The sequence below is a fragment of the Mustela nigripes genome, chromosome 4 (assembly GCF_022355385.1).
Source record: "Mustela nigripes isolate SB6536 chromosome 4, MUSNIG.SB6536, whole genome shotgun sequence".
In the NCBI taxonomy this organism is placed as follows: domain Eukaryota; kingdom Metazoa; phylum Chordata; class Mammalia; order Carnivora; family Mustelidae; genus Mustela; species Mustela nigripes.
The window spans coordinates 178177662-178248642 of NC_081560.1; the positions used below are offsets into that span (position 1 = coordinate 178177662).

The following is a 70981-nucleotide window of genomic DNA, read 5'->3' on the forward strand; positions in this document are numbered from 1 at the left end:
CCCACCAAAGATGCCCACATCCCAAGTCTCAGAACCTGTGAATGGGTTATGTTACACGGCAAAGGAGAATCAAGGTTGCAGGTGGAATTAACGTCGCTGCAGATGACTTTAAGATAGGGAGATTATTCTGGATTATACGGGTAGTCCCAATGTAATCACCAGAGTCCTTAAAAGTGGGAAAGAAAGGTAGAAGAGGAAGAACCAGAGAAATGACGTCATAAGAGGGACTTGGCCCCACATGGCTAACTTTGAAGATGGAAGGAGACCGACCACACACCAAGGAACGCCCTAGAAGCTGGAAAATTTAAGGAAACAGATTCTTCCCTAGAATCTCCAGAAGGAACATGGTCCTGCCAACGTCTTGATCTTAATCCTGTAGAACACTTTGAATTTCAGAACAATAAGATAGTAAATTTGTGTTCTGTTAAGCAACTGAATTTGTGGCAACAACGATAATAAACTACAAATACAAACCCTTAGGCTTTAGTTCAGCAGTGAGTAACCACCCTAATGAAGGATGGGCAAGCACAAAGAAGATTGCTGTCTTTCTAACCACCCAACCCAGAACACACATTGTTCATTCATTTCAATTCTCTTTCCACTGACCTTAAATGACACTCCAGAATCCTCCCCACCCCAGGGCTCCAGATTGTTATGACCAGCTGATTATGGCAGACACACAAATTAAAACCTATTGCTATCCTTGGCCTAATACCTCTTGTAACTATGATCTCTAAACCAGGTTACATTGTAGAGTAATAGATGCAAGTTGTATGCATCTCTCTCAATATCCAAAAATGTCTAGAGCAAATGCTGGTAACATTCACGAATACACAAATGCACAATGTTCTTGGCGCTGATAGCAGGAAGTTGGTTAATTCACTAATTGAATAACTACTTACAAAGTGTTAACCTTGAGCGAGGCCCTAGTGTAGACATTGGGGAGCTGAAGTTGAAAATACAGATATGATCCCTACGCCTTGATGGAGTTTTCTCTCTAATTCAATGTTTCTCAAAGTGTAGTCTATCAGATAGAACACAGAGGGTGAATCAGTCAGCTAATGGTGCATAACAAACCACCCCCAAACTCAGTGACTTAAAACAAAAGGCATTTATGATTGTTCCATGAGTTAGCTGGAGTGTTCTGCTAATCTCGACCAGGTTTGGCTGTCCTTGCTTGGTCTCCCACATGTGTCTGCAGTCAGTCTGTAGGTCAGCAGAGTGCTGACTGGTTTAGGATGGCCTTGTCTGCTCTGACTGTTCTCCACATGATCTCTCATCCCTCTGCAGGCTATCCTGGACTTATTGATCTGAGACTCCCAGGGGTTCAAGGAAATGAACAAAAACAAGAAAGGCCTCTTGAGGCCTAGATTCAGGGCTTACAAACTGTCATATTTACAAACTTCTAACAGTCAAAGCAAGCCACAAGACCAGCCTAAATTCAAAAGAGGAAAGATTCTACCTCTTGATGGAAGAAAGTGAAAAGTCATGCTCCAAGGGTGGCTTGTCAGTTACAGTAAAGAATGTGATAAAAACCATTTGTTCACCTACCTTTGACAAACCTGAGGTGTAAAATCTATTAGAGTTCTGCAGAAATTCCGTTTTTTTAAAAAAATATTTTATTTATTTAAGGGGCACCTGGGTGGCTCGGTTGGTTAAGCAGCTAGCTGCCTTTAGCTTAGGTCGTGATCCTGGGGTCCTGGGATCGCGTCCTTTGTTGGGCTCCCTGCTCAGCAGGAAGTCTGCTTCTCTCTCTCCCTCTGCCTGCAGCTCCTCCTGCTTGTGCTCTCTCTCACTGTCAAAGAAATACACAAAATCTTTAAAAAAGAAAGATTTTATTTATTTAAGAGTGTGTGAGTGAGCATAGACAGGGAAGGGGCAGAAGAGAGAGAATCTCAAGCAGTCTCCACACTGAACATGGAGCCCCAGGCAGGATTCAATCCCATGACCCTGAGCTCATGCCCTGAGCAGAAGTCAAGGGTCAGACACTTAACCAACTGAGCCACCCAGGTGCCCCTCCTTTCCCTTATTAATAACTAGGGCCAAATGCGGTACAGATGACACCTGCATTTTGCCTCGGCACCATTTCCTTACCATCAGAGAACAATTCTTCTAGGTTAATGCATTTTCATATCATTTGTGTCAAACATACCCTTTTATGTCATTCCTATTCTGTTCCATTATATTCTCATTTTCACACACACACCAAAAAAAGAATCAACAGTTCAAAAGTGGTTCATTGAAGTGAAAAGATAGTGATGAATATAATAGCACAAATACCATAGTTTTTTGTTTTTTGTTTTTTGTTTTTAAGCTAAATAGTAGATAAGACTCCGGTGAGAATGTCATGCATGAATCTTGAGCTCTTGAAACAAATGTGACAATGTGATGGTGCCACTAGGGTTTACAGTGATGATCGAAATGTGGATTGTACTAGATCAGCATTCTTTTGTGCTGTACACACCACCTCCTGTCTGCAGCAGGATTAGCAAGAATATTTGGCCCAAAGCAGAATTTATATTGTTTCTGTTTTCATATTTTCAAATAATACATTGGTATGCTCAAGTAAGTTGCTTTTCTCCCCAGAATAAGTAAAAATTAATGCTTTCCAGGATGAAATCAATTAATCTTGCCACAAAAGGCAGAAACTAACTCCAGACTATTTAGGCATTATTTAAAATTGCTTTTTTTTTTTTTTTTTTGTAGCAAAAGCTGTTTCAAATTACACGATTACAGAGGAGGCTTTAAAACCAACCAGCAGCCACAATAATAATGATACATATAATTTTTGGAAAGAAAACAAAGAATGAGCTATCAGCCAAATCCCCTTATCAGATGACATTGTTGGATGCTACATAGTATCAACAGCAAACTATGTGAAATTATTATTCTGAGTGTGCTGGAGGCATGTTTCACTTTACAGTCAGACAGCCTCCCTAGTGTGCAGGGTAGGGATTGTTTCTTGGCATGTGTGGCACAAGGAAAAATGTTTTGCACATTCTTCTGCCTCCTTTATCGTTGAGTTTCCTCATAGTGGTTATTTTGTGAGCTGTAAGGCAGACGGAAAGAGATTCACTGGGGTAAGGAAGGACAGAACCCCACAGAGCTTATAGCCAGGAAGGGGGTTGTTCTTAAGATGTCAAAGGTAGCACCCCCACTCCCAGGCCCACTTGGCTCACACTCAGTCTCCACCATCTTAGTCAATCCAACGCCAACGTTCCAGTTGCTCAAGTCAAAATTTTGGAGTCATTCTTAATTCATCTCCATTTCCCACACTTCCATCCAAGTCCTATCCATTCTACCTTCTAAATATATCTTGAATCTGGGCAAGTCTCACTATTTCATTGCTGATCTGAGACAGCTCTGGGTCTTATTCACTCCCAGGACCTATGACAGTATCGAGGAAGATGCGTGAGTGAATTACCAGAATCAAAGTACGGAGAGGATGTTAATGGACAGAATCCACGTTTCACAAGATTTAATTCCACAAATAGTCTCTGAGCACTTAACTGTGGGCCAGGCATGTAAATTTTTTTGATGCTATTCAAGTATAACTTACATAAAAGAAGATGCACCCATTCTGAGTACAGTTCAAATAGTTATTTCAGTACCATTTGTTGAAAAGACTATCTTTGCTCCATTGTATTTCCTTTGTTCCTTTACTAAAGATCAGTGGACTATATTTCTGTGGGTCTATTTCTGGGCTGTCTACTCTGTTCCGTTGACTTATTTGTATATCCATTTGCCAAGATAACACTGTCTTGATTATTGTAGCTCTGTAGTAAGTCTTGAGGTAGAGTTTTTCTTCTTCAGTATTGTGCTGGCCATTCTGGGTCTTTTGCCTCTCCACGTCTACTTCAGAACTGGTTTGTCAATAGCCACAGATTTCTGGAATTTTCATTGGGATTGCATTGAATTAGTGGATCCCATTAGGAAGAGCAAACAATACTGAGTCGCCCTGTCCCAATTTATTTGGTCTCGCTCGTCTCTCCCTATTTATTTATTTATTTAGTTCTTTTTGGCTTTCATCCATCACACTTTTGTCGTTTTGCTCATATAGATGTCTTTGGAAAAAAGTACCCAGTGCCCCTGGGTTTTTCTGGGGCACCTGGGTGACTCCATTGTTAAGTGTCTGCCTTCTGCTCAGTTGTTAAACCCAGGGTCCTGGGATTGAGTCTCACATGGCTCCTTGCTCAGCGGGGAGCCTGTTTTCCCTCTCCCACTCCCCCTGCTTGTGTTCCTGCTCTTGCACTTTCTTTCTCTGTATGGAATAAATAAATAAAATATTTTTAAAAGAAGAAGACAAGGGTTTTTCTTTCTAATGGGGGTCCAGTTTATCTATTTTTAATAAATATTTCCTGACTAAGACATCTTTACCTACCCTATGATCATAATGATTTTTTTTCCTAGGTCTTCTATCAAAGAGTTTTAATTTAAGCTTTTGCGTTTAGATCAGGCTCTCAGCATTTTACTTGTTTATTGTCATTGCTTTTTATTTTATTTTTTAAAAGCTATTTCTACAACTGACATGGGGCTTGAACACATGACCCCAAGACCAAGATTTAATGCTCTACTGACTGAGCCAGCCAGGCACCCCTCTAAGGACTTCAAATAAGCCATTTCACTACAGGGCTTGTTTGTTTCAGTTGATGAGTCTGTAGTCATCCTTACCTTTGTTTTCTCTCTATATGATGCATCTCTTTCCCCCTTCTGCCTTTAAGATTTTTTTCATCATTGGGTTTCAGCTACTAGTGGTAAATTTACTACAGTGTAGTAAATTTTTACTGCAATATGCCCTTGTGCATTTTTCATTGATTTATACTTTTGGGGATAAAGCTTCTTACCTATGTTTGTATTTTAAAATCAATAGTAGAAATGTTCAGCCATGATTTCCAGCCATTATTTCTTTATATAGTTTACTTAACGTCTGCTCCGGGAATCCAATTGTTTGTACATTGTATAGCTCATTATGTTTCCATAGGTCACTGCCGATCTTCCTTCTCTATTTCCTTTGGCTGAGATACTTTCTGTTCCCATGTCTTCAGCATACTGATCTTTTCTTTAAAGGTGTATAATCGGATATTAAATTTATGCCTTATAATTTCTCCTCCCCAACTTATCGTGTCTGTGTTTTCCTTTGAATCTTAAATATATTTATATTAACTATACCAGCTATTGTAAAGTTCTTGTCTGCTAATTTTATCATCTCCATCAGCTCAGGAGCTCTTTCTCCATTGACTGATGAGCCATATTTTTGTACTTCTTCACATGCTAATAATTTGAGATTAGATGCCAGGCATTTGCAGTTTTACCATATTGAGTTCACTGCTGTCTTCTAATAAAGAGAAAGAAGTTTATTCATTTTTTTATTTTTCGTTAATGGAGCAGGTAGTTAACTTACTTGCAAGTCAGATTGATATTTTTCTAGTTTGTTCTTACGTTTTGTTAAACTAGGTTGGGATTAGCTTTTATTCTTGGGCTAGGTTAGCCCTTCTCCTAAGGCATGGCCTTGAGGGGGTATCTGCTGAATGCCTCCAATGTTCAATGAAATCTCTTACTCCCCTGGGCTGAGTGTCTCCCAATAGTATGTGAACTCCAGGAGTTATTGGGATGATAAATTCTCCCAATGGCTGGTTGTTCCCCAGTAGTTGTTTGATCAGCCTCCTGGAATTTCACTCTTTACATTGACAGTTTAGCATTCATCCTAAGACTCAGGTGGACCCCATGCCAGTTTCTGAAACTCTTCCCCTTGTAGCTTCCTCCTCTCCAGTACTCTGCTCTGTAAATTCTAACTGCTTTAGCCTCCCTGAACTCTGATCTCTAGTTCCTCAGCTCGATGAGTCTTCCTTGCTGTGCTTGGATCTCCCTCCCTTTGCTCAGGTCCAGGAAATGCCTCTGGCCATATATCTGGAGAGACTAAAGGCCTCACTGAGATGCCTAAATTATAACCATTACCGCTTTTTCTGCTTCTGTACCTTCACTTGCTAACCCACGATGAGATGGAAAAATACCAGCAGACTTTCTATAGACACTCTGTAACCAGACATCCCCCTCCCAGAATTGAACCTGACAGAATGGCTGCTCCCGGACCCCTCCCCTGGCTCTGAGCCAAGAGATAACAGCCATCTGACGCCAGAGAAACCCCCACCCGGAATTGGACGTAACAGAATGACTGCTCCCGGACCCCCTGTCCGGCTCTGGGCCGAGAGACAACAACCATCTGGTTCCCCGCGGCTCGACAGGAAGACCCTGGTCAATCCTGAGGTGACACATACCCTAGCGGGGCCAACTCAGCAGTTTGAAGAATGACCCTTTGTTTGAAGAGCCCTTTGCCCTAACCAATAATCCGTTCCCAGCCTTTTCCCGCTCTGTAGCGCGCCAGTCATATTATAGAGTTCCTTTTTGATTTTCCCGCGGTATGTGGCGATTTGTTACAAGATACTATGATGTATGCTAAGTCCCTGCCTCCCCAAAAATAGTGTATAAAAAGTGTTGTGATCCTGAGCTCGGGACCTCTTAGCATCACCAGCAACGAGTACTCGGAGGTCCGGGTTGGAACTCGTAATAAATGACCCTTGCTGTTTGGCTTTGACTCTAGACTCTGATGGTCGTGTTTGGAGGGGGCCTTGGAATTTGGGCATAGCATCACCTCATTTGTTTTTCTTTTTTTCGCTTATTGCCATCTTTTATGATTTATTGCCCAGTCTGTGAAAATCATTGCTTCATAAGTTTTGTCTAGTCTTTCAATTATTTATGATAAAAAAGGCAGCTCTGGTGCCAGTTGCTCCACCATAGCTAGAATGTAGAAGTCCCTCCGCTTACAATTTTTGAAATGGACTTTGTTACTTGTCTTACAAGGTTGGTTATGAAATACACATGTGTATTCGTCTCTGGTTTTGCCTCCCTCTCTGTAAGGATCCTCACATCAGTTCCAATAGTTAGTTTCATTGCCAAAACACCTTAGGTCTAGAATAAAAAGGGTTTTTTGTTTGGGGGGATTTTGGGGTACAATTTTTTTTCTTTTGCTTGCTCTCCTTCCCCCCTTTCATCACAGCTCCCAGGATCTAAGCTCTGATCTCTGGGTCTGCAGAATTTTGCATTTCTATTTGTTCTCTTCCTGTTCGATGACATCTGGAAAATCATGCTATTCTAAGTACCCTATAATTGGATTCCATTCAAAGTTCTTAAGATTTTATATTGTGAAAGGAGTTTAGAGTAGCTGGAAAATGGGCTAAATGTGTTTGCAATAAGGTTATAAACCTCAGAGAAACTAACCAGATCTTTAAAGTCTTATTTTGTGAGGTTAAGAGTAAATATGATCCAGAATTGTGTTATCCAATATGATAGGTACTAGCCACATGTGACCACTGATCACTTGAAGTGTGGCTACTGCCACATGTTGAAATGATAATATTTGGGGGATTTTAGTTAAATAAATTATTAAAATATATTTCTTTCTTTCTTTCTTTCTTTTTTTTTAATGTAGCTTACAATATATTCCTACAGGACAGCACTGACCTGAAAGCACAGAGCAGGGGAAGGGGAGTGGGGTTTTAAGAAGGACAATAGCATGGCCAGTCTGCGTTTGAAACTTGACTATCAAGCAGGGTGTAGAAGAGAGACAGAAGATGGGACAGTCTGAGGGCAAAGAAAACAATGAGAAGACTGCTGTGATGACCCATGAAAGAACTGATTATCATACACAATGTTACAGAAGTTGTATCTCTATTTGATAAAGTCGCCACTTGCTGCATTAGGAGTATGGATGCAAAGTACAAATAAAATAAGTTTTCCAAAATATATGCGAGTGACTTTGTTTTGGAATGCAGATAACCAGTCTTACACACCATACACACACACACACACACACACACACACACACACACACACACATATTAACACCTCCTGCTGTATCCATTCCTGAACATTTTTTTGGATTAACTCTAGACTAACACAGCCTGAGAGAATTTGGCCTTCTGTGGCTTCACACAAACAAGTAATCTGAAGCTGGTAGAAAGAATCTGTCCCTCCAGACTTAGATCTGCTCATTACCAACCGTGTGACCCTTTGCTTAAACTCTCTCGAGTCTCACTACTTTTTTTTTTTTTTAAGATTTTATTTATTTATTTGTAAGAGACAGAGGGAGAGAGAGCAAGCGAGCACAGGCAGACAAAGAGGCAGGCAGAGGCAGAGGGAGAAGCAGGCTCCCTGCCGAGCAAGGAGCCCGATGTGGGACTCAATCCCAGGACCTCGGGATCATGACCTGAGCCGAAGGCAGCTGCCCAACCAACTGAGCCACCCAGGCGTCCCTCACTACTTTTCATAAGAAAAAGAGCTAAAGCGTCCACAGGTTCTGTGGGATATTACAGGAAAAAACTTTAAAAGTATGCAAAACTAAATAACTAATGCCATAAAACTGTAGTTTTGCTTGCTATTCTATGCCACAAAGTAAACCACTGTCATGCAAAATGGGGGGTTGACTATAACTTCACTCCCTTGGGTCTTCGCACTTAGCAAGACGCTTGCTCTGGATGGTGTGACATTCTTCTGTTCAGAGCAGTCTGGCCTCCTCAGGGGAGCAGTTCTCTCTCCCATTGACGGCCCTGGCAGTAGGCTGAACTGGATAAGGAAGGATAGGACAGGCTCTCTGAAGGTTAAGTAAATGAGACCCCGTTCGGCTAACAGGCGGACTATCTGGCCACACAGATGTCCCAGAGCTTTTCTTTCCCTCCGTTGAGTTGGCTATCACAAGGTTTTCAGACTCAGAACCAAAGCGTATGTCAATATTTACTTCCCCAGCAAACATTGCTCCTGGATTAGAAACTTAAATTTTTACATTTTTATTTTTAAATGTCCAAGGTTTTAGGGTCAACGTTGAGTCAATGTCAGGTAATGTGCTGTTGAGTTCAGGAGACATGAGATTATCTTTCTGAGAGTGCACTTTCAGTGGCATGGGATACCTGGGGAAGGAATGCCAAATCTCTACCATCCTTTACCGGGACCACCTCATAGCCCACAACCCTGAGACACAAGGAATAACAAAGGCCGATGGAAAGCAGAGCTTGGGAAGTAGTTCCAACCCACCCACCCTGCAGGACTTAAGAATTTCCAATGTATTCAGCACGCTGTAACTCCAACTACACTTAAGTTGTATCTCAGAGCCCAGGCAACATTGGATGAATTTTCACAAAACCTTGGGATATTATGTGGCTTCGGGTTGCTTGCAAAACAATGGTCACCTTCAAAGACTAAATTGAAAAATGTCCATTAGAATTAATACTCTACAAAAACAGAGTGAAGAAGTTAGCAATTACTTTTTATAAATTAAGGACTAGCAGGAAAGGGGTTTTTTAAATAAAAAATGAGAAAAAATAATCTGTCAAAGTATTACTATTATGCATGTATACCTTCCAAATCTCTTGGTAAAAGGTACAGCCAAGGATTCAATGTTTTCTACCTGAACGTTCTTTAAAGTAGGAGAAATCATTGTACAACAAAATAATCTCTATTGGTTAAGTTAATGCTAGTTGTTATAACTGAAATATCAGTGGCTTAAAACAATGGGAACTTATTTTTTGCTCATGTAGATTTTAAAATGGATGTTTGTGGTTCATGGGTGGCTTTCCTCTAAGCAGGAAAACCAAACTCCTTCCATCCTGTGGCTCACCAGCTTTCACACTTGGCCTTCAAGTTCACTGTCTTTGTGTACTTCAAGCCATGGAAGGTAAAAGCGCATAGAGGATCCTGTGTGGGTTTATGTGAACAGGACTGAAACTGGGGCATATCTGTGCACTCGCGTCTCATTGTCCAGAAGTTGATTCTGTGCCCCATCTTCCTGCAAAGGAGATAGGGTAATAGAGCCTAATGCTGTCCTCTGTAGGAAGAGGCCAGCAATCTCTGCCACATACTCCAGACGTTTCTAGATCACTGTGATTTCAAGGAAGCAATATGGCTTATAAAATTTTACAACCCAGTTCAAGAGTTGAGCCAGATTGAATTTAAGGGAAGAGCTGGCATGAAAGGCCACTGATTATATACAGTTCCCTTCTTAACTTGTATAACAGTTTGGGAAATTAAATCTTCCCCAAACATTCTAAAATTTCAATCTATTTCAGTTTTTAAAAATAATTCCCCTATGAACTCTATCTAGTCTCACTTTCAGAATTTGGTGACTGCTATTCCTAAATCTATAGCCTATATTGAATAAAGATGACCCAAATTATGGATTATGTTTTGTACTGTCTAAAATTTCCCACCTGAAAATTTGGTGTGAGTTTGGTAATTCACCAAGAATGTAGTTTACTTCAGAGTGAAATCCAGAATTTGGCTCACACACTCTCTCTCTCTCTCTTTTTTTTTTTTTTTTCATTTGTTTACTTGCTTGTTCTGAGTTAAAAGAGGTTCAGAAAATTATAGGGGTGCATGGGTGGTTCAGTCATTGAGTGTCTGCCTTTGGCTTAGGTTGGGATCCTGAGGTCCTGGGATCGAGCCCCATGTCGGGCTCCTGCTCAGCAGGGAGTCTTGCTTCTCCCTCTCCCTCTGTCTGCCACTCCCCCTGCTTGTGCACTCTCTCTCTCTGGGTCTGTCAAATAAATAAATAAAATCTTGAAAAAAGAAGAAAATTATAATTTACTAAGAGACTGTGTAGATAATTGTTTTGGAGAAATTATGCAAACTAAATTGCTTTTTGTATCCGTTTCCTCACTTGTTCACTCATCCCACAGACATGTGTTAAGGGCCTGCTATGATCGCCTCTCGGCCTTTCGGCTAAGATCAAGTATAAGGGCCTGCGATGTATCAGGTGGGCTCCACGCTGAGGGACAACAAGGCCCAGAGAATTCCATTCTTCTCAAAGTTTTTGGCCCACAACTGATCATGATGGGTGTTCAAAAGAGAGGTATATTCCGAGGAGAGAGGGAAACCAGCTTAATCAGGGTTAGACAAGAGTCCCTAAGGAAGAGATAAAAAATGCTAAGACAAGAAGGACTCCATGGGGATTGGCTTGACTCCCATCCATGGAATCCCTTCCTGGTGTCTTCTGTTCTGATTTTTCTGTCCTTCTGCCTTGCCCAACTTTCTTGAACTTTCTCCTTATACACAAATAATTTCATTGGCTTTTTTCCTGTACCTATAAACTTTGTCAGGGAAATGAATTATTCCTTGACCATTTTTGACCTGAAAATATGGCAATTTCATAGGATTCAACTTACATCTATGACAGTATCAAGCTGAATGTCTCCAATCTCTTAAAATTATGGTATCCCATTACAATAGTTTAAAAATTTATTTTAAGCAATCTATCACCAACTGAAAACATTTCAGTTCTCCTCTATCAAATACTCTGAAATCAGAGTTCAGAGTATTTTCCCCAGACCATTTTTTTCCAAGTTGAATTTTATTTTTCTCTCCTATTCTTAATCTTATTTGATGGTGAGGTCACCATTTCCACCTCTTTGCTCTTGGAAGGACCCCCAACTCCTTTTGTCAGTTCATTTATTCTTTTCTCCATGTTATTATTGAGAAATAAGCTAGTTCTGTAGGCTATCAAACTAAAATAACAACAACTTTCCTAAAAGGAATGAGCCCTCTTGAAGAATGGCTTCTAATTTCATGCTTTTGAGGGTAAGGCAAGGTTATGCGAAAACTGCTGAAGCTGGTAAGCTTTTAGTATTTGTTTTCAAGACGGTTGTTATCAAATCTGTGAAAACAATTTAGTTTCACACACATCCATACAGCAGCACAGAGAATTGTAAATGTAAAATTAAAAAAAAGGTGGTGGGGGGAGCGCAGACTAGAATGAAATTATCACTACAATGAAATTATGGTGATTCTGAGCATTATGTAAGCTCATTGGAAGAGAACAGTCTGTATGAACCCTTTTCCCAACTTCCCACAAGGAAACTTGACCTACTCTATCAATCTTGGTTTATTTATGATTAAAATTATAAATGTACACTTGGAACGTCCTCCGTTTTCATGCCACTTTTCCATGGAACTTCTCAAACAGATAAGGTTTGCTTATAAAAGAACCCGCAAGGCGCTATCTGGTTGTGTGTGGAACCTGACGGAACTGCCACGGTGAGTCAGGAACGTGCTTCCCAAACCTCATTTACTAGAATTTACCAATTTTCCTCCAGAGCTCTAACTGAACTTGAATTATGCTAATGTTTTAAAAACTTATTTAGCCACACTCAATCATATTTTTTACTTTATTTAGATGCTGCTAATCTGGACACTATCACTGCTGCTGGGAGCAGTAGTAGGTAAGAAAAGATATTTATTTAGTGCTGTAAGTGATTTCCTGCTTCACACCTTCCAGAAAATTTGTGATGCCTGAACTCAAGCCACTATGGCATAAGGAGTAGAACAAAAAAGATACATGATTAAGAGTACAAGCTCTTGAGTACGGTTGCTAGATAAAACCTAAGATAGCTAAATTTGAACTTCAGATAAATATTTCAGATAATCAATGAATATGTGACACAAAGTTATACTAAAATGTATTCATTGTGTATCTGAAACTCTCATGTGACTTTTATTTTCATTTGCTAATCTAGCAACCCTGGCTTGGAATCAAGGGTGGAAGTTGAGCCGTTTCTACTGGCCACAGGTGTATTAACCTGAGCAAAATTCTTACCTTCTCTGTGCTTCACTATCCTCATCTGTGAAATGGGCGTATAACACTAACACAGGATAATTGTGAGACTTACATAAGTCCTGTAAATTGTCTTACCTGGCCCCTGGCATGTAGTGACATTTTGAGAATGTCACCCCCACAACAGCTACTGCTCCTACGCCTACTATTAATTGAGACTTTATCCTCCTAGATATCCCTTCCTTTGTGTTGTTCTTTTATGAGTTAACATCCAAGCACAGTTGTGTCAAACCATAGACTTTCTGTTTGATTTTTCATGAACTGCTTCTTCATCATGGGAATCCAGAATGCTCCTCAAACATAGGTCAGAGACCTAAATTCTCAGCGAGGTAGAGATATAAAGTTTTGGCATTTGCATGAGACTTAAGCTTTCTACCCAAAGCACAACACCAGAAGATGGCTGTAAATAACTGAAAACCTCACCCCTCTCTATAAAGGATTGGAGACACAAGGTTGCTCTTTTCTTGGGCACTGGTGGCCCAAGGAAGACATCGCATTGAGAAGCAAAACTGGGTCCCAGCACGGGACTGGACAGAGACACGAGGAGGGTCGGGTAGTTGTACATTGTAGAAATGAGGGACAGAAGCCTATCTTTAGCTGGGATGCTGAAGTTATTTTGTGAGTACATTGATAGGAAGATGTCTGGGAATGCAGAGGAAACAAAGAGCCCACAAAATGTAATTTAACTCATATTTTGGCAGAGAGACCATTAAAAAAAGAGAATTCTGATTAAACTAACATCCTTGAAATGCTTTTGGGTGATTACAGGAAAAGAAGTCTGCTTCCCAAGACTTGGCTGCTTTAGTGATGACGCCCCATGGGCAGGAATTGTGGAAAGACCCCTCAAAATACTGCCTTGGGCTCCAAAAGATGTCAATACTCGCTTCCTCCTGTATACTAATGAGAACCCGAATAACTTTCAAGTAAGAGAACTCACTGTTTTCAGAACTACGTCCTATCCATTTTATGTAATAAGAATACTAAATTTTTATGTTTTCCAAAGAAACAAATTAGTGGAATTTGCATCTTTGTAGACTTTTGGGGCAGTGAGGTTAAGTATTATTTTACGTAACTGTATAAAAGGTCCATTAACTTGATTAATGGATTAACTTAATTATTCTCTTTGTTTTAATTTAGATTCACTTTATTTTCTTTTTCTTTAAGATTTTATTTATTTATTTGGCAGATCACAAGTAGGCAGAGAGGCAGGCAGAGAGAGAGGAGGAAGCAGACTCCCCACTGAGCAGAGAGCCCGATGCGGGGCTCCATCCCAGGACCCTGAGATCATGACCTGAGCCGAAGGCAGAGGCTTTAACCCACTAAGCCACCCAGGCGCCCCAAATTTATTTTCTATTAAAGAATGATTGATATGCAATATGGCATTAGTTTTAGGTGTACAACGTAGTGATTCGTTATATAAAACCATTATGAAATGATCATCATAATAAGTCTAGTTATCATGTCACCATACAAAGTTGTTACAGTATTTTTGGCTATATTCTCCATGCTGTACATTACATCCTCTTGTCTTATTTATTTTACAACTGGAAGGTTGTACCTCTTAATCCCCTTTACCTAGTTCATCCATCCCCCCCACCTCCACCCCTGCTGGCTACCATTTCAATTTACTCTCTGTATCTATGAGTCTTGTTTTGTTTTGCTTATTCATTTGTTTTGGTTTTTTAGATTCATATATAAGTAAAACCATATGGTACTTGTCCTATCTAACTTATTTCATTTAGCATAATACTCTCTAAGTCCATCCACGTTGTCATGAATGGCAAGATTTCATTCTTCTTATGGTTGAGTAATATTGCTATGTATCTTTATATAGATATATGTAATATTATATGTTATATGTAATAATATATATTATATATCTTCTTTATTCATTCATCTATCAGTGAACATTTAGGTTGCCTGCTTATCTTGGTTATTGTAAATAATACTGCAGTGAACATAGGGATGCAAATTTCTATTCAAATTAGTGTTTTCATTTTTTTCCAGATAAAAACCTAGAAGTGGAATTGCTGGATCATATGGTAGTTCTATTTTTAATTTTTTGAGGAACATCCATTCCATTTATTATTGGTAACTGCACCAATTTACATTCCCACCAACAGTGCATGAGGGTTCCCCTTTTCCACATGCTCACCAACACTTGTTAATTCTTGTCTTTTTAATAATAGCCATTATGACAGGTGTGATGTGATAGCTTACTATGGTTTTGATTTGTATTTCCCTGGTGATGAGTGATGTTGAGTGTCTTTTCATGTGCCTTTTGGCATCTGTATATCTTTTTTGGAAAAACATCTATCTAGATTCTCCACCCATTATTTTATCCGACTATTTTTTTTTCTGATATTGAGTTGTATGTGTTCTTTATATAACTTGGGTGTTAACCCCTTAATAAATATACCATTGGCAAATATCTTCTGCCATTCAGTAGATTGTCTTTCATTTTTGTCGATGGTTTCTTTTGCTGTACAAAGGCTTTTTCGTTTTATGTAGTCCCATTTGTTGACCTTTTCTTTTGTTGTTCTTGTCTAAAAATATTGCTAAGCAAAAAATATTGCTAAGGCCAATGTCAAAGAAATTACAGCCTATGTTTTCTTCTAGGAATTCTATGGTTTCAGGTCTTATGTTTTGAGTTTATTTTTTTATATGGTGCAAGAGTGGGTTCCAGTTTCATTCTTTTGTTTATGTCTGTCCAACACCATTTATTGAAGATCCTATCTTTTTCCCACTGTATATTCTTGCCTCCCTTGTTGTACACTAGTTAACCATATAAGTGCAGGCTTATTTCTGGGCTATTTTGTTCCCTTGATCTATGTTTCTGTATTTGTGCCTGTGCTTTATTGTTTTGATTACTGTAGCTTTGTAGTATTGTTTAAAATTGAGAGTTTTGTTTTTCTTTTTCAAGATTGTTTTGGCTACTCAGGGTATTTGGTGGTTCCATATAAATTTTAGGATTATTGTTCTAGTTCTATGAAAAGTGTCATTGATGTTTTTATAGGGATTGCTTTGAATTTGTGTGGCATTGAACTGCTTTGGGTAGCATGAACATTTTAATATTAATTCTTCTAGTCAGTGAGCAAGGTAATCTTTTCATTTATTTGTGTTGCCTTCACCTTCTTTCATCAGTGTCATAGTTTCCAGAAGATAGGTCTTTCACTTCTTTGGTTAAATTTATTCCTAGGTATTTTATTCTTTTTGATGCAATTATGAAAGATTGTACTCTTAATGTCTCTTTCTGATAGCTCATTATTATGTATAGAAATGCTACAAATTTCTGTATATTGATTTTGTATCCTGCGACTTATTGAATTCATTTTTTAGTTCTAATAGTTTCTTGGTGGAGGCTTTAGGGTTTTCAATATATAGTATCCTGTCATCTGCAAATCCTGACAGCTTTACTTCTTCTTTTCCAGTTTGGATGATTTTATTTCTTTTTCTTGACCAGCTGCTGAGGCCAGGATTTACAACACTATGCTGAATAAAAGTGGCAAGAGTGGGCATCCTTATTTTCTTCCTGATTTTAGAAAAAGAAAAGCCTTCAGCTTTCACTATTGAGTATGCTGTTAACTGTGGGTTTGTCGTATATGTCTTTTATTAGTTGGGTTATATATCCTCTATGCCCAATTTATTGAGGTTTTATCATAAATGAATGTTGAATTTTGTCAAATGCTTCTTCTGTATCCATTGCTGGTTGATATGTAGATATTGAGCCATCCTTGCATCACTGAAATAAATCCCACCTGATCATGATAAATGATTCTTTTAATGTATTTTTGAATTTATTTTGCTGCTATTTTGTTGAAGATGTTTACATCTATGTTTATCAGGAATATTGGTCTGAGTTTGTTTGTTTGTTTTATAGTGTTTGGTTTTGGTATTAGATTAATGCTAACCCTGTAGAATGAGTTTAGAAACATTCTTTCCTCTTCAGTATTTTGGAATTGCTTAAGAAAGATAGGTTTTAAGATTTCTTTAAATGTTTGGTATAATTCACCTGTGACTCTGTCTAGTCCTGGACTTTTGTTTGCTGAGAGTATAATTACTGATTCGATCTCCTTACTAGTAATTGGTCTGTTCAGATTTTATATTTCTTTCTGATTTAGTCTTGAAAGATCATCTATTTCTAGGACTTTGTCCATTTTTTTCTAGGTTGTCCAACTTGTTGTCATATCACAGTTAGTAGTAGTCTCCTATAATCCTTTGTATTTCTGTAGTATAAGCTGTAACTTCTTTTTCACTTCTCATTTTATTTATTGGCCCTCTCTGCTTTTTTCCTTAATGAGTCTGGCTAAAGGTTCATCAATTTTGTTTACAATTCAGAGAAATAGTTCTTAAGTTTTATTGATCTTTTCTATAGTTTTTTAAGTCTCTATTGCATTTATTTCCACTCTGATATTTATTATTTCCTTCCTTCTATTAATTTTGGGTTTTATTTGTTCTTCTTTTTTTAGTTCCTTTAGGTATGAGGTTAGATTATTTATTTGAGCCTTTTCTTATTTCTTGATGTGGGCCTGTATAACTATAAACTCCCCTCTTAGAATGGCTTTTGCTGTGTCCCATAGATTTTTGAACATTGCATTTACATTTTTATTTATCTCAAGATATTGATTTAACTAGATCTTCAATTTCTTCCTTGACCCGTTGGTTGTTTAATAGCATGTAGTTTAGTCTCCACCTGTTTGTATTTTTTTCCAGTTTTCTTCTTATAGTTGATTTCTAGTTTCATACCAGTGTTGTCATAAAATATGTTTGGTATGATTTCAATCTTCTTAAATCTATTGAAGCTTGTTTTGTGGCCCAGCATTTGACTTATTCTGGAGAATGTCCGCACGTACTTGAGAAGAATGTGTATTCTGTTGTTTGGAGATAGAATGTTCTGTGAATATATGTTAGTCCATCTGTTCTAAGGTGTCATTTAAAATCACTTTTTCTTTATTGATTTTCTGTTGGGAGATCTATACATTGATGTAAACACAGTGTTAAATCCCCCTGCTATTATTGTATTACTATCAATTTCTCCCTTTGCGTCCATTAATATTTGCTTTATATAATTAAGTGTTTCTATGTTGAGTGCAGAAATTTTTACAAGTGTTGTATTTTCTTATTGGATAAATCCCTTTATCTTTACATAAATTCCTTATTTGTTTCTTATTATAGCCTTTGTTTTAAAGTCTGTTTTGTCTGATACAAGTATTGCTACTCCAGCTTTCTTTTTGTTTCCATTTACTTAGAATACCTTTTTTCATCCCCTCATTTTTATTCTGCATGTGTCTTTAGATCTGAAATGATCTAAAATGATCCAGTAGACAACCTATGGATAGGTCTTGTTTTTTTTAATCCATTCAACCACCCTATGTCTTGACTGGAACTTGATATCATTTTTATCCTACCTCTATGTCACCATGTAATAAACACTCTGTCACCATGTAATAAACCTCTATGTCACCATGTAATAAACACTCTGTCACATGTCACCATGTAATAAACACTCTATAATAAACTGTATTATATATAATATATGTATACATATATATAAACTCTCCCAATATTATATATAATCTCCCAGCATTATATATGTGTGTGTATGTGTGTATAAAATTTTACACACACATACACACACACGAAGCCTTCTGTTGTCTGGAAACAAAACCTCTACATCAATATTATAGCAGACATTTATTCTGAGTAGAACAACTGCAAAAATGTTATGATGTCTGGAACTTGGTGCTTGCAAATAGCCTGCCTGAAATAGGAGAATCCTTATTCACAAGGATCTCAAGTCTTGATGGTGTTCTCCTACCTGCTGTCTTCCTCCATGTACGAAGGGTTCTATTGGACATAAAAGAAACTGAACATTAAATACTTTTCTTCCCTAAATAGGAACTTGCTGCAGATCCATCAACTATCACAAACTCCAACTTCAAAACAGATAGAAAAACCCGCTTTATTATTCATGGATTCATAGACAAGGGAGAAGAAAACTGGTTGTCCAATCTATGCAAGGTGAGACATGATAATCAATTAAGGGAAGGTTGTTCCCAGAATGATGATTAACAATGGGGAAGGCACAGGTTGCAACCAATCAGGACAAATACCAACCACTTTGGCATTCATCTGACTCTCCTGAGGGTTCAAGGGGAGGTACAAGGGGTGGTAGGGTGTAGAGGGTACCAGGGACAGTCAGGGCAGCAAGGTTGGCAAGCAGTTGGTGGCTCTAGGTAGTGGTTATTTAATAACTAATACAGAGGTATTTCAAAACTTTAGCAACAGATGCTGCCCTACTGATGCAATATTAGTTGTGTTTTCAATAACTTTAATTTTTTCAGTAGGTTTTCATTTCTATATGAAGAACTAAGATAACTTATTTTGCCCAAACTAATTGTTTTCCTTTGATTTTCACTTGCTACTCTTTGATCTCCGATGGTAGCAATAACTGGGAAAACTGTGTAGGTTTTCATTTTCGGCTTCTGTTGTTTCAACCATAGTGATCCAATTTTCTTTAATTTGCCTTTGGCCGTGTGCCCCATGATAATGAAGAACTAAAAGATAGAAAATCAAATAGAACATATTTTTCCTAGCAACTGCCAGTGCTTGAGGAACATTATTCTTGATTCATCTATTCAACAAGCATTAGTGGCCAGCATGGAGCACAGGTGCAGTCATTTCTTCCAAGGTCCAAAAAACAAGACACAACGGTCCTCCTAAACACTTTTAATTTCAGACCTGTCTATGACTTGAGCCAAAGGCTGGATTGAATCAACTCTAGAGATTATCCACCGATCCTGAAGACCGACAACATAAACGGGCTTCACTTCACAAGTTTAAAAATAATCAGCAAAACCCTAATTTGTCTTCTAAAATAATTTAAGCTGATGATTGTTAAGGGGAGGGTAGAAATCAATTTTTATACAATGAAGGAAAAAGACAAAGGGATTCTTAGCTCAAAGGGAATGTAAATTTTTTTAGATAAGTGTATCTAAAATTTCTTAGATATGTGTACACAATCTTCGCAGGCCCTCTGCCAAGCAACTACATGGTTGCTTTATGGTAAAAACAAACAAACAAACAAACCAAAAAAAAAAAAAAAAAAAACCCCAAAAATGGATTACCCTAGAAGGTCAAAGGTCCTAGACGCTAGTTCTGACTCTATCCTTAGCCAACCATGACATTAGCAAATCATTTTCCCTCTTTGGAGATTTCTATCTATAAAATAAAAGAATTGGAGGTGATTTATAAGATTGCTTCATCCTCCTGAAAGTCTTGGGGAAAAGGTGGGGATATGTATAGCCATACACATACCCAAACAAACAAAATTCCTCCCAGATCTAATATTCATGAAACTATCATTGACCTGCATCAACAAAGCTTCCAGTATATATCTAGTGGGTTATGCTTTTATGTGAAGTAATTCATCAGTAATATAAAATAAAATATTTTCATCCAAAAACTTTGATTATTCTTTCCATCATGGAAAAGCTTACCCATTTATGTTCAGTATATTTATTTAAGGGAGCCCTAACATAGCCTTTCATTTATTCATTCATCCAGTAAATATTTATTGAACACCTACTATGTGCCAGGAACTATTTGAGGCACTGAGGATACAGCAGTGAACAAAACATTCCTGCGATGCCTTCTAGTAAGGGACAATGTCCTGGGATGTATTCTAGTAAGGACAATGTAGGCTTATGACATTTATGATGCTCTGATGAGACAATCCACTGTCCCCCATTTTATACATTTCTCCCTGCAACAAATGTCTATGCATCTGTTACAGTAGATAGCCCCAGAATCCAGTTCCTGCTATGGCCAGACCTTAAATTTGGAGCCAATGTTAAACTTCAAAAGGAATTTCATATCCGTAGTTTTGTTCATTGTTGTGGGTTAAAAATAAGCTTGATGATGTACAAGTCATAGAGGAAATTTACCCTCATTCTCAAATGTGTTAATTATTGATTCATAAATATCCTGAATTCTTTATCTATTTATTGTGTCTGTTCCATCAGAACCTGTTCAAAGTGGAAAGTGTGAACTGCATCTGTATAGACTGGAAAAGTGGCTCTCGCACTGGTTACACGCAGGCGTCCCAGAACATCCGGATTGTGGGGGCAGAAGTGGCTTATTTTGTTGAAGTTCTTCAGGTAACTCCCTCTAGGTTGTATAAAAGTCCATGCACATTGCTCTCCAGATTCTCTGTAAAAATTTTTTTAAAAATTGCTGTAGGCATGGTAATTACTAAAGACATTCCTCTACTGAGATTTGACTTTCCCTGTGGTTGGAAAGAAAAATGCAAAATCAATCAATCAATCTAGATTTAGGTTTTATCAATATTCCTCTTAAAATTAAAAAAAATTAAAAACTAGTTGTTTTTTTTTTAAGTGATGTTACTCAAGCAATTGGGTAGGTTGCTGCTACTGAATTCCATCAGTATTCCTTTCATTTTACCGTTTATTAAACCAAGTAGGTGTGATAATGTTAACTTCAAGATGAAACTACCTTGGTTTTGGTTCTGTTTTTAATTTTTTTAACAGAGCACAATGACACCAAACTAATCTGCTTTGGTAAGTAAAACCTTAAAAAAATGTTAAACAGGAATCTCCTTAAGTAATTGTTTTATTATTTGCTAACCCATATATTTGCTTTACCACTTCTGGGTAACAATTCCTCATACCCAGCAAGGGTTCCTCTACATAGTAAAACAACAAAAGAGAGCCCAGATTCCACCAGCTTAAACATTAGACCATGACAACTAAACAAAAAGTCACAAAAAGCAGTTGCTTTGAAGGGGTGGGCATGTTTTCATGTTTTGCAAGGATCCCCTTCTGTGGCCATCTTGAAGTTTGCAGTATTAGGAAGTATTCTGAAGAAATTTTCTTTCCAACAGTCAGCGTTTGGGTACTCACCTTCCAATGTCCACATCATTGGCCACAGCCTCGGCTCGCACGCAGCTGGAGAGGCAGGAAGAAGGACCAACGGGACTGTTGGACGAATCACAGGTTGGTCAAAACAGTAAATACTGAAAAGTTGGACTCAGTGTAGCCTATAGGAGGTCCAAACGGATGGAAATTTGGCGTTTTCTGAATTGGGCCACATGATCAGCAATCAGTCTGTTCTGAGGCCTTGTGATTTTTTGTTGATATTGATCTTTGGCTTACAGAGCCATATTTTATATATATACACACACACACACACACACACACACACACACACACATATATATAATATGACTAAAATTTTAATTAAGAACATCGGGAGGTCTATTTTTCTATTGTCAGGCATTCACAAAGGACAAGTTTCATAAATAGAATAAATAATAAAGATAATTAAATAATAAATAATAAATAATAGAATAAATAATAAAGATAATTAAACCCAAGAAGCTCAAAAATGCATCATTACTTACATTCTGCTTCAGTAGCAATTGATAATTATCCCAGACCTCATTGAACACAAACCAAGAGTGGCAGGGGACAGGTGATCAGGATGGGCTAACCAATTCTGCATGCTCTCATTAGATAAAAAATAGTATCTCACAAATCTCAGACTGGTTGCATTTGGCAGTGGGATCACATGGTATATACCCAGGCCCTAAAACAACTTTGCAACCTTATAGGAAAGATTTTGCTGTCCTGGATCTGTAAGGGGACCACTTTAGGGAGCACCCACTTTCCTCTTCCATCATCCCACTCTGTCTCTGACCTTCTGACTCTTTTTGATTTTGGATAAATTGGTCACATTTGGATTGATGGGGGCATCTAGATGTCTATCATTAGTTTGCTGGAGACAACATTCTTTCTCATAATCCGTAAATGTTTACAAGAGCCTGCTCAGCCAGGCCCTCTGTAAAGCTGTGGTCTTGGTGACCATGAATACCAAAGTCTTGCCCTCACAGGATTTTGCAGTAGAATAGGGACTCCTTTATCCTGACCAGCTTTTAGGAGTCTCCCAGAACCTGTCTCTTTCCTTGTAACTGCTGTTAGTAGCTGGGATTGTCCCAGGGATTAAGCATCCATAAGTAGAACCAAATCCCATGGTTTGAAGAAAATTCACTATCATGCAAATAGAAAATTAGACACAGAAAGTGTAGGAAAATGATAAGATCAGGAAGAACTAGCTTATCCCATTCCAGGCCTAAGTCATGGCTCCCGCCAATGCTTGCACTTGAGTGGGTAATTAATGAAGAAAGCTCAATGTGGGGTACACTGATATTAACACGACACATTCTATTTACCTTAGGGTTGGACCCAGCTGAACCTTGCTTTGAGGGCACGCCTGAACTAGTCCGACTAGACCCCAGTGATGCCCAGTTTGTGGATGTAATTCACACAGATGGTGCCCCTATAATCCCCAACATGGGTGAGTCCTTCAAGTCATCTGCCAGTGTTTCCGAGTCCGTATAGTAGAGTGTTCTAAAGTGTTTGAGTCTATACATCAACATCAACTTTCTCATATTTTAATATTCCTTAGGTTTTGGAATGAGTCAAACTGCAGGCCACCTAGATTTCTTTCCAAATGGAGGAAAAGACATGCCCGGATGTCAGAAAAACATTCTCTCTCAGATTGTTGACATAGATGGGATCTGGGAAGGTAAAACCATTATGTGCATGAAGAGATTTTCATAGGGCAAAATTTGTGTTTCACTTTTTACTAAACTTGCTCAATATTTTGGTACAGGTCTCATATTTTCTACAACAAAGGACTTTTAATCCAAAATATAGGCTTTTCTCTGGGGAAAGTGGGCAGGAGGAGACTGTAGAAAGACAATGTATTTGTAGTCAACTTTCCAATTCAGAATTTCCTAATTCAGGGAATGCTTTAGTAAGTTGTCCTTCTATCTATATGGACGAATTTCTTCCTTTTTCAAATGACGAATTTCTTCGTTCTGAAGTTATTTTTCTATTTCATTTAGCTATGGCATTTCTATTAAAATCTTAAATGACATTTAATTTCTAATTGCATCACAAATCATAAATATACTTCATGGATGACTCTGTTCCATGACCACCATGAGCTCCCACGAATTAGAAAATTCTATTCAACCACCATGTTCTAATTGTGACATTACCTTGGAAAAATAAAATCTGTTATTAATGTATACTGTCTGATTTCAAAGGAACTCGTGACTTTGTGGCCTGTAATCACTTAAGAAGCTATAAATATTACTCTGATAGCATCCTCAACCCTGATGGCTTTGCTGGATTCCCTTGTGCCTCTTACAGCGTTTTCACTGCAGTAAGTAGAAGCTGCCTTGTACCTAAAGAATTTTGTGTGGGCGGCCGGAATAGCTCAGTTGGGAGAGCGTCAGACTGAAGAATTTTGTGACCATCGCCTCTCATGACAAGTGTAGTTCACCGTATGTGATGTGACATGCATTCAATGAATGCCACTATATGATTGCCACATTATACTTTTAATTATATATATATATATATTGTTTATTTATTTTTTTGTTTATTTGACAGAGAGAGATATCACAAGTAGGTAGAGAGGCAGAGAGAGGGGGAAAGCAGGCTTCCTGCTGAGCAGAGAGCCCCATGTGGGACTTGATCTCAGGACCCTGAGATCATGACCTGAGCCAAAGGCAGAGGTCTAACCCACTGAGCCACCCAGGTGCCTCTATATATTTTTATTTTTTAAAGAAATATAGTTGACATATGTATTTATCATAATAGTGATGAGACATTGGAGAACTTTAGAAAAATGGGCTTGTGTACTGAGATGTTCCATATCTACATTGTTCTCTATCCCTTCAGTGTGTATCAGGCAAAAATTCAAACTTGTTTTAGAAATAATTATTACTAAAAAAAAGTCTATGGACATCTGAGCTATGGCTACAGGATGCTGATAAATACGGAAAACTTGTCTTAGATGCTGACCCTATAAAACTATATCATTATGTGCTTGTGGATATTTCTGTGCAATCTCATAATTGTCAAGTTTTTGTTTGTTTGCTTGCTTGCTTTTGAGTTTTCATCTTGTTTGGTATTCGCTAGGTATCTGGATTAGGATCCTTACATGTAATCTTGAAAATTATGTATCTGTTGCCTGTTAATTTTTATTGTTCTTCCTTTCACTATAATTTTTCACTATAAAAATATACAACCTATGTATATTTAATAAAGACAATTTTAAATAACACATCAGGTGAAGTCATAATTATCAAGATGTATAACTTAGTGTCAAAGAGAAAGGACCTGGGGCGCCTGGGTGGCTCAGTGTTAAGCCGCTGCCTTCGGCTCAGGTCATGATCTCAGGGTCCTGGGATCGAGTCCCGCATCGGGCTCTCTGCTCAGCAGGGAGCCTGCTTCCTCCTCTCTCTCTCTGCCTGCCTCTCTGCCTACTTGTGTTCTCTCTGTGTCAAATAAATAAATAAAATCTTTAAAAAAAAAAAAAAAAAGAGAAAGGACCTGAAAGCTGGTTTCACCATTAATTGGCTGAATAATTTGGACAAAATATTTAACCTCTCTCTAAGGCAGTTTTTTCCATTTCTAAATGTAAATAATAATGGTAGACTCCATTGGTTTTGTGGGAGGATTTAATGAGATATGTTTTAGTTCGTTCCTTAGTTCAGAATCTGAACTCTAATAATTGGCATTCAGCAACTGTTGGCTATGTGTGTTGGGAGGATACATAGTACAGCTGTGCACAAAGAAGATCACCATCCCCTTCCTTTGGTTTAACTTTATTTTTATCGTGTTCCCCAATCTTTAGATAATGGGGAAAATTAACAAAGAAGCTTTAGGTTTTATTCAGTTAAAATTTAGTCTGAGTTCAGTAATATAAACAGTCTTTTTAGGTGATGCTCAGACACTTTTATAAGGAAAAGTTCTCAGTTTTGCATATTTCTCAGCCTTTGGACCCTTTCATCATCTTCTCTCCAAGCTGGTATTGGGCACAGTGGTTATGGTGCTGGTGGCCAGTATGTGTGTAGGGCAGAGGGGAGGACCTGGGGGTCTGCATTATTGATGGATGTGCTGCTGGTGTATGCAGATAATGTTTAGGAACATCAACTCTTCTGGCTTGGCCATCTTCCCCATAGAACTCTGGCCATTTCCTCCTGATGGGCTCAGTCTCTCCTTAACTTTTGTTAGACGCAGACCCTGAGACTTGGCCCAGTCCCCATCTGGTTCATTGATCCAAGAGTCTGCCCCTTGCCTCTACTGTGGAGTAGGATTACCTTTCCACAGAAGAAATTGTGATGTTTGCCCTCCCCACTCTGTTTCTCCCTCTTCCTCTCTTCTTCTCATAATTCTTGGCCCAGAAAGAGAACATTTTTCCTAAGTGATATATGTATTCTCCACACCCCAACCTCACCCCAACTGGGGCATTTTCTGTTCACACTAGGAAAATTCTGAGGTCCGAATCCTTCAGACCTTAATATGCTAAAGTGGGAAATGAAAAATGTGAGAAAAACCTGACTCCTAATGGATACTATTTTGCATATTGGAGCTGATGATCACCCTTTGCTCTTTCTTTTGCAATCTTTCTAAAATAAAGTCTAACTACCTGTAGGCAAATGTCTTGAGCAACATACAGAAGCAAAAGAGAAAAGATTAAAATATATGTATAAGTATATATTTAAATTCCCTTTTATGTATGATTTTTTTGTATTTTTGTTAGTATCGTGTTATTTAACAATCAAATTTGTCATTGTAACTAATGAAATGCATTTTCTACCTTTGCTGAAACACTGTGAAAGTTGTCTTTTGCCATCGCGACAGAATTGGCTTTCAAATATTTGAACTGCAACAACAGGTGGAAAAAGATGACACGCTGTTAAAAAGAAAGAGTGTCCTCATTCATCATTTGTTAATTTCCCCTAGAACAAGTGCTTCCCCTGCCCAAGCGGAGGCTGCCCACAGATGGGTCATTACGCTGACAGATTTCCTGGAAAAACAAACGGAGTGAACCAGATATTTTATCTAAACACTGGTGATGCCATTAGTTTTGCTCGTAAGTATTATATGTGCCTTAAATTCAACATGCTATGTATTTTACCATGTTCAGTGAAATGTGTGGAACTGTTCTTCAGTACAAAAGTGGTAAGTGCTCCTTTCCAACATGGAAAACTTTTCAAAAGCTCTTATGTTCAATGTAACTCTGGCTCATTGGGGTAAAAGAGCAGAATTTGGGAGCCCGAATGAACAATGATAGGAATCTCCCTGAGGGCTTGTGATGACGAACATTTTTTCATGTGTCTGATAGCCATTTGTATGTACCTTACACCAGTTAGAATGGCCAAAATTAACAAAACAGGAAACAACATGTGTTGGAGAGGATGTGGAGAAAGGGGAACCCTCTTAAACTGTTGGTGGGAATGCAAGTTGGTGCAGCCTCTTTGAAGAACAGTGTGGAGGTTCCTCAAGAAATTAAAAATAGAACTTCCCTATGACCCTGCCATTGCACTCCTCGGTATATACCCCAAGGATACAGATAGAGTGAAAAGAAGGGCCATCTGTACCCCCAATGTTTATAGCAGCAATGGCCACGGTCGCCAAACTATGGAAAGAACCAAGATGCCCTTCAACAGACGAATGGATAAGAAAGATGTGGTCCATATACACTATGAAGTATTATGCCTCCATCAGAAAGGATGAATACCCAACTTTTGTAGCAACATGGACGGGACTGGAAGAGATTATGCTGAGTGAAATAAGTCAAGCAGAGAGAGTCAATTATCATATGGTTTCACTTATTTGTGGAGCATAACAAATATCATGGAGGACAAGGAGTGTTAGAGAGGAGAAGGGAGTTGGGGGAAATTGGAAGGGGAGGTGAATCATGAGAGACTATAGACTCTGAAAAACAATCTGAAGGGTTTGAAGTGGCGGGGGGGTGGGAGGTTGAGGTACCAGGTGGTGGGTATTATAGAGGGCACAGATTGCATGGAGCACTGGGTGTGATGGAAAAATAATGAATACTGTTTTTCTGAAAATAAATAAATTTAAAAAATAAAAATAAAAATCTGGGAGAACAAAGAAAAAAAAAAAAAACAATGTTAGGAAAAGGAATTTCTTCGTGTTTTATTCTGGTGCCAAATTCAGGAGATTACTTTTGCTCCAGACTCTTCCAATTCAGTCAGAGATTTCACAGAAGCAAAATTCTGAGGTTCTGTACAAGCACAAAAGTAATCCGGAAGAGAGATACCAAAGATCGTGGGAATGGTAGGGAGTTGACAGATTTAAGAGATATTTAGGGTGGGAAGCTCCATGGGTGATAGGAATTAGCGAGTACAAGGATGGTGGGACATGTTCCTTCCTGGGTTGCAGAGGAAGAAACTATTTAGACTAGAACCAATGGGGTTGGCTGCACTGCAAAAAATAAGCCAAGTTTTATTCCCTCCTCAATCTGGCCCAGGCTAGCTCTAACTGGCATAAGCTGCTAGTTAACTATGGACTAGTACCACAAAATGGTTACCATAACTTAATACCATTCTGATGGCAAGGTAAAGCTGAATTAATAGATTTTTTAAAATAAATGTAGACCATGTAGACCAAAAAAAAAAAAAAATAGGACTCTAAAATGTGATGACCTATGAAAATAGTAAATTGAGCGGTATCTGGGTGGCTCAGTCCGGTAAGCACTTGACTTTGGCTCAGGTCATGATCTCGGGGTCCTGTGATCAAGCCCCACCCACATCGAGCCCCCTGCTCAGTGGGGAGTCTGCTTGTCCCCCTGTTCCTCCCCCAACTTGTGCTATTTCTCTCTCTCAAATAAATAAATAAAATCTTTAAAAAGTAGTAAACTGATGAAAATGTCATACTCTACCCTCTTCCCGCTTTCTTTTATCTTTTCTCTTTTTGGATTTTATTTATTTTATTTTAGAGAGAGAGAGAGTTTGCCAGCTGGGGAAAGGCAGAAGGACAGAGAGAGAGAGAGAGAGAATCCCCAAGCAGACTCCACACAGAGCTCAGAGACAGACACAGGACTTGATCTCAAGACTGTGAGATCATGGCCTGAACTGGAACCAAGAGCTGGAGGCTTAACTGACTGGGCCACCCTGGTGCCCCCTTCCTACTTTCTTTCAAGATATAGTTCTTATAATATTCAAAATAAATTGTTAGGTTAAGAAACTGAAAACAGAAATATTATGACTTACATATACTACTTGATATCTATGGACTTTGGAAAGATTCTGTGCTCCTGCCTTGGCTTCACACCTGTCTTTGGAACATTTTGGTAAAGGAGATTATTTGATTGGAAGAACAATCAATCCTATATATAAATTATCCAAAATTCAGCAGCAAGGGCATCCAAGTAAGCCTGTTTTTAGCATATTTTCTCTACAAACTGACAGTTTGCAAATATTTTCCCCCTGTGCAGGATGGAGGTATAAGGTGGCTGTGACATTGTCTGGGAAGAAGGTTACGGGACACGTGCTAGTTTCTTTGTTTGGAAATAAAGGAAATTCTAAACAGTATGAAATTTTCAAGTGAGTAAAATATTATCCTACACTTCTTAAATGTTGGAATTCTTTGCCCATATAATGCAGTTATGAACATACGCATTTATTCATTATATATGGGAATAGAGTACCACCACACGTCATTCCAAGGAAGAGATCATTTTATCTTATACCTTAGTACATTACAGAATTCTGTTTCTGAATTTTTTCTCTGCTAGTTCCTGAGAAAACCACTGATGTTTGCTTTGATGCATGGCATCTGATTTATAATCAGTAAATAATTTTTCTGCCCACAAAACCACCGGGAAAAGATGACATGATGATGTCATCTTTCATTAAGTTGTGGGAGGTTTGTGACTAAAACACATTTGAAGTTTTATTAAACTAAGGATGACTTTAAAGGAATATGAGTTATTGTTGGCAAATGACCTACCACTGAGTTGGCATATGTGTCTGCATTTAATACCTTAGAAGAGCGAATGTACTGTCAATCACCTTACTAGAGATACATTGTAAGCTCATTTTAGAAATATATATGTCTATATTTGTATGTTCATGTATGTTTTCATTAACTTCTCAACTCCCAAGGGGTACTCTCGAGCCAGACAGCACTCACTCCAATGAATTTGACTCTGATGTGGACGTTGGAGATTTGCAGAAGGTTAAATTTGTTTGGTACAACAGGGTGATCAACCCAACTCGACCCAGAGTGGGAGCGTCCAAGATCATGGTGGAAAGAAACGATGGAAAAGTGTAAGTAATAAAAACCCCAAGAGATTTGCAGTCCCGAGTCACCCACACTATTCCCACTGGAAGTCTGCTGTAGGCTCAATCTCCGACAATGGTTCTCCTAAGCCATGGTCACCGTTGCTTCCTAGTACCTTCTGTTTCCTTAGGAAAGAGAGCAGAATTTTCGGGGAAGAACTTTGAGGGATTTGTAGATACGAATGTGTCATTTGATGCAAGTAAAGTGTTAAACGGAGAATCTGGCTTCATGACCCTGAAGTGGAAAGAGGGATTTCATTGAGCAACTGAGCCTTGTGTCCTAGGTCTGACAGCAGGTCACTGGCTGCCTGCGGGGAGGGGAAATGGGCAGGGTCAAGAAGGAGAGATTAAAAAGGAACAGAAGAGCAATTTGGGGTAATGGATATGTTTACTCTCTTGATGGTGGTGACGGGATGAGAGTACTATTTTCTTGTCTCCATTAAAGATAATTAAATGAAAGCTCGGTACCATAATTCGTAGGCAGGAAATATGACTTCAGCAAGTTCTTAACGACCACAAAACAAATTCAGTTCACCTTTATTCATATACAGATCATCTGTGCCCTTCCTTTCTCATGTCCTTTACCCCTAGTAGTGTTTAACCTTTAATTTTCTATCTGCGAGTCTGCTGGCCATCAGACCACAGGGGGGGAAATGAAGACAAAAAGAAGAGAGCGTCTTCTGAGTACCTTTTATGTACCAGGCCCTTTGCACATGCTTATGTATGTCATTGAAGAAAATGAGCTCCTAGGCAAACTAAGTTTTGTTCAGTCTTAGTGAGTAATGCTAGTCATTTCAATTTGGTTATTGAATTAAGTAAGAATGCCTAGTGAAGGTAACACCAGGACCTCAGAAATTTCCCTAGGGCTGATTTTTTATCATGCCACTGACCCTGCCCTTCCTAGGTTGCACTGATTGACAATAGCCAAGTGTTTAGTGGGTGCTTTAGGATATGGCAAATGAACGCTCCCTGTTCTTGGGGACGTCCAATGACACTTCCTCTCGGCTCTTGCGCAGCTATGGAAGAACACTGGAAAGGAAAATGCAGTCCTTTATACAGAAGAGGTCTGTGTTCCCTTGGCCAGTGTCTGGTCTCAGGCACAGGGAGTGGATCTTGCTCAGACTGGGGAGATGAGAGGCTGTGTTACGCTCAACACACCAGTGCTCCACCAGGAAAAGCTGACTTTCTGTTGTTTCTCTCTGCAGGTTCAACTTCTGTAGTCAAGAAACCGTGAGGGAAGATATTCTGCTCACTCTTACCCCGTGTTAAGAGTCACTGACATGTGACCATCGTGTATCTTACTGTTAATAAAATCTATTGGTGAAGCAATACATCTCTTCGTTATCATGTTCTTTTTTCGCATGGCTCTTTTGGATAATGCAATTAAAATCAGATTTGAGGCGCCTGGATGGCACAGTCGGTTAAGCACCTGCCTTCGGCTCAGGTCATGATCCTTAAGGTCCTGGGGTCGAGGCCCGCATAGGGTTCCTTGCTCAGCAGGGAGCCTGTTTCTCCCTCTCCCTCTGCCTGCTGCTCTGCCCCCTTGTGATCTCTATCTTGCTGTCAAATAAATAAATGACATCTTTTAAAAGAAATCCAAAATTTGGAGTTGGTCTGAAGAACCACAAATGATGGTTGAAGTTTGCTACATATTATGTGGGCATTTGAGATTGAGAAAATTGTTTCCTTGGCACTGACATCATGCCCATTGCTAATATTATTGTTGTCATCCAGATAAGTTAAAACAGACTTCTGGATCCAAGATGACCCACATCCCAGGGTGTACACGTGGCAAGTATCAAACTTGGCCACTTTCCCATCATCTTTACATTCTGTGTCTGCTCCTAATCAGACATCTCAGGAAAGATGACACATAAGGAGCAAGGATGGGGCAGAACCAATGCTTCCTGACCAGTCTCCCTGCTCCCAGCAGAGTCCCCTCAAAATCCTCTCCTCTCTATAGCCTTTTTAATCTTTCTAAAGCACAAATCAAAGATCCTCCTAATGGTCTCCAAGAAAGAGCCCATATCCCTCAGTAAGCCTTGTGAGGTCCTCCTGTCCAGTTTTGAACTGAGGACTCTAGCACCATCTCTACTACATTCCTTCTAGAAATCTATATGCTTGCACTGCCCCCAACAGGGCCCTGATCTCAAATGTAGCTAGACATTTGCACAAACTCTTCCACTCCCCGAGATGTTCTTTCTCTTGTCTTCTTGCCTGTTGAACTCCTCCTGGTTCTTAAATTTGTGTGTAGACAGCATTTCTTCCAGGAAGTCTTTCTTCACCTCCATTTCCACACCCCCTAAGACTGGATGAGAGGCCCCCCACCACATTACTGCTGCACCCAGAACTTTCTCCATCTCAGAACTTCTTTCTCTGGATCAGAATTGCTTATTTACTTGTCTGCATGTCTCTCCTTAAGGTGTTTACGTCTTGTTTGTGGCTGACAAATGCTTGGCAGGTAGTAGGAGACCAAATAAATATTTTCTCAATGACCATCTCACTAATGGAAAGAATGAATGACTTCACTAGAGTCAAGTATTTAAAATTAGGCCATGTCCAATCACTGAGCACCAATCTGTGCTAGGTCTTGAAAGTTGGGTGGAGATTTAGCAAGAGAACATGGCTGAAGGGCAGCTCCAGAAAGGGAACAACATAGGCAAAACCACAGAGATGTGAAATGCTTTTCATTCCATGTTTCACCAAAGTATATGAAGTTGATCAACACATGAAGATGTGTTTTGAGAACATTGATCTGTATTAATCAGGATGCTTCCACATGAACTGAAAGCTCTAATTCAAACTGGCTTAACAACAAGGAATATACTGGTTCACATGACTAGAAAGCCCAGACATGGGAAAGCTTCAGGTTTTATTGATCCAACAACTTCATGACCTCTTCAAGAGCCACTTTTTATCTGCTCCCATGCTCTCTTGTCTATGGTGTCTAATGGTTTTAGACCAAGGCCGGCTCCTCTCCCAATTGAAGAAGGGCTATTTACCACAGTTAGGACTAATAGGAGACCTTCTCTTTTACATTCAGTAGGAGACCAAAGGTATATCTCCCTCCCAATTTTCCCAAATAAAATCCCCGAGACTCACTCTGATTGGCCTGTGGCCTGATAAATGGAATGTGCCCATTGGCTTACGCCAGTCAGGGTGCACTACTGGACCAGGTAGGAAGCCAGCATCTGCAACACACATGGACCCTGTATATGGGAGAGGAATGAATATTTGAATGGAAGGGAGGGCTCCTGGAGCTTTGGCCAGAGCAACTAGATGGAGATACCATTGACTGAAATGACTGGCTTGGGAGGAACAGATATGAGGAGAGAGATCAGATTTAGTCCTGTCAAATATGAGATGCTCATCAAACATCCAATTGCCATGTCAATTGAGAAGTTAAATATACGAGTACAGAGCTGAACTGAGGGTAAAGGTCTGGTTACACACATCAACTTTGGTGTCTTCAGTGTATATACAAAGTTTTTTGGGATGAGCGCATTTAATACATGTTGAAGGCTTAATCACTGTTTTTAATTATAATTAGTATGAATAGCAAATAATGAAAGAAATGAATAAAAAGATTGTCTACAAATTTACTCAAGTAACAAGGTGGAACAAAGGGTTTTCAAAGAATTAAATCTTTCAAAATACACCTGTGAAAAACCCTTCTGTTAGCGAGGAAGGATATCCATTTTCATCATAATGGAGCAGTTTGCAAGTTTCTAATTGTTTTAAATGAATTGTTTGCTCAGATCATTTACCTAATTCTGATCTCAGTAAATTTTTAGGAAATATTCTTTTTTTTTTAACAACATCACTTGATAGTGATTTTTTTTTTTAAAGATTTTATTTATTTATTTGACAGACAGATCACAAGTAGGCAGAGAGGCAGGCAGAGAGAGAGAGGGAAGCAGGCTCCTTGCCAAACAAAGAGCCTGATGTAGGGCTCGATCCCACGACTCTGGGATCATGACCTGAGCCAAGGTAGAGGCTTAACCCACTGAGCCACCTAGGCACCCTGGAAATATTCTTATTCTTAGAGGCCCAACTCAGATTTTTTCCTCCTTTTAGGCAGGAGTTCTAGACCCATTTGAAAGGATGAACCAGTCCATGTATAGATGATTCCCTTTGAGCATGTGATATTTAACCCGTTCCTTGCTGGACTTTATTTCTTTTCTGACAGGCTCCTTGAGAAGGCAGCTGACTGCCCCTCTATTTTGTTTTTGTTTTTCCTCACATATGCATTACACTTACAATCCGCCAGGCACGATTCTAAGTGCTTTATGCATATTACTCTTTTAATTCTGACAACACACTATAAAGTAGGTACTCCTATTAACCCCATTTTCAGGGGAAGCATGAAGCACAGAGAGGTTATTATACAAGACTTGAGAACCAGACCCCAAGATGGGATCAGACACGCAAAAGATTTATTCAGGGAAATGTCAGTGAAGAGTAAAAGAGGATAAAGCGAGGTAGATAAGGAGAACCATCAGGCCGCAATGCAGGTCTAACACCCACAAGAGGAGAAAGGGAAGGAAAGATTGGATTGAAAGAGACTCAGACCTCAGCAAAGTTCTGAGGAAGTCTCGGTCAGGTTCATGGAGAGTCCCCAAGTGAAGCAGGCCCTTTGCAAGGATCCTACCTCAGGCAGGAGTGAATGGGCTCTTGTTCTTTTGCCATGCTCGGTCATTAGTTGAGGGCAGCTGGCGGAAGTGTGGCTTCTGCATGAATGATATGGCCCACCTCAACAGGTGGCATCTGAGCTGTCAGTCACCTCTTGTACAGGAGGTTCTCTTAAAGGGATCTGAGTGGCACACCTCCGTGGGCACCACAGGGTCCTGCCTTGTTCGTTTGCAGGTTTCTCTGGAAGTGATGCCAGCTTGGTACCATCCTCATTAGAACTGAAATTAAGTGTATTACTTAATTTAACAAACATCCGTGCAATCTCCAAGACCATATTCCCGACATCACTCTTGGCACTTCGAATGTGAAATAAATAATACATTCCATTCCCTCTGGGGAGGGAACTGGACAGGGAAACAGTTAGGAAGCAGTCTCAGAAGTATAAGTTACCTTGAGAAGACTGAGGAGTTGGTGTTTATTTGGGGGGAGAGGTGGAGGGAACGGTAGGACAGAGAAAGGCTTCATAAAGTAGGAAACACAGGGGAGCCAGATTTTAAAGCCTAATGCTCCCCAGCAATAGGGTCTGTGTGTCCTCAGTCTTCTCCTTGTTAGTCAGCCCACATGAACTGATGAGCTCTACTGATGGCTTTGGAAAGGACTCAGGAAATCTGGGCTATACTCCACAGCCGAGTTCATGTCCCACAGACAGGTCATCTCTGAGAGAAGAAAAAGAAGTCAAGTGTTGATTGATGGTAAGTCTTATACCCACTTCCACAATAATACACAGGGATAAATTCTTCTAATACAAGAATACTTATGTGTTTCCACTGAATGTGTGTAAGTGTCTAGGCTATGGAGAAGACTTAAAAATTAGCTTTCTCAAGACAAAAACCCCTTTGAACAAACCAAGTTTGAACCAACCCTACACTTCTCCCCAAATTCAAAAGATTGTTCTCTCACCAGATGATAAGGTACCTGTATATTCTGAACTTGACATTGAAGGAGAAGACAAGGACAGAGCTGATTGGCAGGAGGAAAGCAGCTCTTTGGCTCCATCCAGGCATGTGGACGCCCCAGAAAACAGCTGGCAGCTTCAGTGTCTACTTTGTGACCTTCCAGGAGCCGTACACAGTGAAGACAGGAGAGCTGTCTAGTAGAAATGGAGTCACAGTTTCCAAAAAAGATCCACAGATCTGTGTACATATGAACCCTGCCCAATTCCCTGAAACTGACCCAGAAGTTCACTCAGCATATTTCAGTTGTCACCATTGTTTAAAGAAATCTTTCTATCTGCTACAGAATGAATTAATTAGTCTAAGAGACTTTACAGGCTTACCTCCATCCATTAGACCAATCTACCCCCCAGGGCATTAACTAGGAGCCAATGTTTTAGAGCACAGTGTCTATGGACAGATGGGGGAGTTTCCTCCTTGTCTTAGGAAAGAACACATCCTCATCTGATGCCGTGTGCCCAAGAATGGCACCAGTGAGCTCAATGAGAACTGTTCTCTCCCAATCCCTGGCCTGGCTCAGCCGGGTTCCTGTACTGCTTAGCTACTGTTGCATTACACACCATCACCAACTCGATGGCTTCCAACAGTAGGCATATATTAGTGCTCACAAATCTGCAGGTTAGCTGGGTACTTCTTCTGTTCTTGGCTGGATTCTCTCATGTGTCTTTGGTCAGAGTGGGTGGAGTCATCAGTGCTGCTAATCTCGGCTGCGTGTCTCACGTACTTGGGGTTGGATAGCTCTGAGCTGATCCAAGATGTTGCTGCCATCACATTTAATGACAAATCAAGTCACACAACTGGCCCAGTTACAAGTATGGGCGGAAAAGATTCCAGTTGTTGATGGGAAGAGCAACAAAATCACCTGTGAAGGGCATGGGTGGGGGAGGGAGAGGGGGGTGAAAAACTGTGACCATGTTCACCATCCGTCTCATCATCCCTAACTTGTTTGTCTGCCCCATTGAAGTCGGGGGGCAAGTCAGGGGTCAGGAGGGTTTTCCTAGCCATGGGTCAAGCTGACCTTGTCTCTGGACTTCTCATACTGCCTTGATCTCACTGCTGTTGTCAGAAGTGAGGGCTCCTTTTTGGTTCACTTGCTTTTGACTTTTGCAGAAAGCAGAGCTTTCTGATCAGGTTTCCTGATCAGGAGATCCAGGCTCCTCAGTCATTATTCACTCTTGATAACTCATAAGGATCACGACTGTAAGGGGTGACAAACCCAAGCGGTACTTTTAAAGAAATCTCCCACCTGCCATCACTGAACCACCAACTGCACTTTTGTATAGAATGCGAGTCAGCTGATTCAGGATTGTTATTTTCTTACTGCAGACCCACAGCCCTCTTGCAGCAGTTGGCCAGTTCACAGGTTCAACTCCATGTCTGGGTGCACAGGGAGTGGTCCTCTGGGGCAGACACACCCAACAGGATCCATATCCCATTGCTAATTAACTGGGGGACATGTTCTGACCTAACCAAGCCAATTGTATGGTAAATAAAAATTCTGGCTGGGCTGCGATGCACACAGCCTTCATCAGTATCGGGTCCAAGACAGAAAGGATCTGAGGGCAACCTGCTGAGGTTTCTAGGGTGGTCCCATTTGGGGGGCTTCCCTACGTCTCATGGTTTAACAACTTCATGGATTGCATGAGATGCCACAATATCCTTCTAATACATCTCTCCTTAAAAAACAAAACAAAACAAAACAAAAATAAAAATGAAAAAACTAGCCAGAATTGATTTCTGTTGCTTACAACCAAAAGAACCATAACTAGCATACTTCTAAAAGCTGACTGTTGAAATAACTCCTGGTCTCTACTTCACTATTGTTAAAAGAGTGGGGTGGGGAGAGTAGCCAACATACACAGGGAATTCAGATGACGAAACCTGGGGCAGCAACATCTATCAACATGTTAAATGTACATATCTTTTAACCCTTAAATTCAACTTGTAGGAATTCATCCTTCAGATACACTGTCCTTCCAGATGACAAATGTGTAAAAATATTCATTAAGGCATTGTTTTAATAGTAAAATATTAAAAACAATCAAATGTTCATCAGAAGAGGGTTGATGAATATCCAAATATTGGAATACTGTGCAGCTGGAAACAATATTGGAGCAGATCCATATGCACTGATAAGGAGTGATTTTCAGGACCACAGTTAATATTTTGGAATCAGGTTGCAAAATAGTGTGTACTATATATTAACCATTTATATTTTTATTTATGTATCTTTATTTTTAAAGGCATATTTATTTATTTGAGAGAGAAATAGCAAGCATGTGCACGTGAGTGGGGGTAGTGGGGGGTGGTTGGTGCTGGAGCACAGGGAGAGGGAAAGAGAGAATCTTAAACAGACTTCATGCTGAGCGAGGAGCCCAAGGTAGGGTGTGATCTCAAGACCTTGAGATCATGACTGAGCTGAAACCAAGAGTTGGATGTTTAACCAACTGAGCCACCCAGGTGCCCCAACCATTTATATTTTTAGGTAAAATATACTATGTATAGACGTATCTCTGGAAGGACACACAAAGAGCTGGTAAAGGAACCATGTTAACTTTGTACCATACCAGATGTATGGAGAAGCATGCATACCCATTTAAAACACGAGTGAAATAAAGCTTTTTTAAGAAAGAAAACTACTCTCTGAATGCCCGTGTCTCTATCTTCCAGGGCCAGAGCTCACCTTCACTGCCACCGCCAGACCCCCGTGGCTGCTGCAGGTAAACCCTCTTGTCCTGCTTGGAGGCTTTCTCCATCAACTCGGATCACCCTGAGTCAGTTTCGGCCATCGCACCCCTGAAGCAGGGCCTTTCCCTTGGGGTAAGCATGGAGCCCAGAGATGAACTGGCAGTGAGGTGAGCAGAGGGCAGGCTTGAGGACCTGACCCTCCAGGCAAATCATAGCAGATCATGTGATGACTGTTTCCCTAAATCTAATCAGATAGTTCCATTCTGACAGCTCATCAGAGGACCAACTTCTCTTTTTTTTCCACTCCTTTAAACAGTGTCCTAGCCCCCTTCCCCAGCCCTGAAATGCACTCTCAGAATAAGGGTAAATTGCCAAGGAATTCCATTCATGGGTACATTCATCCTTTCATTAATTCATAGCCACTTCAGTGCCAGGCATGGTTCTAGAGGCTGGAGTCATAGCACCGGCCCAAACAGATGAGGACTCTGTCCCTTGGTCCTCATGGAATTGCATTGCAAGGTGGGAAAATGTGATTGCAGAAAAATAAACAGGTGAATAAGATAGATAATTATAACCCATGACAAGGGATTTGAAGGAAACACATAAGGTGCTAGGGAACTGGAGTCTGGGATCAGTTAGGAGGATGACAGTGAAAGGGCTTCAGGGGTGCTCAGTGATGGCCTCACTAAAGAGGTGGCATTTAAACTAACTGTTGAATGACAAGAAGGATCCAGCACAGTGAAAGTCTAGGGAGGAGAGTTTTAGACATGAGATAGTAAGTGCAAAGGCCCTGAGGCAGGAAAGGATTTGGCATGTTCCATGGCAGCCAATGAGGCCAATGTGGAAGGTAAGGAGAAGAGGTCCAAGAGGCATACAGGGCCATCTGACATGGCCCACCAACCAATTTACCTACTCATCCACCATTAGATTATCATGAATCTCTTCACTGCAACATCAAAGAAAAGCATAAATGCCTTTGACTTCACCACAGTCTACAAATTGCTCCAGCACCTTCCTAGACCACATGAGTAGACTTCCAAAGTTTTATATCTCATCACATTTGACTCCAGTCTGACACTGCAGGGGAAAAGTTTTTTTTCTATTTCAACTATTCTCTTTATGTATGTCCCCTATTCTTTGTGGTTAACCCTCAGCAACTCTGATAGACAACTTGCTCAGATTAACTGAATGTTCAATGAGTCCTTATTTCACTTTGTTTGGTCTGAATTCAAATCCCACCCCATCACTCATTTCCTGGGTGACTTTATCAAAATGAAGCAATTTACTTATCTCTCTGTGCCTCAGTTTCCACACTCAAAAAGGTGGACAACTAATGATGCTCACTTCATGGGGTTGTTGAAGACATAAATTAGGTAATACATGCCCAGTGCTCTGACTGCCCCCAGAAAGCTTCGGTGACCATTGCCTGCTATCCTTTATAACCCCAGGGGGAGTCTTTTCTCGAATCTTCCAGAATTTTGATTCTTCAGGGAGAGCATGTACTTTAACATTCAGGCATATTTAACTTGGTTCGGGGGGGTGCTAGGGTACCAGTGGTGTTTGCCATGTGAAGGCTTATCTGCCTGTGGTGTGAACTGGCCAGGCTCCTCACAGATGCACAGGTCGGTGGGTCATTCATGATGGCCTTGCTGGGGCCTGGTCTCGTAGGACAGGTGTGCAAGCTTCAGAGCGTCTGGGGAAATTCCACAGACGTGACGTGGCCTGACGACGTGGGTTTTCCAGGTCTCTTGAGCCTAACTCTTCACAATCTTAATAGGATAATACAGCAACAGTTGTTGTTTTAAACCATTATATTTTGCGTTGATTCGTTACTTAGCGACTAATCACTGGAACAGGTAGTTAATAGGGATTATGTCACAGGCTCCTGTCAGGGCTCCTGAATCTGTCTCCAAAGCGCCTGTGCTCAGGTACTAGACTGCCAGAGAGAGAGATTTAGAGAGAGACAGAGACAGACAGACAGACAGACAGAGGAGATTTTCTTGATCAGAACTTTCAGCTATTTGGTGGGGGGGCATGCCCATCTATTTTAAGTGAGAAATGCCATAGGTACCAAGGTAGGGACCTTTCACCCACTTCGAATGAAGCATTCTTTCATCTTCCCAGACTTGTGGGAAGATTTGGCGACTGTAACTAGCCTTGTTCTGTGTGTTTGGGCAGATTACAATACTAAGTGCACACAGCATGTTCCATTATCAATTGCCGTTTCCTTGAAGTGGCTCCAGATGATAAGGCTCCAGTATAAAAAGAAGGTCTGGGTCCTTGACTTAGAGGAAGGGAAGGCCCGGACCATCCCACAGGGTAAGTCCCCTGTGCGTCCTCCCAGCACGGTTCGAAGCAGAGAGCCTTGAATTCTGAGAGTCTGTGCTCATTACTCTGGTAATGCTTGGTGAGGCTGAGATTGTCCGCATTTATTGTAGATGGAGATCCTCTGGACAATCGCGCTTTTTCTGCTGGGAGCAGTCAAAGGTAGGAAACATCGCACCTGCCCCTTGGGAAGGGCTTAAATGAGGCATCTGAGCACTGGCCAAAGAAAGCCTAACCCCGGGGCGGGGCAGGGCTTTCAGTGGCTCCAAATGACCCTGAGGTTCCGGAGGGGGAGGGAGGGTAGGATTGGGGGTGGGGCTGATACTCTGCCTGGGCAGGTAGGCACTTTGAGGGGGACCCACTTCAGAGCTTCACCACCCTGAGCTGTCTTCATGTCCAGGTGCTCTAGGCTTTCTAGGTAAAGTATTCAACACCTGCCTGGGTTAACAACATACGGACTTGTCAGTGTGTGACTATCCCATTAGTCAAATAAATAGATTGGGGGAGCTGGGATGGAACACTGCTTCTGCTCTGATGGTGGTTCTGAGCAGCGGTACAGCTGGGGTCTCTGTGGGATTCAGTGGCTCTGGTCCCAGATCAGAGGGTGGCCCTGAGAGTGAGAAGAGAGGCAGGGTGTCTCCATTGTCTTCAGACTGTCCCCAGGCAAGGGAGTGAGGACCCAACAGCTGTGACCTCCCAGAGTCTGGGGAGCTGAGCCCTGAGCAGATTCATCCTTTCTCTACAGCAAAGGAAGTTTGCTATGAACAAATTGGGTGCTTTTCTGACTCGGAGCCCTGGGCCGGGACTGCAATCAGACCCCTGAAAGTTCTCCCCTGGAGCCCCGAGAAAATCGGCACCCGCTTCCTGCTCTACACGAACGAGAACCCAAACAACTTTCAAGTGAGACCTCTGTCATATTAACGTCACTGTGATTGGGGGAGGGGTTTGCCCACCCTGCAGACTAGAAGTTCCTTGTCTCTGTTCCCTCCTCTCCCGCCATGTTCTGTCCCATCTTATCCCTCCAGCTGCTCCCCGGGCCTAGCCAGACCTGCACAGAGTAGGTCTTCTGTAAAATGTTGGCTCGAAAGAATGAATGGTTCACATTTGCCAGAACCTCTAACTGGTTATGAGATTCTGGTCTGGGGCCAAGAGCTTGCCATCTACCAAGAACCCTGTGGAAGGTAAGACTGTGAGCCATATTCCAGCCCCACTGGAGGCATGCCTGACTGAGCAGGGGTGGAATGGGGGCAGGAGCAGGCAGGAAAAGGAGAAGCAGGGCAGGCTTCCTGGAGGAGGTGACTTTTGTGCTAAGCTTAGAAAGATCGGCATTGGGACAGGCAGAGATGGGGAAGGAAAGGCTGGCCTAGTGGCTGAGCTGCAAAAGAATGCAAAACTCTGCTTTTGTCACAGACTCTTCTTCCCTCTGATCCATCAACCATTGAGGCATCAAATTTTCAAACGGACAGGAAGACCCGGTTCATCATCCATGGCTTCATAGACAAGGGAGAAGAGAGCTGGCTGCTGGACATGTGCAAGGTAGGGGCCGGCTCCCAGCCCCACGGTCTGCCACCCCCACCCCGGCCCCATCCCCTAACACCTCCCGCCCCGTTCAACAAGTGCAGCAGATGAGCTTGAAAACATGGAACCCCCACATAGGAGATTACCTTTATGCAATTAAAATGCCTCTCTTTGCAAAAAATAAGAATTGACTTCCGCATTTCTGGACCACATCCATGGCCTGAAGCGGTGGCATTGGCTGTGCGGGCATACATGTCCACGATCTTACTTCTGGCTAAATCAGGGCCAAAGATACACTTCTGGTTTTAGTGAGGGCATTTTGTTTTCCTGCAAGTGAGCTTCTCCCACTACCCTGAGATGATGTGTTGCTATAACCATTTATTTGAGAAATGGAGAACTTACCATGGACCAGGAAACAAAATGGCAGATTAGAAAGTGCCAAAACTGTATGTAAGACAGCATCTATTGGTTAGAAGGACAGACAGCGGAAGAACACACACACACGTACACAGGCACACGCACAAATACGTAACATACCATCATCCTTTCCTTTTGTCTGTACGTTGATGCAATCTATTTTTCAGACACCTAAGAATGTACCTTAGCAGCCCACCTTCCATACACATTAATAATTCCCACCTGTGGGGCACCTGGGTGGCTCAGTGGGTTAAGCCTCTGCCTTCGGCTCAGGTCATGATCCCAGGGTCCTGGGATCGAGCCCCCCTTCCTTTCTCTCTGCCTGCCTCTCTGCCTACTTGTGATCTCTGTCTGTCAACTAAATAATAAATAAATAAATTATAATTCCTACCTATAATGCCCACAGGGAAAGTTATAAACCTAGAAAATTAAAGTCATTCTGCACTTGGCCTTGATTTATCAGGCATTTAGCTCTTGCCACCTCTTCTTCCCCATCATTAATAAGTATCTTCTTTTTAAAGATTTTATTTATGTATTTGGGGGGGCAGAGGGAGAGAATCCCAGGACAACTTTGCACTGAGAGCGGGGACCCACATGGGGCTCAATCCCACAACCCCAAGATCATGACTTGAGCTGAAACCAAGAGTCAGCTTCTAAACTGACTGAGTCACCGCCACCCAGGGGCCACTAGTTAATAAGGATCTTAGTGCATAAACTGTAAGATACAGTTTACACCCCCAAATTCCTCCGGTTTGTAAGAAATTCCTCAGGGACGCTTTAAAAAGAAAGGTCCTGAGAAATAGCTCTTGGTCTCTCTCTGTGTGCGACCACACTTACTAGTATCACATATGGGAACAATTCTTTTTTTTTTTTTTTTTAAGGTTTTATTTATTTATTTGACAGACAGAGATCACAAGTAGGCAGAGAGGCAGGCAGAGAGGAAGGGAGGCAGGCTCCCTGCTGAGCAGAGAGCCCAATGCGGGGCTTGATCCCAGGACTCTAGGATCATGATCTGAGCCGAAGACAGAGGCTTTAACCCACTGAGCCACCCAGGCACCCCACATATGTGAACCATTCTAAGTGGATTTTAAATTCATAGCACCATTAAATTCAAGCTGGTCACGTGTACTGCCTGGCAGGATGGTCTCAGGGTAGACCAGTTTCTCTGACATTCTGGAAGAAGTCTCGCATTCAGAATTCTTCAATCTCTTTTAAGTCAGTGCCGTTTTGTTTTTCGAGTAGCTGCTCTGTGTGTTTCCTCCACGAAATACTGTGCTATCTTGACCGTCAAAACTTAAAATGCCCAGCCGCCTGGGGTGAAGGCAAGGTCAGTCATTGGCAGCATTGCCACGAGGCTAAGAGGATGGCTAGAGGTCAAATCGACAAGGTCATTTAGACCCTGGCCATCAGAGACGGCACTTGAAATCTTTCTGCTTCCAAACACGGCTCTTCTAACGATGCCTTGTTTCCACACCACCCGATCAACTTCACTGAATTTGGTCAAAGAAAACCAGGGTGTGGCCAGCTTTGAATTAATCTGCCAGCTAGAGAGGGAATGGATTTGCCTTTCCTGTAGCAAGCTCTCTGAGGGCTCATTCCCAGCGGACGGCAGGCTTCCTAACAAAGCCCAGTGTGTCCCAGTGCCCCAGCGAGGAAAAGACACAACCGCCAGCAATAACCTTTAGCGACCATTTCAGAGCCCTTGGTTGGATGCGCTTTCGCGTGCTCCCATAATAACATTCTGGCATTTCTCCAACACCAGAACATGTTCAAGGTCGAGGAGGTGAACTGCATCTGTGTGGACTGGAAGAAAGGTTCCCAAACCACGTACACGCAGGCTGCCAACAATGTGCGGGTGGTGGGCGCACAGGTGGCCCAGCTGCTCGGCTTGCTCTCGGTGAGTCCACAGGTGGCGCCGCTGCCGAGGGAGGCAGCACCCGAGGGCTTCTGTGGGCTAAAGATGCAGCTGGGAGTTAGGTATTTAAAAAAGAACTGGAATTGGTATTTGTCTCAGAATTTTACTTCTAAAACTGAAATTTGCCTTGATAAAGACAGAGCAGCGGAAGAAAAGTCAATAATAGCTAATACTTGGGGTGGGGGGATATTATTATCATCTTCCATCAGCAGATGTAAAAACTAAGGCCAAAGAGGGTCAAAGAGTTTCCCCCACAAAGCACAGCACAGGGGAATACCAGAGTTGTCCAGCTCCGAGGGCCCCCCCAACACTGGGCAGACCCTGTGTGGGGCAAACACAGCATTGCCGGGGAGATCCACATGGAACCAAAGGGGGGAGGGCATTTGCCCTGTTGATGGTCCTGTTGATGTCCGAGAATTTCATTCGTCACAATCAATTCAGCTGTTTTTATCTACCCTGCTCTTCCGTTTGGGCTAATTCTTTAAGTCTTTAATCCTTTCAGGGAAGTCACTTACTGCTTAGGACTCTATTCTATACCAGATAAAGGCTCCAGCAGTTTCTGTCTTGGAGTCAAGGACTCTATGCACCCTTGCAAAACTTAAAACCCGTGGTGCTTGTTCTAGAAGCTCTGAGGAACCATGAATGAGTACATGGGTGAACACCTCTGAGATCCAGTGTGCTAACGCTTGTAGCTTTATGATGTTTGTTCTGCAGTCTTGTGGGGAGGGGGTAGCACAGGGTCAGGAGCCCTGTTAAGAGGCCGAGGGGATGCATCCCTGCCCTGGGGGAGCTCACGGTGAACACTGGCCGTGACAACAAAGTGTGATCCGTGTTTAAATGGGGAGGGCGGCTACAGGGCTTAATGGGAACTTTTGGGGGGGCAGCTAATCCAGGCTGGGGGGAGTAGGGCTGGGAGAGTGATTAAGGATGTCTCCCAGGGAGAGACATTTAAGTTGAGAGCTGATGCCCGGCTGGGTTCACATGAGCTGGGCACGTGGCTGGGGAGTGGACAGTGTAATGAGTTTGGGCTTGATCCCAAGGGCGGTGGGAGCCACAGAAGGTTTTCCGCAGAGGAGTCACGTCAGGTTGGCCTGTTACAAAAACCACAGCACGAAAATGTTCTGAACATACCATGTTCCTTCTCCAGGCAAACTATAGCTACTCCCCTTCCCAAGTCCACCTCATCGGCCACAGCCTGGGAGCCCACGTGGCTGGAGAGGCAGGGAGCAGGACTCCAGGCCTGGGCAGGATTACAGGTAAGGCCTGAAGGGCAGGACCACAGGTTTTGTCCTCAGTAGCCCCAGAACGTGGTGCAAACCTACAGGCCAGCTAAAAACCGGCCCAAAGTAGTCTGCCCCCTCGGCTGTGGCAGGGTCACTTAGAGCCGACACAGGATATTTCAGGAGGCCCCCAAGAGGCGTGTCTTTGTGGAAGGGCGAAGGGTGCTTTCGTTCCCCCTTTTTTCCCCTTTAGCCTCTTCCGCTTCTGGCCCCATCCTTCCTCTCTAGATCTGTGTTTCCTGACAGTGTAGGCCGTTCAGCAGGACCGGGCGCCCAAGAGAACGGAGAGGAAAGCTAGTGTGAACACAAACAAACATAATTAAGAGTCTACATTGTTAGTCGCTTCCCCCTTCTCTTTGAAATCAAGGGCAGAGTCACAGCCTTCCTTTGCCTCTGCTGGTAGAGGAAACCCAGCCACAGTCCTGCAGAGCATTCCTTTAACCCAGGCAAAGCCTTTAATTTGTAATAACAGCAACAAAATACATCTACATCATACCATCATAATACTATAATGCTATTGTCATTATCATAGCAAGCTTAGACAAAATGCCTGTTTACCCCCAAATGCTATGCCAAGGGCTTTATATTTTCTCATTGAATCCTCAGAACTAAAGAAAGAGGCTCAGGGGGCACCCGGGTGGTTCAGTGGGTTAAGCCTCTGCCTTCGGCTCAGGTCATGATCCCGGGGTCCTGGGATCGAGCCCCACATCCGGCTCTCTGCTCAGTAGGGAGCCTGCTTCCTCCTCTCTCTCTGCCTGCCTCTGTCTACTTGTGATCTATCTCTCTGTCAACTAAATAAAATAAATAAAATTAAAAGAAAGAAAGAAAGAAAGAAAGAGAGAGAGAGACTCAGGGAATTGGCTAGCCGGCCCCAAATCATGCAATAAATCAGGAGGGGAACTAAGATTCAAACCCAGTCCTGCAGTCATGTGGCTCACACAAGCCTCTTCTTTATAGTTCTCCCTTTTATTTTAAACAGACAATTACGTTCATGCCTTTCCAGCTGCTCTGGCCGGACCTCTGAGATCTATGGACAAATTCAGGAGCCCTGCCACTAAGGAAGAAATAATAATCAATATTTTACTCACATGTCCATGATGATATGCCAGGCACTGCACAAAGCTATATCTATATTATCTCATTTAATCTTAGTATAACCACATGATTACCCAGTTTTATAAATGGGGAAACTGAGGCCCCCAAGAAAGGTTGCTTGATTTGCCCAAGGTCATGCCATTTGCCCCAGAAAGAGCTCAGTAGGGATTTAGAGCCAGGATGCCTGGTTCCAGAATCCGTGGTCTTAACTATGATACTTTACTACCTTGTCCCTTTTTTCTTCAAACTTGAGAAGAAGAAAAAAACTCTAAAGAAGAAAGATCTGCAAATGAATGGGAGAAAGTCATGTGGGGGAAAAATCCTTGGTCAGACAAGTATAAATCTCTTGGCTCACCTGCCTTTCTTTATCCATGCACTGGAGCCCTCTTCTGAGGAGAAATATTGAAACTCTCTGTCCCTATATTCCACGCACAGGGTCATGGCACTGCAGAGTATGGCATCCCTTGGGTTGAGCAATGCATAGCCTGAGCAACTGTACCCCGTGGTCCTGCTGGTCCCCACAGCCAGGTCTGTTGGTCTGCAGCACTGGTCATCTCTTTTAGGGTTGGATCCTGTAGAAGCAAGCTTCCAGGGTACTCCTGAAGAGGTTAGACTGGATCCCAGCGACGCTGACTTTGTGGATGTGATTCACACAGATGCAGCCCCCCTGATCCCCTTCCTGGGTGAGTTCAATGACGCTTCAGCTGCAAGCATGTGCCATTGTGTTTTAACCAAGGGAGCCCTGTATGGTGAAAAGCTCATTGCTGTTCCAAATCTTTCAGGTTTCGGAGCAAGCCAACAGATGGGTCACCTTGACTTCTTCCCCAATGGAGGAGAAGAAATGCCAGGATGCAAGAAGAATGCCCTGTCCCAGATCGTGGACCTAGATGGCATTTGGGAAGGTAAAGTCAGAGCAGAGAGAGGCATCACTTCCTAGGGGGTCTAGGGGGTGGCATGGGGTGGGGGGAGCAGAATCCTCCATAGCAAATCTCCAAAATGAAAACACCTTGCTCTTTAAAAATATATAATTCCCCCTTCTAGACTTTACTTCTGGAAAAAATACAGCTACATATTGTTATATCTCTGCTCTATGGATTTTATACTTCCCTAAAACACTGTCGTGGGTGTCCTGGACTGTTCAAGCGACAAAGAATGACAAAACCTTGCTTAAAGCCGTAACTCCAGCAATCAATTGGTAGCTACCTAATGAAGAAAAGAAATACCATGAAAGCAGACATCCTGGTTTTAAGGGGATTTTTCTGCCAATTTTCCCTTGGGAGTCAGTGATACCGTTCAAACACATGTAATTGGCTTCAATCCTGTAGCCAGAAGGAGAATATTCCCTAGTCATTTCCACGGCAAAGTCATCTGCTCCATGAGAGTCACTACTCCTTCATTTTGGGTCGGGATAAGAAACCATCACCGGTAGGGAAGGCTATGCAGAAACTGCTATTCGAAGTGGCTAAGCCTTATCGCTGGTGGAATGCTCCAGGAGTAAAGGTCCTCCTCCAGATACAGACTACCTCTAATCAGGTCAAAAGGACAAAAGATAAGTGAATTTTTCAGCCCAGCTCATCACTTGGTACCACACAGGTTTAAACCTTTAGTGGTCCGACCATATGTAAGGAGTATAGATTTTTATTGAATTTGATCAAAATGGATGCCATCAAAGCCAATATTAAGAATGCAAATCTATGTATTCGTCTCTTATAGCCTTCTGAGGGTTTACATGGATAGGGTTGCCTAATCGCTCCATCAGTAATGGCCAAGCAAGTTCAGGGCACGTCCAACAGCTATGTTGTGACCTCTGTCCCTTGACAGAAGCTGTAGGGGCCAAGGAAGGTAGGTGATCAGGAAAGGCAAGATGCTCTGAAAAAGAGAAAAGAGCTACCTAAAGCTATTCGACTCTCCCTTTTATTCAGCTAAACACAGCATGACAACGTCCTAATTGTCCTTGCCCTGGTTTTGTCATGTCTGAGAAGTCACATCACATCTGGCTGTGTCTTCAAGGCCCTCCGGCCTGGTGCCTGGGACACAGGATGGCACAATGGTGAGAGGCAGGGGCTCAAGCACCAGATGGGCTTGGGTTTAATCCCCAGCTCTGCTTCCTTCCTCACTATAACCTGCACACCCAAGGCTGTAATCTGCATCATTCTGTACTTAGGAATGCTATGTTACCCACGCCCTAGAAAGGCGAGGATTATAGAAACAATGCATGTGGAGCCCTCAGAACATTGCTGGAAAGCTGGCTCTCTATGTTAACTGTCATTTCTTGTGGACTTACCTTAAATTTACCTTACCTTAAATTTCTGAAAATGTGGTTCCACTTTGGAACCTGTCCACTTGGAACGAGAGAAATTCTTGGCCCCCCAACCACCTTTGCAGACTTTCTCCTTTCTTTCCCCAGGAACACGGGACTTTGTGGCTTGCAATCACCTGAGAAGTTACAAGTATTACTCAGAGAGCATCCTCAACCCTGATGGGTTTGCTTCTTACCCCTGTGCTTCCTACAGGGCCTTTGAGTCTGTAAGTGACCATCCCTCCCTGACTCCCTCTGTGGGACAGTTGTCCTGCTGGGACATTTGCAGTATCTGACCATCCCTTACTTGTCTCTGAGTTTATGATCCTGAAAAGCAGAGGGGGGAAAAAAATTAGGCATCAGGTGGCTAAAATTCCAGATAAGACATGTGGGTGAGGAAGATACTGGGAAATCAGAAGACCCATCCTTTCAATGATCTAGAAAGTTTTCCTGAAAAAGGCAGTGTTTGAATCTGGCTTGAAAATTCATAGAATTTAGGAGGATGAGAGGGGTGTGCATTTCTGCCAAGGGCAGAGCAAGGACAGAAGAACGTATGAGAGAAGAATTCATACACCAGAGAGAAGGAAAGCTGGATGCTTGGTGTTTTAGATGCCCGGCTGGGGGCTTGGGCCTCTGAAATTGACAGCGGAGTCTTTACACCACGGAAATTGGCAAAGGCTATGCTGGAGGCTCTTTGTCCCAGGGTTGGCTGTTAATAATTCACCAGCACATCCTGTGATGGGAGGGGTCACTGATCTAGTCTGGGACCCAGGCATCTGTATATCCTGATGGGATGTACCTCAGTGTCGGGAGTCCTGTCCTGGGTGAAAGTCAGTTAGACATCATCTATCCTAATCTCCTTCCTGTTACAGGTGAAGGAACTCGGGCTGTTGGAGAATTTCTCCCTGAGATGTGTGGGTCAGAAAAAGACTGATTCACACCTTACAGCTTGATGTCTCTCTTCTCCTTAGAACAAGTGCTTCCCTTGCCCAGATCAAGGGTGCCCCCAGATGGGCCACTACGCGGATAAATTTGCCGGCAAAACAAGTGGCGAGCCACAGAAATTCTTCCTGAACACAGGGGATTCCAGCAATTTTGCTCGTAAGTTATACTTTGTCCTGCTCACCCACAGGAAGACGCTTTATCTTCTGATAGACAAGAAGGGTTTTTCTCTAACCTGAAATACTCGGAGCACATTCTGAGAGTGAAAGGACACACCTGCCCAAACGATCCCTTGTAAGACTCAACCAAGGATTTGGAAAGAGTCTGCATGTCTTCCCTTTTGTGACGATAACATGAAAGGCATAGAAGCATGAATGAGGGCATAGTGGCGACTTGCACTTCTCTGTGGCGATGTTGGCCCCTGAATTTTTACCATTCCACAGTCCATTGTTCTTTTCATTTTTAAGACTGTGTTGTGCGTGCACATCTCTTCTTTTATTCATTCATCAAACATTCATCCGGGACGAGCTCTTTGCTGGGCTGAGCCCCTTAAGAAGCCCAGTTCCAATTGCCCCATTTCCACCTCTCTGTCCCTTTGTCCCCAATGCCCCCGGCAGGGGTCCCTCTCTGGTGGACGGTGGGTGGGAATCAGGAAGGAGTGATTTCTCTCAAAAATCTGCGGAATCATCTAGGACATAGGATAGACAGGACATGGTTGGGCCACTTTGTGCCAACCTGCTCTGTGACAATTCCTTAGGAAGTTGCACTGTAAAAAAGACACTGTGCTTATAGAAAGATATAAATAGAATATACGTCTCATCTAGGTTTTAAAGTCAGGTTTATTGAGATACAATTTATACACTGAAAAACTCACCCCTCTCTGCAGTGTGGAGTTCCATGAGTTTTGATAGATGAAGAGCCATGTAACCATCTCTGCAATCAAAATGTAGAATACTTCCCTCACTCTACATATTTTTAAGAAGGACACGGGTTCATCAATCCTAGGGATGCACGGAATGAATGCTGGCCCATATTTTAAAACAACAAATGAAACATTCAAAAAACCACATACTCATTCCTCAACCAACACTGATTTATGGAGCAGAGAGCACGCTAGACACTGGGCGCGTGGGGATGAGCGAGGTGGTCTGTGTGTGAAAAGGACGGCCCGGCAGAGAAGGCAGGAACTGAGGAAACAGCCGCACTCGGCCTGGGCGTGGCGGGTCACTGCTGCGGCACCCTGGGACCGAGGACCCGACTGAGACAGGGACAATCTGTCTGAGGATGTGAGAGCTGAGTAGGAATGAGGCAAACTATGTATGTGTTTATGTACATATGTGTGTACATGTGTGGGTGTGCGCATGTGTGTGTATGCTTGTGCGCCTGTGTTTATGTGTGTGTGTGCAGGACGGTTATGTGTGTGTATGCCTGTGTGTGTGCATGTGGTTATATGCGTGTAGGTTGTGTGTATGCGTGCTCGTGGGCACGGAGACAGCACGGCAGGCATAGAGCTGGGTAAGAACTGAGCCCCACTCTCTGCTGGACACACCTGGGCCCCTGGGGCTGCACAGATAGGACCCAGACCGACCCCGCTCCTGTGTCCGCAGGACTGCACTCTTGGGTCAGCTCTCCCAATGTGGGAACGAGCCCGTGTCCCTTCTCTTCTCATCTCCTCTCATAGCACGGTCCCTCTAGAGCAGAGCTGCCTGGCAGAACCTTCTGCCGTGATGGAAATGTTCTCTGCTGTCCAAGACAGTAGCCAGTAGCCACATGTGGCAATCTAGCCCTCGAAATGTGGCTAGTAAGAATGAGGAATTAATTTTTGATCTGATTTAATTTAAATTTAAATCTACACAGCTGCATGTGGGTAGTGGCCCCTTTCCTGAGCAGTACGGGTCTAGACGGGATACTGCTAGGAACATACTTCTTAGAGCCTGGTTTGAGGTGTAGATTAACAGGAAGGACTTCTTATACTTTGATGCCTTAGTGTAAGGGGTGGGAACAGGATTCTGAAATTTGGTTCAACTGTTTTGTCCATGAATGAATTGAACTCTTTTCTATCCTCTGTGCAGGCTGGAGGTACGGGGTTTCTCTAACACTGTCTGGAAAAATAGCCACAGGTCAGGTCAAAGTTGCTTTGTTTGGAAGTAAGGGAAATACTCATCAATTTAATGTCTTCAGGTGAGTTTCCTTTTCCAGCCTCTCATCTCACTGGCTGATGTACACGACCTTCCAATCCATGTACTGAAATGCTTAACGTCTCTTTATCAATTGATTTTAAATTATTTACTTTAGGTGGTAAAGTCAGTTTCAGACTTCTGCTGACAATTTTCTTTTCTCAATTATAAATCCAGACATTTAGTTTTTTCTCTTTCGGTAAATCCATTTTTAAAAATATATTTTTAAAATAATATATCTAATATTACCCCAGATGTTATATTTCCTGATTACCATAGTAACACATGCTTGTTGGGTTAAACTAAGTGGATAACTTATTACTATATAAATAATTATTTCAGAAAAAATAATAATAGGAAGGAATAATATAGTTCTCTATAACAACATTTTGGGTAGCAATTAACTTGAGTTTGAGAAAACGATATTCAAATAATAGTGTGCAGCTGCTGGCATATAACTGGCTTCTCCATTTCTCCATCCATTATGTGAGAATTAATTTTTAAAAACTGATCTCATTAATCTCGAGTAGAATAAAGTGGTTTGGCCTTCATCTGTCTTGAGAGCTTGTTTCTACGCATGGGAATGTTTCTCTTTATTTCTAGGGGGATTCTCAAGCCAGGCTCTACCCACACCAATGAGTTCGATGCAAAGCTCGATGTTGGAACGATTGAGAAAGTCAAGTTTCTCTGGAATAACCACGTGGTGAACCCAACCTTCCCCAAAGTGGGTGCGGCCAAGATCACCGTGCAGAAAGGAGATGAGAAGACAGTGTATGTATAGCGTTGCTGGCTTGTGCCTAAGGATGTTGGTAGAGATTGGTGTTTGTAACGGAAACTTGCCCCATAAGGATAGTCATGGTTCAGCCAGAAGAGCCAAGACCATCTACCCACCTGGGGTCCTTTCTTTGCAGGCAAATAATTGACAGGCTGCATAAAGCATTGCTTTTGGGTGTCCCCAGCCCTATCTGAGAAGGATACGTACGGTATCAGCTGCCTTCAAGGAAAGAGAAAGAGGAAAAGTGAGAGAGAGAAGAAAGAAATAATTTCTGAGGGTATAAGGTTATAAATATAAGCTAATGAGTAGCTACCTTTTAAAGAGGGGAAGATCATGAAATTTCAGGCCAAAAAAAAGCAATTTGAGGAAAAGATATAAAATCTGAGACAGGACAAGGGTGAGCTGAGGTAGGGATCCTTACAGAATCTCTATCCTGACTTTCAGTGTCCTCTGCTATCACAGCTGGAGGGATGTGGGCACGTGACCTGAGGGGAGCAGAGTCATTGTCCCCAATGCTGGGACCACAACTGTCATCATCAGAACCCTCCTGAGGTCTCTTTGCGGAAGGGGATCCTGGGAACGTGGTCACTGATGGTCTTGAGGTTTGGGAGGTTAGGTGAGGTTGCTCACCTCGGGCAGCGAGGGTGGGCTGGCCGACGTCACAGTCACATCTCAGGCTGGATGACCCCCGTGGGGTCCTCCTTATGCCTGTGAGTCAGGGAGGAGAAAGGGACTGGTCCAGCCAGGTGGTCAGCGGCCCAAGGCGCTCTCAGCTAGAGCAGGGCACTGAGGAAGCCGGTGGAGAGCCTACTGCGGGCGGCAGGTGCACCCGGGGCCTCCATGCCCGCCCCCCTCAGAGGACAAATAAGCCTCTAAAGTGAGTTTCCAAGGCCCCATTAGGAAATGGACCAGAGCCTGGATCCTGGAACTGTGTGGTTAAAATGCTGTCAGGAGAAGATGGTATCATTAGAACCTTAAAAATGCAGAGTGTTCAAGGTGATAACTTGTTCACAGGCAGATTTGGTAGAAGGAAAAGGATACAAGACCAAGTCAGTCAGGGCATTGTAGCTTCCAGGTTTTCTGAGGAAAGGCCATGACTTTCTGCACTTTCTAGAAATGGAACAGAATGTACTTGAGGCCACCCCTGAGGCCCTGAGTCCATCAACTGCCACCTGGACCCTCCAGTGGCCTGAGTCCCTAAGTCTCTGAGTCCCCTGAGTCACTGAGACCCCTGCCTGTCAACCGCAGAGGAAATCTATCTTAAGGGAAGCTAAATGTTGGACATCAGGTTTCTTAAAATAAAGTTCAATCAAAACAGCATCAAACATCACAAACAAGTTTGGGAAGTAAAAAAAAAGAAAGAAAGAAAGAAAGAAAGCTGAATTTGTCAAATTGCTCAAATATTTTGCTGTTAGTAAAACAACCAGTAAGTAACATTAAAAAAAAAAAAATAGGCATCATCACTGGGAGGCTTTGAAAAATCAAGAGTTTAGTCCAAGCTCTTCTCAGATACCCAGCGGCCCCATTAGGATTGCAAGTCCTACTGAGGAGCCTGGTGACTAGAATTCCTCCCCAGTGATATGGCTTCAAAAGAAGAAAGTAGTTCTCCCTCTCTGTTTCTTCCCCGCCCCCAGCATCTTCTCTCCACCTTCTGCCTGACCTTATTAATACCTACTGTACGCCTGGCAAACAGTAGGAGATGCAAAGGTCGAGCCTGCTCTCGAAGAGTTTGCTTGATAGCTGTTGAGCACCACAGACCTCAGGCTCACATGGAAAGTCGAGTGACAGAAGAAACAACTCACCTGAAGAGCCCACAGAGCGTGGCTGGAGAGGAAGGCAGAGCCAGGGAACCAGGAGAGGCAGTGACAGAGGGGAGAGGGTCCACGAGGATCTCCTGGGCTGAGGGACGTCCGTGGGAAGGTTGTGAGCAGGGGCGATGGGCTTGGTGTGTGAGGGGCGGGGGGAGCCCCAAACACAGGCGACAGGGCTCAAGGTGTGGAGAACAGGAAGTAGGATCAGGGATAGAGTCATGGCAGCCAGGGAAGACGAATGAAATTCAAAGGGACCATGGTGAAGATGAGGGAGAAACCCCGGCTAAGCCTCAGAGATCAAAGGTGATGAGGTTCAACAAGTTTGTGGTTGTGGTTCTTGGAATGACAGGCATGACGGTCACTTCTATCTGCATCGTTTTAAATCAATTTATACATTTTTACATTTACTGTTATGACTTGTTGTATTATTAACACGGGATTCTCAGCAATCCCGGGAGGGAAATGGGTCCTCTTCCACAAATGAAGACACGGAGGCTCAGAGACTCAAGTAACCAGCCCCGTGTCACCCCTGGAAGGCAGGGTGAAGGGTGACCCTATCCTGGACAATGTGGACTGTGACACTGGACCTGTCTTTGCACCTTGGTTCTTCCGCACACTGAGAACCTTCCGTGCCTCAGCCTCCTCTCCTTTTCTGGGTGACTCATGGTAATACCCCCTCACACATGGGTTGTGAGGGTGAAGGCTCCACAGCTCAGCGCCATTGCCAGGAGTGAGTGGGAGCTCAATTCACTGTCCCTTTTAGAAGGTCAAATCTCATTTCCAGAGGGGCTCAGTCCAGAGCAAGCCCATCTGTAAACCAGTCTGCTGTGTTCAAGGAGGGCCCAAGGGTACTTGTGGAGGAGGAGGCCAGTGAGAGGTCCATTTGCTGTCTCAAGGCCTGACAGTCCTGTCAGACTGAGGTTCCAGAGACCAGGGCCACTCGGGGACCTTGTCGCAGATGAGCCCACAGGGGACCTGGTCCCAGACACCAGACACCTGAAGCTCCAAGCTCCAATCAGTTCTCCAGGGACTGGTTGAAGCTACAACCCTAATGTTCCCCTCATTCCTTGTGATGAAAATCGGCCATTACCGTTTCTTAACAACTGGAAACTCCGCGTAAAGCTGCCCAGCACTCACGAGGCTTTCATTGCTGTCTGCAGGCACAGCTTCTGCAGCGAAAGCACGGTGAAAGAGGACGTTCTGCTCACCCTCACGCCCTGTTAGCGTCCAGGTGCCATCCGGTCACTGTGTTACAGCAATAAAACCACTGATGCATCTACCCACTCACAACGTCTGTCACTGATGTCAGCTGGCCCCTGGGGACATTAGGGAGTCGATCATTTAAGTCCTGAGTGTTTCCAGACATTTGATTTTCTTGCCACTGACTTCTGACCACACACTGTGGTCCGTGGTCCTCGTGTCCACTGTCTGCTCAGGGGGTGACACAGAACGACTGGGGGATGGGCATATGGGGGCCTCAGCAGAGCCTACAGCTCTGCACCTCATCTCACAGGTGAGGAAACGGAGGCCGGGAGACGGGGAGGTAGCTGTTCAAGCACAGAGTGAACCGGGGCCCCTTGGGGGCTGGGGGTTCCATTCCCCTGACTGGAAAGGCCATGCTATGACATGGCCTCCTTGTGGTGATGGAGCTACCCAGCAGCCCTGCATCTTGGTGAGGTCTAAGATGCCCCAGCAGCCAGAGATGGTGTATTTGCTGAGCACAAATGGGCTTCAAGCCCCTACTCTTCCTGGGCCCCAGCAGGGGCTGTCCCGGGGCAGGGCTCAGCACGGAGGAAGGATGGCTTCTGGGAGGAGTGCCTTGGGCACCCCTCTGCTGAGAAGGGACTTCTCAGTCATCCATCAGCTGGGGTCACCGGGGAGCACTCAGCCAATCAGAACTTGCCATAAGCCCCACCTACACAGGAGAAAGTGTCCTTCAGGCTATCCCGTGATCATTCCCTGGAGCTCTGCCAGACCAGGAAGGTCACCACCTCCCCTGAGCGACTCCTCTTTTGGTCACCAGGCCTCACATCCCATCATGACCGTGTCGGTGCCGTGGCCTCTCTGTTCTTCACCCTTGGTGGCACATCCAGCTCTGATTGAGCTTCACACTTGAATCTGAATTCAAAACTTGAATTCAAACTCCAGATTGTTCTTTGAAAGCAGATGCTGGGTAAAGGAGCGCCTGTAGTCAGGGTCTCATAGTGAAGGGCACAAGGTGAGTGCTCAGCCACAGTGGTCATGGGGAGGGTGAGGATGAACGGTGGCGGTGGTAGAGGGAGGCACAAGACCTTGGTGGGGGCACCGAACAGGAGAACACGAAGCCTGGGGCGGAGGCCCCTTTGTCACAGTTTTGCCCAGCGCTGGCCGTGGACCCACCCCCTGAGCAAGTCACACCATGTTGGCAGAAGAGCTCAACCAGTAGAACGTAGACTCCGCTTACAGCACCAAATACCAGCTCCGCACCAGCTTCCAGAACTCGAGGAAGCACAAGACCTGAATTCAGTCGCGGAGGTGTGAACACCACCACGCCGCCTGATAGTGCAAAAAGCAAGCATGTCCGAGGACAGGGTGGTGCAGGAGGGGGAGGAGCAAGATGAGGAAATCTCCAGAGAGCTATGGGTTCCGGGCCCAGGTTTGTAGGAAGATGGCCTACCGAGACTGCAGGCTGGGAGGCCATCTAGGAGGAGGAGGCCCTAGAGGTATGCAGAGGAGAGGTGATGAGGATCATGTGAAGGTGGCAAGTGGAACTGAGGTATAATGGAGGGGGTGGGTCTTTTGGTTGGCCACGAGAGCCCTTCTCTCTGGTCAAAGACGACCGGCTTCACCTGCTCCCCCGACCGACAGAAATGGCTAAAGGCTTGGGGAAAAGTTATTTTAAAACAAAGAGAAAACTGAGAAAAGTGTGCAGTAGAGTGGGAGGAAGCCAGCTGGGGAGAATCTCCAAGGCTGTGGGCCACATCATTGGCACTCAGCCCAGCACTGCCCTGAGCCACAGGAGTCCTGGGGTGACCTGCGTCCTACCTGCAGCTGAAGCGATAGCCTATGCTCCAGAGTCAGGGGAGCCGTTGGTGGAGACCCCAGCTTGAGTGGGGCTAGGTCCCTGCTCTCTCCTCCTGCATCCTTTTCCTCAAATGCGTGTCCTCTTATTAGATACACAGCTGGAAGAAACTCCCAGGAAGGCAGAGGACAGCAGTTTCCAGATCCTTGCGTGTTTGCTGTGTACCAGTGTGGTCATGGGGCATCTACTTCCCCACACCACAGGGAAGACCAAGCTCAGCCCCACAGATCTGCAACGCAAACACACCATCCCGGGGAGAGAGGGAGTTCGGGGCTCTCTGTAGTTACCCGGGGGGTCCACCTGCAGTGCCCGTGTGGCCCGGGCCATCTCAGGTCTACTTTCCAGATTTTAGGGACTTCTTGGGACCAGTTTGATTGGGCTTTATTTTTGTTTTATTGTATATATGGCAACAGTGGGGCAGTGTGGTGATGAAAATACCCCAGGCTCACATTCAGTTCATAAGCATAAAGCTCAGAAGAAATTCAGTCTGGTTGGAAGCAGGGGAAAGGCACTGAGCTTACGGGGTTCCCGTCCAGCCACCTTCCAGTCAAGGTGACCTGGAACAGGGAGTTTCTGTAGAGGCCACTTTCAGGCAAGAGGCTTCAGCAGTGGAAACCCGACCAAGGCACAAGGGCCCACAGCGACCAGCGAGCTGAATGCATACAGGCTCGTTAAGCGACCCACCATCTGGTAACAGCCACAGGCCCTGACTGACCAGTTACAACTAGGCCCAGTTCCTAAATCGCGTTGCATCCCCCCTCGCTCTGTCTAGAACCGTGGAACCCGGAATCCCAGGACCCGGAGATCATGACCTGAGCCAGAGCACACACTAACTGACTCAGCCACCCAGGTGGCCTCTGTGTTTTTACTTTGAGGATAGTCTAGTTTTATAACCAGTTACAGAGACAAAGCTTTCCCTGTTGTAGTCATTTGCAGCAAGACCTTGGTTTCCTGAGCTGATGTGCCATGAAATGAAGTTAAAGGAATGTCGCAGGGGTTGTGAGACTCTTTAGCGAGGGGGACACCCACGTATTTATTTACTCAGGTCTGAGTATGATTTGGGTCTGAAAGTGGAGAGACACGCAGGTCCCAGGCTTTGAGAGCAGAGTCTGTTCCCTGGAAGGAAGACCTGGAGGGGAGAGGCGTCTGCGCCCTGAGAGGACGCCCTGGGTGGACCCGGGCGTCTCTGGGAGTGGGGCGACGACAGAGCCATCCCTGACAGGGCAGCCATGGGTGCAGGAGCTCAGAAGAGGGCACAGGCAGGTCCGTTCCAGAACCTTGAGCCCTCCCGTCTAAGCACGTGCAGGGTGGGAAGGCGCTCTGGGCAGCAGCCGGAGCCATGCTGGGCAGAGGGCCCCGTGGTGGCCACAGTAGTCTGCGCGGACTGCCTCACGGGTACCACGGACCGCACGGTTCAACAACAGAAACTCATTCTCTCCCGGTTCTGGAGGCTACAGGTGCAACCAAGGTAGTGCCGGCTCGGTTCCTCGGAAGGGCTGTGCAGAGACAATCTGCTCATGCTTCCCTCCTTCGGGCAGTTGCTGGCACTCTGCGTGCTTCCTGGCCGGCAGAAACTGTGCCCTAATGTCTGTGTGTTCACACAGCGCTCTTCCTGTGTGTCCGCGTCTTTCTGTCTAGATATCCCCTTTTTGTAGGGAGAGCAGTCCTATTGGATTAGGACTCACCCTAATTCCCTCATGTATCGTTGTCAAGATCCTATTTCCATATAAGGTCAAATTCTGAGGTCTTGGGGGTTAGGACACCCAACATATCTTTTGGTGAGAGACACAGTTCAACCCACAACCTCACATACCCAACCTCGGGGTCTGTTAAATTCTGACCCCTGTCCACCGGATATCCCCAAGTTACTCCCTTTGCATACAGCCCAAATTATACAATTGATGTACAAGTTCCTTGGTGTGCTTTTTCTTCTTCTTAGCGCCTTTGATCGTTTGTAATTGTGTATTTACTTGCAGGGGATCCGTGCTGGGGCCCCAGGGGGCCGGCCATCCCTGAGAGCAGGGAAGTAGCCTGTTCCGTTCACTGTTGTGCCCTCAAGGCTGGAAGAGCATCCAGCACTTGTAGCCACACACCAAGGAGCCTAAGTGAGGGACAGAACACACCAAACACACCCCTGAGGGCAACAAGGAGCACCCCCCCCCCCAGGATCGAAGCTGGAAGGAGGCTGGAAGGAGACCTGGAGGGGAGATGCATTGGCCTAGAGAGAGGTGAGACCAGCCAGCTGCTGCAGGACGAGAGCAGGGGGAGTGAGGGGAGGGGACAGACAGAAGAGGTGCTGAAGGAGAGAGGCAGACCGTTTTCAACAGACCTTAGGGGGTAGGAGGAGAGCCCAGCCGTCCCCTTCCCTGGGCAGCTGCCGTAGCAGCTGGAGGGCTCCTCCAGGCCCTGACCCTGGTGCCTGCCAACATGTGAATAACAAACATCCCTTCCCACAGGTGTTGGCCTTCCCTGCCTTCCCAGGCCAGACGGCTGGCAGAACGTTAGACCTCAGGACCTCAGGCCCGCAGAGAGGAGAGGGGGGCTGCCTTGTTCTGTCTTGGGCCACCCTCCCAAGGAGACCAGTCAGGCTCTGGGATGCATGGGAGCACCCAGCAGGGTCAGCCCTCGGCCACTGGTGACTGTGGAAGCGGTGCCCAGCCCTCCTTTGAGGGCAGCTTGGTGCAGAGACAATGTCCCTAAATTGAGAAATAAGTGCCAATATTGTCCAACCAATGGCACAGAAGGGAGGGAGCCTAGGAAGAAATACTCTGACCTCTCCTCTTACCCTCTGATCTCCCTATAGTGCCTCCAGTTGGCTCAAGCCAACTGGAAGGCCAAAGTCATGTAGCCTAAGGAGGGAGTCCATGGAGCAGGGCACAGAGCAGGGAGGAAACGGCAGGAAAGATCTGGAAGTTATCCAGCTCAACAACCCAATGAGTCATCAGCTTCCAATGTCCCTTTCTTTCACCCAGCAAATGTTTGTTGATTACCCCAAATCTACCACATACCATGCTAGGCTCTAGAGACAGAAATGCCTATAGAGAACTTGACCCTGTCATCAAGGCAAGATCTAAACAAATAATCATGGAAATAAAATTACCAACTGGGATTTGTTCTATGAAAGAAAAAATAAGGACAGTGATAGAGGTCCAGAAAGGTTCTGGTTCTGCTTTGGACATCGAAGAAGGCATCTTTGAGGGTATGACATTGAAGGGGAGTCCCGAGGTTAAAGAGAGAGGGTCATGTGTTTCAGGAAGAAACAGAGTAGGCGAAGACCCAGAGATGGACACTTTCAAGAGAGATGGCGCATGACTGACGTGTGCGGAGCTCAGTGGGCAACTCTCAAGGTAAGGAAGGAAAGGGGAGCGAGGTCCAGGTGCCTGAAGGATCCTGGTAAGAGGTTCAGGTGTTCTCAAAAGTAATGGGTAACCACAGGGGTGCCGTATCATGGGTCTTGGGCTTCCATCCAGCCTAATGTCACTCCAGGCTCCTCACTGGGGTCCTTCATGAGCCTTGGACCTCACCTCCTCTCTCCGCTGCTGGATACCTCCAGGGGCAACGTTAGGCTTTGGGGTCACTCTGAGGCACAGGCATCCCTGTCAGGTTTCATCATCACTTTACCCTTTCCAGAAACTTCTCTGAAGCCTACTCAAGATACGGAAGTTCAGTCCTTAGCTTCCCTCAGCTCACCATTGAGTTCTCAGAAGGGAGTGTCACCCCCCCCCCCAAAAAGAAGCCATTTTCTACACTCGAAACCCTCAGGAAATGGCTGGCAACGTCAGTGTTTCTGGGATTGGTCCAAGGGCAGGACTGGAACATGGAATAATTAGAACTCTCACCCAACTGCCTATGGCATTCTGTGAGCAACAGTCACTTCAGGAGAGCGTCTGGCAGCATCTTCTAGAGCTAAGTATAGACACGCCACAGGACCGGGCGGTTCTACTTCTGGGTATAAGCCTGAGAGAAATGACTGTATGTGTCTACCTAAAAACCGGATCCAGACTAGAACGTTCCTAGCAACATTGTTCCACATAGTCCCACACTAGAAAGAACCCACAAGTCCACCAATGAAAGAATGGATAACCCAACTGTGATATATTCACGCAGAAATAAATTAATATGACACAGTAACAGAAAGCTAATAAAAAGTAATTAAAAGTAATAAAGTAACCCGGTACAGTGACTAGCCAATTACCTCACACATGTAACAACATGGCTGGGTCTCAAAAACAGGTTGTGGGAAAGAAGCAAGACGTAGGGCACACACACAGTATAATTCCATTTATAAGCAAGTCTAGAACAGAGTGAACTAATCCATGGTTATAAAAATCAAAGCACAGGTGTGGGCTTGATGCTAAAAGATCATGATGGGGGAAAAAAAGATCATGAGAGAAACATCTGGCTGCTAGAAACATCTTTTATGTTGACCTGGGACGTTAGCAGAGGAGTACACAGCTGTCAAGGCTCATTACGCTGTACTTTAAACTTAAGATCTATGCACTGTGGTAAATCTAAACTATACGTCAATTTGAAGAAAAATGGCAGGGCAGCACCTGGCTGTTCACCCAGGCCCTCCTCTCAGCCTTGAAAGGAAGTGACCTTCTTATCTCTAGGTCAAGGTACAGCTCAGAAAGGGTCTTAAAATAGACCCTGTTTGTTTCCAAACAAAGCGGGAGTGGAGCCTGTTCGTTTTCCTCTTTTGAGCATCTGGGTCGTACTGCCGAGCTGGCCGAATGTGTTGCTGTGTGTCTGTGTCATGTGTTCCTGATAACCTACGTTCCAAGCACGCAGGTGCACAGCCCTATGGAGCCCTCCCTTCCGCCCATCTTGGGAGTCCAAAGGGGAGGCCTGCGTATAAAAGCCACAGCCAATTGGCCGGGCTGGGAGACGACGCCCTGGTGTTGCCCAGTAAGTCACAGCCCGGATCCTGGGGGGGCTGGGGCTGCCAGAGGGACGCGGCCCAGAAGGCGAGGGGAGTCACTGTGGTGGGGGAGACCCAGAAACCGGGGCCCTCAGAGCAGGGCCACCCAATGCCATGTGAGGCCTCAGACTCAGGGGACGCCCAGGGGGAGCCCCAGGGGGAGCCCCAGGGGAAGCCCCAGAGGGCCCAGGCACTGGACTTCGGTTCCACACACCCTGTGCTCCCGGGCCTCCTGCCCTCTCTGGGCTGAGCAACCGCCAGCCTCGTTCCTGTGCCCAGGGGTGTCTGTGTGTCTGTTTTCCTCCACGTAGATGCTGCCTTCCTGGACCATCGGCCTTCTCCTGCTGGCCACAGTCAGAGGTGAGGATGCTGTTACCGTCCCTCGGGGGACAAGGGACGGTGTCTGGGTTGGCCTTTGGGTGAGGCCGCCGGAGACACTATCATCGGGATTACCGCCACCAAGAACAACAGCATTACATTATTTCAAGAAAAACCGAACTGCTATCATTCAAGGAGGGTTGCCTCTGTGGCAATGTTCTTGTCACATATAATCCCGGGTAATCCTCCTGCTCTGTCCTGTTCCTCCTGCAGAGGCTCTGGGGCGGTGAGGGGGGTGGGAGAGGTGGCAGCTGTTGGGGCAAGGGGAGGGGGAGGCGGTCTGGGCAGGCCCCCCACATCCTCAGTCCGTCCAGTAGCCAAGCGCGTGTCTGCAGACTAATGTCACAGAGCTGACATGGTGGGACAGGCCTGCCAAGTGAGCCCACGCTCCCGCCCACGGCCCCCACTCCTTTCCCTCACAGGGTCTCTGTCTCCCCAGCACCTGGCCTCTGTCCAGATTCAGATACAGAAGCCAAGGTCTACTTGTCCTCAAACAGAAGTAACCTCCCTTGCCGCCACAGCCCCCTGGGACCTCCAGACGGCCTACTGCCCATCACCCCACCTCACAGAGGTCTACCTCACAGGTGCCCTCTGGGGGCTCTCTCCCTCTCTCCCTCACTTCCTCCCATCACGCAGAACCCCTCCCTGCCTGGCTGGGGCCCCCAGACCCTGCTGGAGAGTGCTTCCCACAACTGCAGACATGGTCTCCTCCGGTCCCTAACTGGGCCTTCCTTCTGCACCTAGACTCCTCCCCCTGGTGTCCCTGGCTTGTCCCTAGCCGCTCCAGGTCTTCCTACCCATCCCAGCCCTGTAACGAGACCTGGCTCCCGACAGCAGAGTCTGGGATGGGTGCGGATGCATCTCAGGTCTTTCTGGGCGGGCCCTCTGGTCCCCTTTGCTGGCCTGCTGCCACCTCCTGCCCCAAACCTGGGCAGCCCCCAAAAGTCCCTCCCTTTCTTTCTCTGCTTTGGGGCTTCCCCCTTGCCTAGCCTCTGGCCTTCCACCCTCCTGAGCTCTAGGACCCCCCACCATGCCTCAAACTCACTTTTTCCAAACCAGGCTCAGACGTCACCTCCTAGCCCCCATCTCCTCACTTTTGCCTTAATTTCCACTATTGTCAGAGGTTAGACTGCCTCTGACCGCCCCAGGTGCCCTGCCCCTGCACTGCCCCACTCCACACCCCTGCCTCTCCCAGGCTTTCCCTCCTCTGAGCCCCCTACACGAGATTCCACAAAACTCCTTCATGAAGCAGGGCCGCCACCATTCACCAGCTCGATGCCCTCCAGCACTTCCCCACTTTCCCCCAACAGTCCAGGTGTCCTAACCAGGCCCCCGAGCCCCTGCATTTGGCACCTGAAGCAAGAGCTATTTTAGTCCCTCCTTCCCTGTTGGATTTCCTCTCTCTCAGGGCAGGGTTTGAACCTGATCTCCTCAACACCTAGCTTTATTCCCAATTAAACTTCGCAGGTTCGGATCCGGGCTCCACCGCTGCCCCTCCCCCTGTGCCTTGGTTTCCTCATCTGTAAAATGGGAGCAATAATACAAATTCCTTACTCATGGGGCTGTTTTGAGTCTTTAGTGGGATAATACTGTTAAATTGCTAGATGGTCTCTGAAGCCCAGCAAACAAGTATTAACCGTCACCAGTTTTGAATTATCGGCCAACATTTGGCCCCACCAGTTTAGGAGCTGAGGAAGCCTAAGACAGAGACCCACTGCAATCCTCCGGATTTGATTATGTCCCCCTCTCTCCCGCCCCCTGTGACAATTGCTAGTGGAAATGCGCATCTTGTAGGCACAGAAAGGACCAGCATTTACGGTTAAGCCCTCATCAGTTGTGCGGGTTGGAGCCCTACTACACACCGTGTGATGCAGCAAGAAATCATCCCCGTTCTTAGAAAATTCACCTTTTAAGGTGAATTATAATCTGAAATAGCAGAGCATAATTGGGGGCAAAAGTGTGTGTAAAAGGATGACATGGAGCTATATGAATAGGACCAATGCCCACGCATGCCTACAGCTGGCTTTGGCTGGTGGTGGTTATAATGCAGAAGTCAAGGGGAATCAGGAAGCACCGAGCCACAGATTTCACACTTCGGATAATTACCTGATGTTTGATGAACAGAAGTCCAAGACCATCTGGGAGTTTCCTGGGTAGTTTTAAGGTAGTTTTAAGGTAGTTTTCCTGAAGTAGTTTTAAGGCGGAAGGGCCCCACGAATTCTCAGTGATTCCCTGACTGGCCAGAGGATAAGGGTTACATAGCATTAAACATGCTATTCCCACACCCCATCCTAGGGAGTGAGGGGCATCAGAGTCTCTGAGGGAGGGTCTGTGATTGTGTAGACGCGACAGGTATAGTCACTCCCAGTCCCCAGGTGATTCCCATCACCACGGAAGTTTGGGGAACAATGGCCAGCAAAGGTGAAGACCAGCGTTGGCCAGAGCCAGCCCTGGGCTCACCCTGAAGAATCCTCTTGTGTAGCTGAGAACACAGGGCTTCTTTCCAGAACCTCACAAGGGCCCTGTTTGTTGCTCTTCCTGCCCCAGGAAAGGAGATCTGTTATGGACATCTTGGCTGCTTTCCCGATGAAAAGCCATGGTGCGGGACCCTTCAGCGGCCTTTAAAGTTATTTCCCTGGGATCCCAAGGACATTGACACCCGCTTTCTCCTGTACACAAATGAAAATCCGAACAACTTCCAAGTAAGAGTGGGCGTGGAAACACTGCGTGGTGGGTGTACTGGGTTGCCTCCACTGGAGCCTTCACGTGGTTGTCCAAAGAAAAAAATGCACAGCCTTGGAATGTTCCAGATGAGGCTTCCTCACCATTGGTAGACCTAGAGCCAACTTAGCTCTCAGGATTACAGACCACTATGCATAAATAATAAAATCTATGGACGCCCAACCCAGAAACTAATATCCACACACACTCGTGCACAGACCTGCAGAAGCTTCCCAGCAGCAGCCTGCTCCCGGGGAAGTATGTGTGGCTTTTATGTTCGAGAAGCCCAGGCCTGGCATTCCCGGAGAGGCTCTGTCTTTTTCCTGCACCAGGCTGGGGAGGGAGAGAAGCCCTCAGTGGAGTAGAGTGGGGAACAGTAAATCCTTCTCGAGGAGCTAGAGGACAGATGGAAAGAGGTAATACATAGCCACAAAAGACAAAAGGTAGGGACCCCTGGGGCACCCTTCAGTTCCCAGAAGGCCTGTTAGGTGGAAGCAGGACAGGCTTCCTACAGGTGGTCAGAAGTGACCAGGAGGGACATGCTCAGGATCCACGTAGCTCCCCGCTCTCCCTGAGAGAGTTCAGAGAGCTGGTGTCTATCTATAGGTCCGTGAGGTCGTCCACTGTGGGGTTCTAGGGGACCAATGCCCTGCTCCCAGCTGGGAGTCTGCTTGGACATGGCCACGGTGCTGTTTTTACTTTGTGATCCTTCTTCAGACATTTGCTTAGCACTTTTTTTGTTATTAAACCAGCTGATCACGGCCACTGATCTAGCCACTGTCGAGGCTTCCAACTTCCAACTGGACCGCAAGACACGCTTTATCATCCACGGCTTCATAGACAAGGGGGAAGAGAACTGGCTGTTGAACATGTGCAAGGTAGGGGCCCCCCACCACCCTGCACCTAGCCACTCCAGACGGAGATCAGCACCCAGATGCAATCCCCACAGCCCCAGCGTTCCTGAAGTTGGGAAAGGAAATAGGGAAAGAACCCTCCTTTGCAAAAGCCACCAAGGAAAGTCCGGGTTCCCCGGGTATCCATTGTCAAGTTCTCCCAACACAACAACTTCTGGCCAATCAGCTCCTCTCGAGGCTGAAAGGAACCAGGGTCCAGTCAGAAAGTCCCAGACAGGAAAGCAACTTGAATCTGCGTATAGAGCTTTGCTATCCAATAGAACATTCTTCGCTGTTGGGAATGTTCTATATCTGCACTGTCCAAATCAGGAGCCGGGGTCAGGCTAGAACACCCAGAGTACTGTTGGGTACATAACAGCTGCACTACCCAGGGCTTGGACTATCTACGATAGGGGTCCATGAACTTTTCCTGTAGAGAACCAGGTAGCAGACACTTTACCATTTGTGTTCAATTTGGGTCATAGTGTTTCAACTCAACTCTGCTTCAGCTCAGAAACAGAGGTAAACAGTTAAGTAAATAAATGGGCATGGCTCATTCCAATAAAACTTTATTGGTAAAAGCAGTGGATGTGGCCCTACTGTAATAGTCTAACCCCTGATGTAGGAAGTGATCTTTTTGATCTGGCTGTGTCACTAAGTATCTGTGAGACCTTAGACAAGTCATTTAATCCATTCCGGGCCTCAGTTTCCACATCTGTTAAGTGGGGATAAACACACCCAATCAATAGTGACGTGGCAGAAGTTTGGACATGTGCAAGGAAATATTAGAGCTCTGGCACAGCTCTGTGCTTGACGGGTGTGGATGCCTATCTCTGGAGTGTACAGTTTGTCGTTGTTGGTAAATCGGTCTCTCCCTCTTGCTTGTCATCCCCAGAATATGTTTAAAGTGGAGAAGGTAAACTGCATCTCTGTGGACTGGAAACGAGGGGCAAAGACCAAATATACCCAAGCTGTCCACAACATTCGCGTGGTGGGAGCAGAGATAGCTTTCTTCATACAAAGTCTATCGGTAAAACCCTGCCTGGGCCACATCCTGTGGGGAGCGGGGAGAGAGGGCCCCCTCTCCCCCGAACACCACCTTCCCCCTAAGAGGCAGCCTAAAGACCCCTGGGGCTGGGGCTGGGCTTAAAAGCCCAAGCAGGACCTTTTCTAAGGTGCAGGTGTCCCTTTTCTCCCTCCTGGATTGTCCTGAAGACTCCTACTTATGGGGCTGGAGGCGAACTAAACTCTTTGAGCCTCAGTTTCTCCTTCTGGAAGAAAGCCTTCCCTGTAGGCTTTTCTGGGAATTCCAGAGCACGCTGGGACACCAGATGAGGCTTCATTCTCAGACAGCCCAGGCGGGAAGGCCCCTTACAGCCTTCTGGAAGGTCTATTCTGGAGAATCCCAGAGCCGGGCCCACTACCCGCCCTTTCCCCGACAGACCCGACCCCCTCCAGGGTCCAGGGGAGGTGGCCCCGCAGCGGCGGGGGTGTGGGTGGCAGCAGGCAGCCCACGTCTGGTCCCCGCCCGGGTCGCCTGCAGTTGACTCCGTGGCCGCTGGTCAGCACTGTTGCCCCGCGCACGAGCCGGCCCGCGGGCCATGCAGACTTTGGGGTCAGGTCGTGCAGTCCCTGCCGGCGTGCTAGAGGTGTCCCCTCCGGAATTTGCAGCCCGCGCCCCGCGCCCCGCTCGTGCGCGCATCCCCGCCCTCCGGCGGGACCTGACGCGCCATCCGTCCGCAGACGGTGCTGGGCTACAGCCCCGAGAACGTGCACCTCATCGGCCACAGCCTGGGCGCGCACGCGGCGGCCGAGGCGGGCAGGAGGCTGGGCGGCCACGCGGGCAGGATCACAGGTGCGCGGCGCGCGGCCCCGACCGGGTTCGGGAGGGGGCGGTGGGGGACTGGGGTGGGGGCCGGGGGTACGGTGGGGGCGGAGTGGGCGAGAGGGGAGCGCGGCGCACGCGGGAGCCCGGGCAGAGCGCCCTGGCAGGCCCAGCGGGAGCAGGCTGTAGGGGCTGCCCCCGCCGGACTCCAAAAGTCCCTGTCCATGATTTCATTAGGGAATACTTGACTGAGAATTTAAAACTTCAGGGTTATTGTTGCAAGAGTAATATAATAATAATAATAACAATAATAACAACAACAACAACTGATTTTTTAAAATTAGTGCGTCAGTTCCACAAATACGAATGCTGGGCCACGCACAGGCAGAGAGTGAGAAGTGGTCACCTGAAACCTATAGTGCTCAGTAAATGCTGAATAAATGAATGAGTCACTTGGCAAAATGAGCGCACAGGAGGCAGACACAGACAACTATTCATTTTGTGCAGGCGAATCAGCACGTGGCTTTGGCAAACAGTTCAATGCACCCTGAAATGGGTGTCTCCTTTGCTCAGGGCCCTGTGCTGGGGTCTGGTGAGCGGTGGGGGCATTATAGTTCATGTTACTGTAGAAGCTTTCCGTTCGCAAAGTCCTTTCTCTTTCATCTTTTCATGGGAGTTTTACAATAACCCTGTAAGAAGAGAGTGGTTGTTATTCCACCTTCCAGACAAGGAAATTGAGAGTCAGAAGGGACAGGTGTTTGACCTTGAGCAGAAAACCAGGGCTAAATACAGGTCCCTGAGTCCTGTGGTGCCTGGAACCCTGTGGGTTCCACCCTCTGCCTCTCTTCAAAGACGAATCAGCCACAGCCCGTTTCGGGAGACCCACAGTCTGGTCCAGGAGGCAGACAGTTAAGTAGGCAAGTAAATTCAGAGCGAAATTAATTAAACACAAAATAACCCTGTACCCTGTGGGTGGCATGCACTGAGAAAGGAGAGGCTAAGTTTTCCCTGAGGGGGTGGTGTTTGAGCCGTCTTGGAGAGAACAGATTGATTAGGGGAGGCTGTGGAGAAGTGAACAGCAGGCTGGGGAACGCAGAAGCAGCCACAGAGGACAGTGTGGGGACTGGGGACTGGGGATTGGGTGGAGCCGGGAGAGGCCCGGGAGCTTGCAGTCTTGGAGAGCTGTGGCCACATAGGAACGGGTGAGGGTTAAAAAGGACAAAGGACATGAGGGGGCAAGGGGACCCCCTAGATCGTGCTCGGAGTCAGGCACTGGGGACTTCTGGATGTTCGTTGACAGTCAGTGACCCCACTTTTAGCCTTTCTGTCTCAAGTCCTCTCTCCTAAGCAGACTAGGAGCTACAGACTCAATTCCCCAAATCACGGCTGCTGGGCTCTGGGACTCCTGGCCCAGGAATCCCCATAGATTTTGTGGGGAGACGGTTTAGAGCCTGTATTGTGTTAGAATGCGGTCTGACTACCCCGCTCCCCGATTTCAGGACTGGACCCCGCACAGCCATGCTTCCAGGGCACGCCTGAGGAGGTTCGGCTGGACCCGTCTGATGCCATGTTTGTGGATGTGATCCATACGGATTCTGCTCCGATCATCCCCTTCCTAGGTGAGTTCCTCCCTGCACCTCCTGGTGACCAGCTGAGACAGATGGAGTGGGTCCAGGTGTACCCCACATGCATACCTCCAGGGTGATATTCAAAAAGGCCAACCACAGGAAGACCTCGGGCCCCAGCCCCAGATAGTCAGGACAGCGCCCGTGGGATCGGCCTGCCAGCCCAGGTGAGCCTGAAACACTTCTACAGCCTGGAAGGGCCTCACCAGTCTTCAAAACTTTAGTCCTTTCTGGTCTACCAATATCCAGAGGGACAGTTAAATTTCTTCTTGATGTTTGACCTGTATTTGCAAAATGCAAATGTTAATTTTTGAATTTTTTTTTAACTTCTTTTGTCAAAGCTATGGTTATCATTTGTTTTTTTGGAGATGATATATATCCTTTTATCTGGTTCTTCTAAAGAAATGTTCTTTTTTCATGATTTTCTTGTACAACCACTCATGAAAACTGCCAATGAAAGTATTGAAATTATATCACTCATTGAATACTTACCATATGCTTCTTTGAGTATTGTGTACACATTAGCTCATTAATCAGAACAACCCTAAAACGTAGGTATTACTATTACGATTTCATCGCCAAGGGACAAAGGCCTCACAAGGTCAAGTAATTGCCGAACATGACAGTGAAGTCTATAAGTAGAATAGGCTGTGATCCCAGGTCTGAATGCCTCAAAAACCAAAACTCCTACCATTGCTCTGGGCTCTCAATATAGCGATCTAATGGAATATGATCTCAGTAGAACAAAAGAACATTAAAGTCAAAATTATTAAATGAATTACAGGAAGAAAAGCTGCACCAGCCCTGATATGCAGCTCCTGGTACAT

The 70981-nt window shown here is 44.6% G+C and overlaps 3 protein-coding genes across 4 annotated transcripts in view; all 3 read left to right on the forward strand.

Annotated features, from left to right (window-relative positions):
• Nucleotides 1–12217: 12217 nt before the first annotated feature.
• PNLIP (pancreatic lipase) lies at nt 12218–31112 on the forward strand. 2 transcript variants are annotated; one of them, XM_059395931.1, is made up of 12 exons: nt 12218–12263; nt 13424–13593; nt 18554–18676; nt 20680–20814; nt 21558–21669; nt 22910–23029; nt 23141–23260; nt 23787–23905; nt 26497–26626; nt 28997–29105; nt 29667–29831; nt 31049–31112. In XM_059395931.1, exons 1-12 carry the CDS (start codon nt 12218–12220, stop codon nt 31110–31112), a joined length of 1413 nt encoding a protein of 470 aa, XP_059251914.1. The 2 variants fall into 2 exon arrangements, with proteins under 2 accessions (XP_059251914.1, XP_059251915.1); XM_059395932.1 differs by having other exon boundaries at nt 13424–13578.
• Nucleotides 31113–40614: 9502 nt separating this feature from the next.
• On the forward strand, nt 40615–55954 carry PNLIPRP1 (pancreatic lipase related protein 1). The gene is made up of 12 exons (XM_059395933.1): nt 40615–40663; nt 41247–41401; nt 41912–42037; nt 44199–44333; nt 45499–45607; nt 47290–47409; nt 47509–47628; nt 49134–49252; nt 49997–50126; nt 52040–52148; nt 52748–52915; nt 55891–55954. The coding sequence occupies exons 1-12, from the start codon at nt 40615–40617 to the stop codon at nt 55952–55954; spliced, it is 1404 nt and encodes a 467-aa protein (XP_059251916.1).
• Nucleotides 55955–63023: 7069 nt separating this feature from the next.
• LOC132015409 (pancreatic lipase-related protein 2-like) overlaps nt 63024–70981 on the forward strand; it is an 18109-nt gene continuing 10151 nt past the window's right edge. The window contains exons 1-6 of the mRNA XM_059395934.1: nt 63024–63072; nt 65638–65792; nt 66564–66689; nt 67600–67734; nt 68448–68559; nt 70029–70148. Coding sequence (XP_059251917.1) covers nt 63024–63072; nt 65638–65792; nt 66564–66689; nt 67600–67734; nt 68448–68559; nt 70029–70148 — 697 coding nt within the window. The remainder of the gene's footprint in view (nt 63073–65637; nt 65793–66563; nt 66690–67599; nt 67735–68447; nt 68560–70028; nt 70149–70981) is intronic.

Bases quoted from the DNA above. Each gene is read 5' to 3' on its own strand.
- PNLIP (XM_059395931.1), top strand. From the start codon at position 12,218: ATGCTGCTAATCTGGACACTATCACTGCTGCTGGGAGCAGTAGTAG. The intron at 21,670-22,909 runs GTTGGTCAAAAC...TATTTACCTTAG, and splicing joins GACTGTTGGACGAATCACAG to GGTTGGACCCAGCTGAACCT. The intron at 29,106-29,666 runs GTGAGTAAAATA...TCAACTCCCAAG, and splicing joins AAACAGTATGAAATTTTCAA to GGGTACTCTCGAGCCAGACA.
- PNLIPRP1 (XM_059395933.1), top strand. From the start codon at position 40,615: ATGGAGATCCTCTGGACAATCGCGCTTTTTCTGCTGGGAGCAGTCAAA. The intron at 44,334-45,498 runs GTGAGTCCACAG...TTCCTTCTCCAG, and splicing joins AGCTGCTCGGCTTGCTCTCG to GCAAACTATAGCTACTCCCC. The intron at 47,410-47,508 runs GTGAGTTCAATG...CAAATCTTTCAG, and splicing joins CCCCCTGATCCCCTTCCTGG to GTTTCGGAGCAAGCCAACAG.